Source organism: Mangifera indica, chromosome 10 (genome assembly GCF_011075055.1).
Source record: "Mangifera indica cultivar Alphonso chromosome 10, CATAS_Mindica_2.1, whole genome shotgun sequence".
Lineage (NCBI taxonomy): Eukaryota > Viridiplantae > Streptophyta > Magnoliopsida > Sapindales > Anacardiaceae > Mangifera > Mangifera indica.
This window is the reverse complement of record NC_058146.1, coordinates 9,188,582-9,260,670: the sequence shown is the minus strand read 5'-3', so window position 1 is coordinate 9,260,670 and position 72,089 is coordinate 9,188,582. Positions and strand designations below refer to the sequence as shown.

The 72,089-nt window shown below is 31.6% G+C and overlaps 5 protein-coding genes across 10 annotated transcripts; 2 read left to right on the top strand and 3 right to left on the bottom strand.

Moving 5' to 3' along the window:
• The first annotated feature begins 12,434 nt into the window (after nt 1-12,434).
• On the top strand, nt 12,435-16,139 carry LOC123227275 (cytochrome b-c1 complex subunit 9, mitochondrial-like). 2 transcript variants are annotated; one of them, XR_006504455.1, is made up of 4 exons: nt 12,435-12,751; nt 12,892-12,939; nt 15,534-15,636; nt 15,875-16,139. XR_006504455.1 is itself a non-coding variant. In XM_044652011.1 (3 exons), the coding sequence occupies exons 1-3, from the start codon at nt 12,632-12,634 to the stop codon at nt 15,582-15,584; spliced, it is 219 nt and encodes a 72-aa protein (XP_044507946.1). In that variant the 5' UTR covers nt 12,436-12,631; the 3' UTR covers nt 15,585-15,728. The 2 variants fall into 2 exon arrangements, 1 of the variants encoding a protein (XP_044507946.1); XM_044652011.1 differs by lacking the exon at nt 15,875-16,139 and having other exon boundaries at nt 12,436-12,751; nt 15,534-15,728.
• Nucleotides 16,140-17,666: 1,527 nt separating this feature from the next.
• Nucleotides 17,667-20,222, bottom strand: LOC123227274 (iron-sulfur assembly protein IscA-like 2, mitochondrial). Of its 2 annotated transcripts, none has more exons than XM_044652009.1 (4): nt 20,032-20,222; nt 19,782-19,912; nt 19,580-19,697; nt 17,667-18,347 (listed from the first exon to the last, which is right to left on the bottom strand). In XM_044652009.1, exons 1-4 carry the CDS (start codon nt 20,161-20,163, stop codon nt 18,282-18,284), a joined length of 447 nt encoding a protein of 148 aa, XP_044507944.1. In that variant the 5' UTR covers nt 20,164-20,222; the 3' UTR covers nt 17,667-18,281. The 2 variants fall into 2 exon arrangements, with proteins under 2 accessions (XP_044507944.1, XP_044507945.1); XM_044652010.1 differs by having other exon boundaries at nt 19,580-19,688; nt 20,032-20,221.
• Nucleotides 20,223-32,126: 11,904 nt separating this feature from the next.
• LOC123227273 (gamma aminobutyrate transaminase 3, chloroplastic-like) lies at nt 32,127-38,050 on the bottom strand. The gene is made up of 19 exons (XM_044652008.1): nt 37,907-38,050; nt 37,174-37,304; nt 36,892-36,976; nt 36,704-36,776; nt 36,423-36,520; nt 36,106-36,198; nt 35,828-35,901; nt 35,687-35,725; nt 35,517-35,605; nt 35,352-35,428; nt 35,178-35,252; nt 34,443-34,490; nt 34,238-34,321; nt 34,059-34,146; nt 33,907-33,985; nt 33,332-33,422; nt 33,163-33,241; nt 32,949-33,064; nt 32,127-32,345 (listed from the first exon to the last, which is right to left on the bottom strand). Exons 1-19 carry the CDS (start codon nt 37,946-37,948, stop codon nt 32,271-32,273), a joined length of 1,536 nt encoding a protein of 511 aa, XP_044507943.1. The 5' UTR covers nt 37,949-38,050; the 3' UTR covers nt 32,127-32,270.
• Nucleotides 38,051-58,517: 20,467 nt separating this feature from the next.
• Nucleotides 58,518-62,685, top strand: LOC123227252 (protein FAR1-RELATED SEQUENCE 2-like). Of its 4 annotated transcripts, none has more exons than XM_044651977.1 (9): nt 58,518-58,671; nt 59,005-61,147; nt 61,238-61,294; nt 61,605-61,673; nt 61,771-61,836; nt 61,921-61,989; nt 62,089-62,154; nt 62,239-62,307; nt 62,399-62,685. In XM_044651977.1, exons 2-9 carry the CDS (start codon nt 59,045-59,047, stop codon nt 62,471-62,473), a joined length of 2,574 nt encoding a protein of 857 aa, XP_044507912.1. In that variant the 5' UTR covers nt 58,518-58,671; nt 59,005-59,044; the 3' UTR covers nt 62,474-62,685. The 4 variants fall into 4 exon arrangements, with proteins under 4 accessions (XP_044507912.1, XP_044507910.1, XP_044507911.1 ...); XM_044651975.1 differs by having other exon boundaries at nt 62,233-62,307; XM_044651976.1 differs by having other exon boundaries at nt 58,524-58,671; nt 58,993-61,147; nt 62,233-62,307.
• LOC123227254 (cytochrome P450 97B2, chloroplastic) lies at nt 62,646-70,325 on the bottom strand. Its single transcript, XM_044651979.1, has 14 exons — nt 69,672-70,325; nt 69,181-69,361; nt 68,834-68,941; nt 68,623-68,707; nt 68,278-68,516; nt 67,878-68,051; nt 67,203-67,250; nt 67,004-67,063; nt 66,570-66,656; nt 66,287-66,375; nt 65,618-65,709; nt 63,404-63,465; nt 63,050-63,199; nt 62,646-62,955 (listed from the first exon to the last, which is right to left on the bottom strand). Exons 1-14 carry the CDS (start codon nt 69,815-69,817, stop codon nt 62,731-62,733), a joined length of 1,746 nt encoding a protein of 581 aa, XP_044507914.1. The 5' UTR covers nt 69,818-70,325; the 3' UTR covers nt 62,646-62,730.
• Nucleotides 70,326-72,089: the final 1,764 nt, after the last annotated feature.

The following is a 72,089-nucleotide window of genomic DNA, read 5'->3' as shown; positions in this document are numbered from 1 at the left end:
TATTCAATAATATGACATGTTATCAATGTGTTTATGTGTACTTATACTTAATTATTACTTGCTTACCATATGTGTTGATATTTATATCAATTACAAATGCTTGCACCAACTCAATAACGCCTTGGGCAGAGGAGAATATTGCTAAACGTGTGTGAAAGTCTTTGAACTTGGAGATCCATCCCATTACATCTTAATGATTCAAGGTTTTGAGTTGTGGCCAATATGATGGTGTGGTGTACCTTGCGAAGAGAACATGAATTCGTGTGCAACATATTTTACAAATTTACACTTTTACCCAATCACAAGTTGTACCCATGTGTCACTGTTTAAAAACTCGTACTTTGGCCCTTCACCACACGAATTCATGTGGTCCAAAAAGTTTGAAAAATACATAATACCTCCTCGTCTCCAAGAAATCTCACCACACGAATTCGTGTAATGAACAAAAACTTTGCACGATGACAGTTGAATTTGTGTGATGAGATTTCACCTTCTAGACTTCGTTTTTCCAATCTCATTTCATCAATAATTAACTCTACACCTAATCTAACACAAAAGCCCTAAGAAAATTAAACCAAAATACCAATAAATCAAGCCATTTCATCAAATATTTCAAATCGATTCCCTAAGTCTAAACACCAAAATACCGCATTCAATCGGCTAAATCTTACACTAAAATGCATAAAAACATGACAAAAATTGTTTTACTAACCTTTTTATCCATTTTGGTCGTCCAAAAATTTGCCAAATTCGCTTAAGAAAATCAGCCGGTGGGTACGCAAATTCATGCACCCAAATAAGATTTTTCGTGTGGCTGGGGAAAGAAATCATGTTGTTTTCTTCGTTTTTTTTCTAAGAGGGCAGCTTTGTCTTCATAAGGAAATAGGGCATTTTCATTTAAATTATAAAAGCTTGGGTAAATTCGTTTTTGACCATCAAGTTTGGGCTAATTAATTAATTTCCCTTATATTAATTTTGATTAACAATTACCGAAAAAAAAAAACTATTATATTTCAAGTTTTAGAACATTCACATATGGGCACTACCATTTATAGAACATTAGTTGACAACATTAATGAATATGAAATAAATAAAGTATTTTTTTTATAATTTTTTATAGTGCTAAATCAAATAATAAAATTATGAGTAATGTTATGTGTATATATTTTTAATATATAATTTAAATATATAGATGATATGTTATCATGTAATTTAATATTATTTTATTCTTAATTTAAAATCATTTAATTATATAATAATATATTATCTGCGTATCAAAATTATATATAAAAATATATATACATAATTTTATTGGTAAACAAATAAGATTAAAAATGAGAAAAAATAAAAAATTGATGTTAAAACTTATTGGAACTTAACATATTTAATGTTGAAATCTTGTGAGGTTGAGAAAATATAATTACTCAATATTTTAAGACACAATCCAATGATCTTGTATATTTTTGATAGAACATGTTTAACAAATTGGAGTCTACTTTAATGAATTCGTTAAAACCTTTAAATAAAATTTATTAATCAATATTTTAAAATTCATTATCCTATCTTTCACTTGGTTTTATCTTGTGTAATGAATATAAATATTTTGGTTTTATTGATCAATATTAAATTTATTTTTAAAGAATATAAATGTCACAAGAATTTTCTTGGACCTATTGTAAAACCAATGGACGGAAAATTTTAAAAATAATTAAAAAACATATTTATTGTTAATTGCACCGACTGTACTAAATGTTTAAATCTTTAGAGGAAGATATTAAAATTTTTTTACTATATATATTCAGTTTACGAAGTAAAATATGAAAACATACAAATACGTCATAATCACATATAAGTGCATCATGTTTATTTAAAAGTAAACTACAATTGTGATCTATCATTATCAAAACTACTTATCTTGTGTTTTTTATCATAATACGTGATTTATTAATGTTTCTGATATATATTGTAATATCAAAATCAACTTTTAATACATATGGATGTGTCTTGAATTATAGAAGATTAAGTTTGCATCAAAATGTTATTGTAAATATTATGTATATGAAAAATTGATTGAGTGATGACCGATTTCAAAGTATAAAACCGTGTTGTTGTAAATATATTAAAAGATTTAAAAATAAATTAAATATAAAAGAAACTAAACTTGTATGATACTTATAAATTGTAAATTTATAATACATATGAGTTTATTTTTTCATATATGATTTTTTTATTGTATTAACTTAATTTTTTAATTATGTAACCATGATTTTTCTTTGTTAAAAGTAAAATTTTTTAATAAAATTTCAGATTTATTATCCTTGTTTATTTTAAAAATAAATTTAAGAAATTATTTAGTGAGCTAACTAGAAAGTACATCACGTGAGCCAACCCGCCACAAATCTCACGAAAGCACAACCTAGAGTGCCACTAAACCTTGTTTGTACAATAGACTGACAATCTGCTTTTACACCAGGATTTGACTCAAACTGAACTGAGTTGATTTGATTTGATTTAGTTTGATTTCATTTAGTGAATCGAGTTTAAATTATAAAATTTGATTTATTTTGAAACTATGCTAAACTAAAATTAGAGAGAGTTTGACTCAGTTTACCTCTCACATTGGATAAAATAAATGACTAATTTGGTTCGAATATGACTCATGATCCAATTTAAATTATACTAAGTAATTATTAAATGATATCATTTTATTAATAGTTATGAATTCGAATAATGAATCTAAGTTACATATCTATGTCATGATTTGAATTATAAATTTAAATTAAATTCAAATTGAATAATTTTTATTTGAATCAAACCCAATTATTTTTAATATTAGTTTAATAAACTTGAGATAATTTCAAATTAAATTATTTTTTATTTAAATCAAACACAAATCTAGAGGTATTTAAACTTATTTTATTCAAGTCTACCTATTCCACGATACACCCTGTGACACAATGGACTAGAGCTAGTCATGTGCTGGTTTGACCCATAAATCGGATCGAAATCGATCCGGATAAAATCAAAATCGGTAAAATCATAACTAGCTTGAACTAGAATCGAAACCGGATTTTGACAGTTCGGTTTTGGTTTATTTAATTTTGAACCATAGAACCATTAGTTCATATCCGGTTCATGAACTAATAGTTAAACCGGCAGTTTAAATCTTATGAACCAGAACTTTTAAATTTTTTTGGAATTTTTTTTATTTTTTTAATTTTAAAAAGGGCACCAATGGTTCCTGCATATTTCAGAAATTTTGCAAAGCAATATTTCAAAAATCCGTTTCCACCCCCTTTTTGAATTTTTTTTTTAAATTTTTCCTATATATATTCATTCAATTTCTCAACTCTCTCACTCAGTCTTTCAAACTCTCTCATTTATTCTCATTTCTCATTCTTTCAATTCTTAATACTCTCTCTATCTTTCAATTAAATTCTCTCAAGTTCAATTAAATTCTTTTTTTATTTTTTTATTAATTCCAATTTTTATTTATATTATACAATTCATAATTTATTGTAGAATTTATTCCTATAATTAGTTTTATTTATTATTTATTATTACTTTTTCATTAACTTTTATAATTAATCATATAATTTATTTAGATAATTTATTATCAAAAATAGCAAGTAGTGAGTAAATTAATTCAATTATTTTGTTAACTCCTTACTTGAAATATATATATCAAATGTGAATAAAGATCAATTTATAGAAGATTTTTCAACCCAAAAAAGTAGAAGTCAATATGTAGAGGTGGAGCAACAACAACAATATCAATAACAAGTGGAGATGGAACAACAATCTCAAAAAATTCTTACTTCTGATATTTTCAAGATTCATTTCAAGAAAATACAAAAAGAAGATGATAATTTTGAAGTTGTTTGTAATTATTGTAAATAAATTTATAAATTCAAGTACGGAGATGGATATGAAACGTTCAAGAGGCACTTGGAGTCTAAAAATCTAGAAAAAATTGAATAAAATATAGGTCAAACACAAATAACCGGGTATAATTCTCCACATAAGTCTTTATTTATTTATAGTGATAATAAAAGTTAAGAAGAATTTGCAAAAAAGATAGCAATAGATCACTTAATGTTTAGTTTTGATGAAAATTTAGGTTTTAATAATTATTTTAAAACTACATTAAATTCTGCACATAAAACTATTTCAAAAAACACATTAAAAATGTCATTATTAAGTTTATATAAAAAATAAAAAAAAATTGATTTAATTATTTTCAAATTTTGATGGACGTGTATTTATATGTAGTGATATTGAGAGTGACTATTGACAAATTCACTCTTATATGGGTATAACTTGTCATTAGATGATGATAAATTTCAATTATAAAAAAAAGTTTTAGCATTTAGGGTGTTTGACGACTGACATACAACCGATAATATTTATACAGTAATTAAAGGAATATCATAAAAATATAGATTAGTTTTTAAAATTTTTTCAATTTTATTTGATAATGAAACTGCAAATACAACCGTATTTATTAATTTAACAAAAATTTACAAGCCCAATTTAAGTGGTAGATTTTTTCATATTAAATGTGTATATCATGTATAAAATTTATGTGTACAAAATGGTTTAAAATGTCTTAATAATTATATTAGTTCAATAAAAACAACAATTTTATTTTTATGGACACATCTCTAAACTATGAAAGAATTGGATAAATTTTGTAAACTACATAATAAAAGACCAAAGAGATTTTCTAAAGATATACTAACTTGTTGAAATTCAATATATGAATTACTCAACGAGTCTTTTGATTATAGAGAATTAGTGTATATTTATTTCACAAAATGTGTCACAAGTTACATTATATTTCTAACATTGGGATATTTGTAAGACAATTTTAAACATACTAAGAAATTTTAATAATGCAACTTAAACTTTAAGGAAGGTTTATTATCTCACTTCTCATTAATTTTTAAATAAAGAGTTTAATATTACTGTGGCTTTATAAGAAGTTGACCAATATGTTATTTTAAAAGAAACTATTTTTTTAATGAAAACAAAATAATTAACTTATTATAAAGAAATTCCAGAAATTTATCTTGTTACTTGTTTTTTTGATCCTAAGTTTAAATTAGATAGTGTTACAGATTATTTAACATTATATTATGAATGCATACAATTAGATTGTAAAGTTAATATTTTATAAACTATAACTATTATAATGAATTTAATTAAAAAAATTTATGTTGAATATTCATTAGTTTATGGTAACCAAGGTAGTTCTTCTTCCTCTCTATCACCTATTGTCTTATCATCAACCAAAAATATTAGTTATGGTGATCATATTATGATGCAAATGGGAAAAAGACCAAGAGGAACATCAGACTTCATATCGGAGCTTGATATTTATCTAACCACTACTTTTGAGTTTGGTGACAATAATATAAGTAAAGGCTTTCCAGTTTTAGAATGGTGGAGTCGACATACATAAACTTTTTCAACATTGGCAACTATTGCTAAACAACTCCTAGTAGCACTAGCATTAACTATCATAGTGGAACAAACGCTTAGTCAAGGGAGCAATATATTGGATGAGAGGCGATCAAGTTTAGTTCTCGAATCTACTGAAGTTTAAGTATACATAGACGATTAGACACAAACCAAATTACGTCAACAAAATATAACAGTGGAGTTCAATGAAAAACCTTTTGATTTAACTATGGATAGTATTGGAAATAATTAAACATACCAAGATCAAATTATATGAATTCTGTAAATAAGGATTTGTGTATCCGAAGTAATTTTCGATGAAGCTTCTTCGAATAATACACAAGGTGTTGATGTTAGTCTATTTTCACGATATTATTTGCCTACGTACTGATTTCCATTTTGAGAGACAAGTTTACTGTGCATTTTTTGTGTTAGCAGAAGAGAGGAGGGAATCCAATTTTTCTGATAAAAATAACGTATCTTATTTTAGGAACGCAGTTAGGACTTTAAATAAAAGTTCAACTGTCAATCATTAACCTCCAATAACTGCCATTTGGTAGTTAAGAAAATCGGATCGAGTCAACCCATCATGGTTGGACTTGTATCCAATATTTCACACTCACACATGACAAAAGACCCGAACCAAATGCTTAGCCACCCCATACAATAGTACATTTCATACTTATAAATGTATCGTGCGACCTCACAAGTAACTTACACTTGGAAACTAAATACTATGCATATGTCAAGAATAACTTAGTCACTTCAACCCGAATAAAACAAAAAAATAAAAAATAAAGCGTTAGGCTCGCAGCACTCCACACTTACTCGATAACACTAGCTCCATTTAATCTCTTATTTATTATTGTGTTATTTTCCTATGTATCCATGATCAAGTCCAATCTCCATATGAGTGACATGATTGGCCGACCAATAGACACACATAACTTGTAAGTCTTCCTCTTCTATTCGAAATTCTCAATATAACTTAGTTGTTTTTCTAGTCATGTTCCATAAATTGAATCATACGTGGCCATAGGTCCAAAAATTTACGTTGGTCTAAACTCTTTCTCCAATTGGCATCTTAATAGCTAATCAAACGCAAGTTCAATCCTTAATCACATAATCAATCTTCCACAAAACCTTTTAAAAAATATAAAAATTCTACATACAACATTTCAGTGCTCTCTTCAACATTTACTTATATTGACTAACCAGCCCAATAACAAAAATAAATATTTCGGTATATATGTACTATAGCATTCATAATACATCCAATGACATCTGAATAAGTAACCTTTGACATTTTTCTGCTTCTATCTTAAGTTTTGGGATATATCTCTTTTGGCTCAATAATTCGTCATTTAACACAGGAATATCAACAGGTTCATAGTATACCATATTGAATTGTTCTAGAATCTTTTGAATATTATGCTCTTATGACAGAATCAAAAGTTTTTTTGAACATTTTCTCTATATTTAAATTTATAATACGTAATCTGTTTTCCCATATCCTAAAAGTCAAAAATATGGTTGACCATCTTTTGATGATTATCACTTACTTCAAATCATTTCTAGTTATCTATACACCATAACACACATTGATAAAATTATAAATTTATCATCAAACTTTGTCAAATAGACATGATGGTCTTGATTAATCACTTCAAGGTTATAAGATATTAACACTTATGAAATCATTTCAAATTTCAAGTACCAGTATCTACATGACAGTTTTAGATTATTCAACATCTTTGAAGCTTGCACACTCTGCACTTTAGACTTATAACAACGAAAGTTATATCTCATTTATACAGATTTCTTTGTCAAGTTTTCACTAAGAAAAATTGTGTTGACATTCTTCTGGTGTAATTCTAAATTTAAATGTGTTACTCAGTTAGAATCAAACATATTGAAACAAATCTTATAAATGACAAAAATATCCTTTTACACAATTTATACCTTCTCATTGGGTATAGTTTTTCGCTATTAAGAGAAATTATATTTATTTATTGAGTCATCTGTTTTACGACTAATTCAGGAAATCCGTTTATTCCCAATGAATTTTCAATCTAGCGATAAGTCAACCAAAACTTAAATTGATTTGTTTTCTTTGTATTTCATTTCTTCTTCCAATCCATTTAAAAAATTTTCTTATCAACGGATACAACAATTATTTTAGGTTCTTCATTATCTTGGGGAGTAGTTATGAAAATCTCGTTTTCAATTCAAAACGTTACTGGAATACTTTTGGACGTCCATTCCAATGTAATTAAAAATTAATGCTCGCATTATCTGAAATAGATTAAAGCTTAATCTCAATGCTCCCACTAGATTGAGATGAATGAAACAAGCAATTGAGTGTCATTACTCCCACTATCCAAAATAGGTTGGAGCTAAATTGCATTTGCTCCCACTATCTAGAACAAGTATACGACTTTTTTTTTTAGGACTTAACTAATGGTCGTTTAGATATAACCATCTTCATTCTTTTCTTATCTCATTCAGATTAAACATTTTATCAACAATATCCCTATTAAGAAAAATATCCTCTATGAATGTAGTATCTCTAATACAAGTTCAATTAATCTTCCAACGAAATCCTCCTTAATGAGCACATATCCTTTGGAGTGCTTAGTGTATCTGATAAAGATTCATTCATTTTTCTCAGTCCCAATTGTTCAAACTTAGGAGAAAAGTTATGGATAGACATTGCTAACTACTAAAGTTGCAACCAATTAACTCATATTTTCTACCTAACCATTACTCATAGGGAGTGGAAGCAACTGGATTGGTAGACAATCAATTAAGTACATAAGCAACAATAAACATCATATCATCACAAAGTGACTTAACGTTTTGCTTGCACCTTCATTGACTTACCATTTCCAATAGAGTTCAATTACTCTTCTTCATTACATTGGTTGCTGTGAAGTTTTGGAATTACTATTTATCATACTATTTCTTTTTTATTACTCAAATTTTTAAACTTTTTAGACAAATGCTCAAGATCTCGATGAGTTCATAAAACTCTTATCCATTTTGTCTAATTGATTCTCAACTTCAATTATATATATTGTCTAAAACAGTCTATTATTTCTGATTTATGGGAGATCAAGTAGACAAAACTGAATCGAATATTATTATCATCACTAGTAATGAAATATGAGATACATTCTCAAACTTTACATTCATAGGAAAACATATATCTAAGTATATATATAAATTACAAAAGAAGTCAAGCTCTTACAACTTTGTTGAAATGGTTTTTTAGAAGTTTTTCCAACTAGGGAATGTTGATATGTGAACAGTTTGATTTATGTGAAAGTTCCTAATAAACTTTCATTGGCCGATTTATTCAACTCATCTTGGCCAATATGCCTTAATTTGACATGTCATATATTTGCATTCATATTTATACATATAGGAGAAGCAAATAATAAAAAACTTAATATTATCAGAATGTAAGGTGACAAACACCATACAACCATTCAACCAACAAACTAAATCTATTGAAATCAATTCTATTGCATTTCAATAAAACGCCCAAAGAAATTCAAATTATATCATAGTTTAAGAAGAACAAGTACTTCAACCAAGATTTGTTGAATATTTGGAGCATATTGGATTTTGTGTAGGTATAGGATTTGAGCACCCGTAAAACACATTTGCTCGTGTTTGTTCTTTTACTACAACCCTTGTGTCGTTCCCTACATCTATCCAATTCACTTTATTTAGAATTCGATAGAAATCTACTAAAAATCTTTTATCATGAGTTACTTATTCGATGGCTTCTGAGTTCATAATCCACATAGGATAATACTTAGTTAATCTCATAGTACTAGAAAATAAAGTTTCATCACTTTATGTTGAACAAGACTATCATTTTCAGCTCCGTTCATTCACAGGCGATATTATTCTTGTTGTTTTTATTGTAACTATTCATCTTGTTTCCATCTTTTCTTCTAGTACTTTTCCCACTCTTCTCATTCTAATTCTTTGTTCTTACTCTTTGAGCATTATACGATCTTCTTCCTGTATTAAGACTTGAGCCACTCACTTTTAAAACTTGATTCTATAACATATGCATGAGTACCAAGTTCAACTGCCTCAAATGCGTTTATCCTCTAATTCTATATGGCTAAAACAACTAACAAAAGTCTTTATTTCCTCAATGTAGGTCATATGTACCTTCATATGCTCCCATTATTGGGAAGGGATCGTTTTTCTAAATGAACCTACTATTCATGTATCAGGTTACGCATAGCTGACTTTAGTTTTATAATCAGATTTGACATTTAATCAAATTCAACAATCAATTGTCTTTATTTGGGGCTTGTAATTCCTTTAAACTTTTCAATTAAAATCATACTTATGGGATATGAAGTTGAGCATTACTGGTATTTATATACTAGGTTGTTATTCATGAAACTGATCAAGATATCACACTAAATGAGCCTTACTTCTTACATGCATGATGCGCGACCACATCTAGTTTGTGTAAGACACTTATTTGGGATTCAATCCCTCAGTCACCCACGACTCTATCTTAACCTGATCTACGACCTCTAAAGCCTTTTACTCATCTAGGATATTGTGCATGTTAAATGTCACATATTGAAATTCTCTTTATTCAGTATCATTCTTATTCAAATCAGCCATCATTTGCTAGAATCTTATGGTTAACTAGATCACAGAGACTATGTATTAGATATAATGCTATCAAATACACATCAATTATCGTAACTTCATATTAAAATTTAAAATATCTCACATAAGACACAGAATAGAAAGTTCACTATGTTCTCAATTATCTTCCATTACACAAATGCTTGACATCTTAAACTTTAATCTAATTGCGCCAATATTAATTCTAGATGAGAATTTCATTATATTCTACTAATATTAGAATTCTCACATTTAACAAATATATATAATACAACGAATGCATCATCTATTTTGACTACGACTATTTCATCAAACCATATTGATTTTTGAGTCACTTTATCCATGATAAAATCTCTATTACATTTGCCTTAGGTCAAATACTTCGCATTACGTTAACTTGGGAATAATGTTAAAATAATGAATATTCTCTCGTATATGACTAAGCGTCGCTCTATAGCAAACTGTAATGAATCCACTCAGCCCCAAAAAGTTTCAAATTCTTATCCCGAATAAGATCATTGATTACATGGCTCATATTCATGCATGAATATTATCTCTTTTCCAATCAAGAGAATTCAACAAAGTATCGATAGTTTCAACATGCAATGTGATGGTCCCTAGTCAACAAACTTGCATGAAGTAAAAACATGTATTTCAAAACACCAATATGTGTTTTCGGGAGTCAAAATAAAATATTACATGTCATTATGCACCGTAAGACCCATAGAACTTATCTCATATACAGATCCGAATACTACACAACTTCCAAGGACCAGAAAACAAGTTTCACGTGCTAAAACGAGCCAAAATAAGCTCATACACTCTTTCACGCACCTAGACAACGTCGCACGTGCCATAAATAACCCTGCACGTGCATTCACCCACTCGGAATAAGTCAAACGCACCGTCACACGCTTGCACACGCGGAGATTGAGTGGCACGTGCCGCCACGTGTCGAATGCAAGTTGTCATGCCCTTCCACGCGCTCACACGCTACGGTCAATAATTTGATCGTTGATCGATCAACTGACCCGATAGGTCATTGACCGATTCCGATTGAACCTGATTGACTCAACGGGTTGACTCGTTGACCACTGGATCAGGTAATCGAGTTTTTTCAACCCGATTTTGACCTGTTTTACACGTAAACCCTAGATTTCTATTCGATCAATTAGCTGACTTCCGATGACACACCATAGGGCTTTTATAGCTCAGTTGATGACGAATTTGATTGTTCCAAGTTCCAACGCCATTGGTGCCGGAATCCGTCAAAATGACGAAGAGGAAAAACACGCATTGGATCTCGGTTTTGGATCAATTTTCATTTATTCCGGTGTTAATTCGAGTCGTTTTTCAATTTAAAACATGTAATATCATTTCACTTATTCATCCAACATGCTTCTCAACACCAATTTCATGCAATTTTGGTCAAATTAAATTCGTGCCAAAAAATGAATTTTTAAAACAAAAATCAATATAAAAATTCTAATTTGCACAATATACGCAATACGATTCACAAAAAACATAGTAAATACGTATTCTAGGCTTTGATACCAATGTTGAAAATAATTAAACATGTCAGGGTCAAATTTTATGAATTTTGTAAATAAGGATTTATGTACCTAAAGTAATTTTCGATGAAGCTTCTTCGAATACTGCGTGAGGTGTTGACGTTAGTCTATTTTCATGACACTATTTCTCTACATACTGATTTCCGTTTTGGGAGACAAGTTTACTATGCATTTTTGGTTTTAGCAAAAGAGAGGAGGGAATCCATTTTTTTTGATAAAAATGGCGTATCTTATTTTGGGGAGGCAGTTAGGACTTTAAATGAGAGTCTAATTGCCAATCATTAACCTCCAATAACTGCCCTTTAGTAGTTAAAAAAATCAGATCGGAGCGATCCATCATGAGTGGACTCGTATCCAATAGATAGTTCAATGACGGAAGCCAATAGGCAAAATAGTAAAGGTGAATGATAAGATAAGCGGGTACCGTCAGCTATTGGATAAGTGAAGGTAAAAAGAACTACGCAGACTCTGATTTTTCTAAACCCCAAGAGAATACGTAAAAAACTTAATTGAAAAATTAAGTCCAAGTTTTTTTTATTTCTTTATTTTTAATTATTATAATTATTAATTAAAAAATAAATTAAACTCATGTACTAAAATTGACGGTTTAATATCGGTTTCAAATTAGGACTATGAACCAAAATCGTCAATTTTAAATCGATTATAAACCGTCTTGTAACAATTCGAACTCAGAGTTCTTATTTTTTTAAACGACCAGTTCCGTGGCCAAGTCTACAACGGACCGTACAAAGTAGGTACGCCCGACATCTCCTCTATCTACGCCTAGAAATACCAAAGCCCGCCATAGGGTCCCACAAATTATGCAAGTGGCCAGTAACCATCTCTTTAATTGACGTCTCCTGCCCGATCAAGGTAACTTCGGAAACCCTAACTACAGATCGATTGCAGAAACGACGACTTGAATTGCCATGGATAATACAAGGAAAGGAAGTCGAGGACGCCTTTTCGAAGGTCTCTACAGAGTTATCATGCGCCGTAACTCTATCTACGTTACTTTTATCATCGCCGGTGCTTTTGCCGGGGAAAGGGTATAATTTTTTTTTAAAAAAAATTTGTATCTTTTTTTCGACTTATTTTTGATTAATTGGTCGATAAAGGAGCACAATATATATTAGGGTTTTCTCGTATGTTTTGATCTGAAGACTAATAATTTTTTTATTGGGTGCAGGCTGTGGATTATGGTGTTCGTAAGATCTGGGAGTACAATAATGTTGGGGTAATAGATTGTTTTTCTAATTGTTTATTCTGCATTGCATTGCATGTGTTTATGCCCGTTAATTACATCTGCTGTTGTAGCATGTGTGAGGTAAGGTTTATATTTTCAGAAAATTGCATACATTGGTGTATACTCCATATTGATATTCTATTTTCTAAGTTTCATGCACCCTTTTTCTAGCTGTGAAGTGTTTAAATATAAATTGTCATTAGTTGTTGATGTGGGGCTGAAATCTGACTCCCAGTGCAGTTTCCTTATAACCGCATTTCATTTTTTAGACCAAGCTGTCTCAATCTAAGTTAGTACCTCTGTATTTGAGGCTTTGAATTATATTTAGTTAACAACCATCTTAGATGGAGGGAGAGAGGAAGAGAGAGTTGCACGTGTAATTGCTTATTTAGCTTTAATTTAAAATTTGTGAGTCCAACATCTCCCTACAACTTAAGGGGCATAAAAGGCGCACTAATTTAAACAAGGGAGACTGTGAAATATAAAAGTGGCATAGGTATGATTTCAAATAGGAATTTACTAGCTAGGTTCATTTTAGTGATGGATTACAATGTCAAATGTAATTTATCTATTGTGTCCATAATTTAAGCAATAGAGGGTGAAAGTTTATTATCATTGGCTTCTTTTGGGTAATAGTGGCTGTTTTTGTATTTTATGGGCTAAATGATGTCATTTGATTATGACCATGTTAATTGCGTTTCCTGATGAGTATTTTCTATGAGGCTTTCCATGCTTTGGGTATTTATCTATTGATTGGCTAAGTATAACCTTTCAGATACATCCATTGACACTTTGCAATCCAAGTTTTAAGAATATTGCTTGTGGTACTAGTTTATTTTATAACCAATATGTCTCGAGTCATGAGTTCAGTTTCTGTCTGTTTTCAATTGCCATTTATAATGCTATACATCTATACAAAAAATTACTTTATGTATATGTATGTTTTGATGGTGTTTTTCAATTTTAACCCTTGCAATTTGACGAGGTAGGTCACAATCAATTTTTTTAACTAGTGGATAATCTTTATTTCAATGGGCTCAAGATACATTAACAGTCACAAAAGAATTGGTTGTTTAATTTTATCTAAAAAGAGAAAAAAATCCAATAATTAGCTAAGTCAGAGACATAAAATGTCCATCATAAATCATCCGTGTATAAGGATGAGATTCTTCACAAATTATAGCGTGGGTTGTATAGACCACCTCACAGTAAACTGAAAACAACAAATTCACTACACAAATTAAATATAATGCAACAAAAACATTCAAAATAACACGATCAAAATCCAAGTAAATATTACACTTAGGAAAAAAACTGTCATAACTAATTCAATAAGAAAATGTATATACAAATTCTTTACTTCTAATATTAAATCAATACATCAACTTTCGAGCTCCAACAAATAGTCCATATAGGTTTTTGAAGGACGTACCCTCTAATCATTGCAATAGAGTTTAAGCGCCAAGTTCCACCCCATACACTACATTTACCAAGTCTCCATTCATCAACATTTTTCACAAAAGAAACCTTAGGCAAGCCACAAACACAATATTACGGCCAAACATAACAACTTTTGAAAATAAGGCATCCTGGCAATCCAGTATAACAACAAAAAGGTTTACAGGACATTGAATATCTTACCAACGATGATGAGTTGGGAAAAAAAAAAAACAAACAAATTTCGAATCTGGATGATGATGCAAGTTGTTTTGCCTTGGGAGAGCAAGTGATTATGAGAGATTATGGAGTTAGTGTTTACATTACTGGCAAAGAGAAATCATCGAACTAGAATTGAAGAAGAAAACTGCAATTGCTGAACTTATAACAAAACAATGTTATTTTGAATCTAAGTTACAAAACAAAACTGACATCGTTTTCCTATGCCAACATAATGTAAATTACAGATCAAAACGGCATCTTTTTTAATTTTATAAAATGCCGTCATTTTACTTGCATTTGTGAGTGGCTTATGAGCCTTACGAGTTGAACAACCTATAGCTCGAGCCGTCACAGACTTGAAGCTTGAGCTTGGCTCCTATTAGTTTGTTTTAAGTTCGATCGAGCCGAGTTGGCAATTTAGCTCGAGACAACTTGGCTTGAATTCAGAGCATACTGTCTCTTGTTATAATTTTGTAAATAGTGTTAATTGTTTGAAGATGTATTTCAGGTGTAGTCACCACGAACATTGCTACTGTATAGGCCTTGAATGAGTAAAACAAAGTTTACTTTTGAAGTGTAATCCAGTTTGGTGTGTACCTATTTTAGACGCATTATTTCTATTTTGGTTAGTAGTCATAACAGGAAGCCACTTTTTTCTGTCGCTTATTTCTTGTACTTGTCATTTTCATTATCTTGAACATTCTGTATGGAAGTTTTTTATGAGTTCTATTTGGCATGCCTAAAAAATATCAAGTAGAACACTACTTGATGTCATAATTATTATAATACCAATTTTTTTAATCTCTGGATGCTTAATTGATTAACAGATGTGGTTAAATTGAGTGAGTGACATGAGATCAAATTATGGCCTGGGCTTTTGCTATTGCCACCATCTGACTTAATCAAAATTTAATTTTGTACTGCAGAAACGGTATGAAGACATTCCTGTTCTGGGGCAAAGGCAAGCTGAAGAATAGATTAGTGAACTCCTATTCCTTGCCATATTGAAGTTCCATTTAAAAATTTAGAGTAAGCATCTGCAGATCATGTAGCAGTTTTTTGTTGCCTGGAAAAATTATCTTGTTCTGAATTTAATCATGTTATATATGTTTGTTTCTCTAGCCTTTTGTTTTTTTGTTATACTTAAAAGTAATTACTTTGGAAATATATAATGAGAAAATCAAGATAAAAGCATATGACCCAAATGGAATGATTCAACTGAATGATCTATGAAGAATCATGAATGAATTTTAAACCTCACTTTCAGGTTCGAACTCTTGCTCATCTTCACCAAGACTTGCTTTCTAGTATGGTGTTAGCCTTTCTTGACTCACAAGTGTGTCGGGTGATAATTCAGTGTAACAATGTGTTGGGATCTAAAAGACATTTTTAATGTTTGTGGAAACTGGGCAGTGCTTTGACAGATTCATTGCCCAAGACCTCAGAAATTTGTGAAACCAAATGATGTTTTTCTTGTTCCTTGGAATAAACTGTTAATATATTCAAGTTAATGATGTATTTACAAACCGGCATGCGATTCTGTTTCATAGGATCAACTCCTGAAATCCAGGATGTGATATGGTCCCACTTTCAGATATATTTCATTCTTAAAAATCTTTTTTATTATTATTATTTTTTTAAATTCATTTCATTTATTCCATTGCTGGATAGCAGTGTCCCAACCCCATCCGTAGGTGTGTACATGGTCTGATTTAATACAGATTGAAAAACTTTCAAGCGGAGAAAAATGGTTTTGGGAATTCCAACTCAAACTAAGTTATTTTAGTTTTTAAATTAAATTAAATTAAAAAATATAGTTTAAATTATGATTTAAATTTATTAAATATTTAATAAATAATAATTGAATTATAGATTTGTAAAATATGGAATAAACATGTAAAATATATATGAAATATATCAATAATAAATTTTTAAAAGAAAATGATAAAATAAATATGTAAAACAAATTACACACCAAATTGTTAATTGAAAATTATGGTTAAATTTGGTTTTATCTTCAGTTTAGTTTGGTTTGAAAATTGTTTAATTCATAACCTAGATTATAAACTGTTTTTTTTTTTAATTTAACAATTTAAACCAAATTGTTTTATAAACGAAACTATAATTTTTGAATAATTCAATTCGATTTTACAGTTTAAAGGGAACTACACATAACCCTACCCATCTAGATTCATCTACTGAATAGAACTGAATGGCAGCATATCCATATACAAGAAGACGCTAAAATGTCAAAAAAACTAGAACAAAATGTTGTAGGTCCAACAACAATTTTACATGCTGGAAGAAACTAACAAATCCAGATCACCCAAATAATAGATATACCACAAAAGTTATAACATCAAGTGCTTAAAATTGGACCTACGTTCCATGCTCTATTCTGCTAAAACGAAATTATTTGGCTCCAAAATTCATTAAAAAATAAGGTCCCCCAGTACGATATCACAAAATCTTTAAAATCTGAAGTTTGCCTCGAGCATATCCCCATTTGGGAAAAAGGGAAAGCCATTAAAAAAAAAAAAAAAACAGAAATCTAAGACTTTATGCAACCTTACATAACCACCCTCCTAAATTCACTCCTCTGACTTTGGCATCTTCATGCAATCCCTCCAGTTCAATATATAAGGTCAGTAAGATTACTGAAACATACTAATGAATCAAGTGAAACAAATGAAGAGAAAATCAAATCACCTGAGGGAACTAGGGGAAGATAAGCCAACAACATGGTGAAAATGCAAATACCTATTTGCTAGAAACGAGTTCCACGAAGAATGCAGGTTCTTGAGAAAACTAAGCTAAAACAATGCGGAATTTGTAGTGCGTTTTTAGCTTTGTGCATATTAACTATCCCATACCACCCAGATTAATTGCTCTAATAATTACAGCAGAAAGACCAATATCAAATGGCAAAAGTCAATCAAACAATCTTCATAGCATATCAAAATTGATCATGCCTTTACAGAGACAGATTCAGAAATAGTACATACTCTTCAATTTCACGTTTAAATAAAAGCCATTCATGAAACAACATACTCTACAACTCTCATTCAAATATCAGCTATTCATTTATGCAAGTTCTTTAATTCCCCCATACAGAAATGGCCATTACACAAGTATCAGTTAGCAAGCTAAATGAATAGAGTTTGGTGCAGGCACTATTGTGCTACTTATTGATGAAACATTAGGACATCCAGATATGGTTTTACAGTGTGAAAAAACCATGGCAACAGTACAGTAGCTGGGAAAACATTGAGTTGTCCTGTCCATTGTCTTCGGACTTTTGTAAATATCAGAATCAATCTGTCTCCTGTTACGCATATTTCCATAGGCCGGTCAACAGCATAAATTGCAATTCGGAATAACAGTTCTATTGGCAAATGCTGATTCACTATCACCATATGTAGATGGAATGTGACTGAACGAAAACTATCTTATTGATAGATTCAGCAGCTTCTTCTCCAATAGATGAGCAATATCATACAAAAAATACTAGTCCATTTAACAAAGAAAAGGTAAAAAATACTCGGATTTATCTAAATATTTAGGAATCAAGTATAAAATTCGATCCAGATATCAATAGGGAAAAAACTAAATGACCTGTTGGCCCATTATGGGAGTAAAAGTTAGGGATTGAACAAATTATGGACTGAAGAAAACTACTGTTTCACCATAAATGAACTTTTACAACTGCATCCACCCACTGCACTTGGATTTGTACTCACCTGCAAGGCATCATCACTAGTTACATAACCTCCAAAGAATGATACATTTCGAGAGATCAAAAACAAAAACCTGACAACAAATAAATAGGACATAAAGTTGATCACTCAAGGTGCAGCACACCATAGCTAGAAGTACCATAAGTTTATATAGGAAAAATGGACTCTGCATCTCACCTAGCTACAGCATTGACTATCTAAATTTAGGCACTAATAAAACAATTCCAGCTTGCCAATGGTCAGTTTCCAATTTCCAAGAGATGATTTGTTCCTAAACATGCAGTGAAGCTAGGAACAAGACATTTAATTTCACCAGAACCTTTATCCAATGAAGTGCACAAATGGTTGATATTCAAAACTCATAAAGCACAGGATAGAGGTGTACATTCTGTATCCAAACACACAGATTTTGTTATTAATATCTACCATCATATGTTTGTGGCTTAGTTCAATCAATTAATCATCAAATTGATTAAAAAATGGTCGAGTTCCAATTCCGAAGAGATCTTCTATTTTAAAAGCTGATCAATTGAACTGGAGAAGATCTCTCTGTCTCAATAGTGTCTGAGAAGTTTAAATTTTTTATATGAATGGAAACAAATCTTTTACAGAAAAAGCAGTGCACATAGATATAATTGATAATCAGTTCGCACATTTAGATATGTTATATATAGTAATTAGCGAAAAACTGCAAAGGTGTTGGTCAGACAGAATTTGATAGTTAGAAATCCTCTAGTGGTAGATCTGCACAAGCATCATGCTCAACTAGTAAACATTCAATATTCATTTCCAAATCCAATAAACTTTTTAACATAATTTTGATGCCCCTCTAGATCCCAAGCAATGACATCTTCACAATAGAGCAACACCTAAATAAACAGTATATAGTAGACAAGCTTATTATCAGTATTTGAACCTCAAATAGACTGTGGGAGATTAAAGTTTAGGTGAGGCAATGCTCAGGTAATGCCTCCCAAATAAACAGTGTCAATATTCAAGATTTTACGACATTACAATATCGCCAAATATTGAGTTTACATATAGTTTACCAGAGGATCCAAGTTCTCCTTTCCTAAGGTAAGCAAATAAAAGATTTTTCTACAATATATCACAATAATCATACTAATTAGTTTGCCGACTAAAACATTTTCAGCTAAAGTAGGGATTACACATATTTAAGGCAATACAAACAGCTAAATATGTTGTACAAACACTTCAGGGTGAAAGAGCCTTACCACAAATGCAGAACGAATCAGCTCCTCAACGTAATCAATGGTTGCCCCTCTTAAGAAATCATATGAAATATTATCAACAACCAATTTAATCCCTTCCCTCTCAAAAACTCTGCAATTACTTAAACAAGAAAACAAGGGAAGCATCAGAAACTAGAACCCAGTATAAAAAAAAAATAAAAATAAAAAATGGCAAGGAAAAAACCTGTCATCTGGATTGGTTTTGTGATCCAAATCAAAAACATACTGGAAGCCAGAACATCCACCAGTTTCTACACCCAACCGAAGCATTAATTCCTCTTTAGATGTTTCAGTGGCTTGTAATTCTTTCATTCTCTGCCAATAACACATTCAAGATTAGAAGAGATAGATAATTAGAAATCAAATAATTGAATCACGCGAAATGAAAAGAAATTGAAAACTAAAAAACTCAGAAAAAAGCTATAAAAAGATACTTTGATGCAACTATCAGTCATGTGAATATCATCAAAAGAAGGAGGTTGATTGGAGCTGAGAAGCCGGTGGCTTTGCCGAATTCGAGACGTAAAGTATGGGGTTAGCCGTTGATACAAGGATCTAGACGACATATCGTTCTCGTGGCTTTTTTTTTTTTTTTTTTTTTTTTGCCCTTTTTTCTGGGAGAGGGGGCTGTGTCCTTAAAAGTGATCAGGGAACAGCTTAGTCTGGGATATTAATTATTTTAAATTTTTGTACACATATAATGACTTTTTTTTTAGGGAAATTAAAATAATTATCTTTTTTTTTTTGTAATAAAAAATTTACTCTAAATTTAGGGGTTTAAATGAAAATATCCATATATTAAAGGACTTAAAGAAAATATCTCAAATATCCTATAAAATACCAAAAATACCCTTCTTAATTAAATTACCTTTTTTTTAAGGGTATAAGCAAAATTACACCTAATTTTAGGGTTTAAACAAAAATGTCCCATAATAATATCAAAACTACCCTTATTTTATTTTTATATAAACCATATATTTTCTTTCATTTTTAACAGATTTGAGAGAGATTTCTAGAAAGAGAAAAAAAGTTCATATTCATGATTTCGAATGGGAAAAAAAAAGTTCATGATATTGAGGTATTTATATCTACTATTACTTCAATTGTTATTATTTTATCAATAATACAATTATATGTGATGTTTTATTTAATAAATTATAGTGGTGTGTAAAAAATGAAATAATAAAAATTACATAGGCTATGTTGTAAATATTATAATAGTATAGGGTGAAATAATATTTTACAATAAATGATGTTAGAGGATTAAATTAAATAATATTAGAGGGTAAAATGATATTTTACAATGAAAGGTGTTAGAGAGATATGTTAGATAATATTTCAGGTAAAATGATATTTTACAATATAAGGGTAAAGCGATATTTTCACAAATTAGTATCACATTAATCAAAGTACATTAATAGTCAATAATATACAATTGAATTATCGAATATGTATAATTGTGCAATAGAAATCTGTAAATAGTATTTTTAGTCGTATTATTTATGTTGAATATATATTTTGTTGTAGGATTAATCTAAATAACTAAATATGTTTCAATTAGATACGGAGAGAAATGGATAGAAAAGGATGACAATGTTATAAAATATGTTGGAGGTAATAGGAAATTGGATAAAATTTTAGAACACACGACATTCGAATAATTAATTCAAATGGTAAGCAACAAGTGTAATATAGATTGAAAGATATTTAACATTCAATTAAGCATGAAACCAAAGCATCTTGATGCCGACATTCTAGTAGAAATTTTAAATGATGAAGATGTTGAGATTCTTAACGGCCTCTCTAACATTTTCAAAGAATGTGTTCTAGTTTTTGTAACAACTATAATTAATGATGATAATTATGAAACTTAACAAGCAGATGAGGGTTTACAAGGTGGTGCATCTAATCGTTATCCAGAAAATCAAACTACTGGTATAGAAGAGATTCAAAATATCGGGATCAATCCGAAACAAGAACTTTCAGAGGAAGATTTTGTGGATATAAATTATGTTCATGTTGATGCATTATATCATGTAGAAGAATTTTTTAATGGCAATGAAGAAAATTTCCAAAGTGGAGTAAATTTGACGAAAAGGTTGTGCATGATATTCCAGTCGAGAAATCGGAGGTTGAAGAGAAGACACATGTTAATAAAGATATTGGAGGTACAAGTAGTTTTCCGAAAATAAATCCTGATGGTAAGAATGTTTATATTGATGCATTTCATTGGTTACCTCTTTTTCCTGACCAACCATCTACTTCTAGAAGCTCAAGAGTGTCCAGCGATAGTGATACTCCAAAAATTGGTACATTATTTTTAAGTAAACAACATGTCATTGATACGATATATCAAGATGCTCTTCAAAAGGGATATCAGTTTGCAGTGTATAAGTCAGACACGCACAGATGGGTGGTTAAATGTGTTAATGAAGGAAGTAAGTTGCGTGTACGGGGCAGTTAGGGTGGAAGAAAATGATAGTTTTGAATTACGTCGTTTTGATAACCATCACACATGTTCTAGAGATTAGATATTACCTCAACATGAGCAAACAAGCACCCAAGCTTTAGGACAAATTTTGAAGACCAAATTTATATTAGGTGATCATGCTCGACCAAAGGAGATCATTGCGGATATCGCTAACCAATATAAAATTGATATATCATATACACAAGTATGGCGGGCGAGAAATTGGGCACATTAGAAAAGTTGTTTATATTGCTGTCAGAGTATTGTTATAATTTAGTACATTTTAATCCGGGAACTATGTCATATACACTAACAGATGAGCCGAAACAATTTAAATACTTTTACATGATATTAGGTTGTATCCGTGTATTCCAATAACATATTCGACTAGTCATTTGTATTGACGTTGCCTTCTTAAAAGGTAGATATCTAGGTGAACTATTTATCACTATCGCATTGGATGGTAATAATCAGATATACCCATTGATTTTTGTCATCAATCCCAAAGAAGACCACGACACATGGTGTTAGTTTTTAATAAAGCTGAAGGATTGTTTTAGTGAGATATCTCATTTAGCCATTATTTTAGATAGACATGTTAGTATATTTTCTGCAATGGTTAAAGTATTACTTGGGGTGCACCATGGTTATTATTGTCATCAACTCTATTGTAACATGCAATCTAAGTACAAGAAGAATGTAAAAGTCGCATGAATGTATTAGAAAGTAGCCAAGGCGTACACGAAGTATGATTTTCGAGAGGTAATGAAGTCATTGGCCCATATACACCATAATGCAACCGCATACCTGTATGAGGTGGGTTTCAATCGATGGACACAGGTATATTTTTCAAGACATAGATACAATATAATGACTACCAATATCACTGAATCGTTTAATGCACTAGTCAGACATGCTCCAAGTTTACCTATTATTATGCTCATCCACTTCATCAGAGGTACATTACAGCGATGGTTTTATGAAATAAGAAATTATGCAAGTAAATACATATTCTATATTATAACATGTTATAATGTATGTATGTAAACTTATACTTAATTACTTACTATATTTGTTTGTATTTATATGATTTGTAGATACTTGTAACAATCCAGTAACACCTTGGGTTGAAGAAAATATTGTCAAATGTATGCTAAAATCTTTAAACTTGGAGGTACGTCCTATAACATCTGAACAATACTAGGTTCTTGGTAGTGGCTAATATGATGCCCTAGTCGACCTTACGGAGCGGACATGTACCTGTAGAAAATTTCAACTATCACAGATTTTCTACATACATTTCATTGCTATTGCCAGATATATGAAACTCATCACCTATATTCAATGTGTGCATCCATATTACAACACGCTTTTTATTGTACAATATACACAGAGGTTGTCAATCCATTAGGAGATCAATATGAGTAGATCCATCTAGAGGAGGCAAGTGTTATCCACCATCCGTTCATGCATCGTTGTCGTGCGAGTCGTCTAGCAAATAAAAATAGACGTCCTTCGCAAAGAGAGATTGTTGAACAACTTATTTGTAGCCGATATCATAAACCTAGACATACAAGACAAAATTGCAAGAGTTCTATTCCAATACCGAGTTTTATACCATCAAGTTCAGAAAGAAAAAAGAAAGATGAAAGATAACTACATTTGTAATTGTACTTATTAATTTTGATATAAATGTTGTTATTGTGTTTGTTACTTTAATTATAATGTTTGTGATTGTAATATACTATTTTTTAAATTTGTGATTATACTTGTTAATGTATCTATAAAATTTAGACTAGTAATCGTTATAAATATCCACGTTGATTTCATATATCATTTATCATTCGTTTTTTGTTCATTATACTTATCGCTTATAGTAATTACATAAAAGGCAAACACATATGAATGAATCCATATATTGATATACATATATACATATGAATGAATAAACATATATACATATACAAATAAGATATAATATAATTGTTAATCAATATCCTAGAAAAATAGTTGTGCCTAAACGCGTGCGTAGACGTAACGAGTCATCCCCCTCAAAAGATAATGATAGACGAAATGACAAGAACTTGATATATCGTAACATGAACACACCACAATCACCTGATAGAGGCCCTTGCTATACCACCAATCTATGCAATGGAAATAGATTGTCTCATGGACTTCGATCTGTGTCAGACCAAAATGATGTCGCAACTAGTAAATGTGGTATCATCGACGTATACCCCAACATCTTTTGCCTAAATAACTTCAGGTCAGCAGTAAAACTCTGTCAAGAGTCGTAAACTGTAATCTTCCACTCTTGCTACCCAATGTGCGTTATCGAAGTTTATCGGGATATAAACCTACACACATTGATAAAATACATATATTAGAACTTAATTCAATATTCCTTGAAAAGTAATTGAGATTCGAATACTGACCTCATCGATCACACCCTAGGGTTGTAAATGTAAATTAGGTGGATAATCCACATCCACTAATCACGTGAAGAGCGGAGGAAACTGGTAGTTATACTAATCTTTCATCCATGCAACATACTCATGAGGGATGTATTCAATAAAACATGTCAGAACTGTCATCCAGTTTTGATAAATATTCGCAGTATCATCATGCTTCGTCGACGTAATAATCCCAACAATGAATTTACATGCTGAAAAAACAAAAAAAATATAATGTTATAACGCACATGAACGATCTTCTATGCTAAAAACAAAATTAATTGATCAAGTGATTTCACCTCGTTAGATAATCATCCGAATGTATCTATGAGTGTACCCTAGAAAACAATTTTGGTTCTTTCTTCTATGTTGTATACATGACATTTCTAAAAAATATTTGGCTCTACATACCATTTCCTAAAAATTTCCTCATGCTTGTACTGGATAACTACACCATCAGTCTCAACTGTTGGATCTATGATTTCAAGGGATTTGTGTATAGACTACGAATGAGTGGTCCCTTCTTGATAATTCTACTACGAACTATGCAGAAATACTATATTAAAACAAATAATACATCATTTAAAATTACATTAACTTCTGAGATTTTTATAAATTTTTTAATACCTTCTATAAAGCTGGAGTCGTAGTCGGAGAATCCGTAATCAAAGTTAGGTCGACTGTATTATTTTTTGAAACCGGCTATAGTTAAATACACAAATTCAATAAATGGATAATATATTTTTTTTCAATTGTATTTATTAAATTTTTTGAAAATTTAATTACTTGAATGAGGTCCCTCTGTGTAGGGAGCTCAACCGCATCATTAATGATCTTGTTATCTTAAGAGGCAATATCGATCACCTATTTTCTCTTACTTAGAGTGTTGAGATAGACCAAACGAAGATCCTATCGTAACAATAGATCAAGGGTAAATGATAATTGATATTAATAAGAGTAACAATTTACAGTGGTTTTTCTGACAGTTTACCTCAACCTCTGCCCAAGGTGATAATAGAGCATTCTCATGGGGTGATCTATTGTCGTCAGTGATATCCTATGACAATATTAACATTTCATATTAGTAAATTAAACTATTTAACAAAAATTATTGTGCTTACAGTTAACAATGTACGTATCTTTAATGTCAAAACCGATGTCATAATGGGTCCCCCCTCGATGTGGGCTTCTCAACACCGGGACATTATCATAATATCGATAGTAATGAGTTAATAGAGAATCACAATATCACAATATTAGAATGTGTACAATTGATGGTATACGTACATCTACTTTTAAAGCCAATGTCATTCCTAGATCTCCTATCGATGTAGCCTCAGAAACGTTAGGCCACTGTCACAATGTTGATAGTAACGAGTTTAGAGAAAATGAATAATCAAATATATAAATAAGATATAATATTAACAATCAATGTTATACTTACTAGAATCATCATAGAAGATGTCGACGGAAAAACTGTGTGAAGTAATCCATCATTGCCGACATCTTATAATAGTATTAACAATTTATATTGATACATCAAAGAGTTACATTCATCAAGATTAATAAATGTACAGTCGATGGTATACAAACATCTACTTTTGAAACTGATGTCATCTCTGGATTCCTCACCGATGTAGTCTCAGAAATTTTAGGCCACTATGATAAAGTCAACATAAACTCTTTAATAGGTAATCAATCAACCATTGTTGAATTCGGATATAACATTTACAAATGACGTTATAATTACTTGAACCATCATAAATGATGTCATCGAAAAAACCGCATGCGATGATATGTCATTGCTAACATCAAAAGCCAATATAAGATCTTCTCTGGATGGTCCCTCATCAAACACTTGATGCTGTAAAAATTACCCATTCATGAGTTAACAAAAGACAAAAAGTATTTCTAAAGCATCATTTCGATAGCAAGTAGAGACAAGAATGTCGAACTCCCTCTTGATAGTCTGTTACCATCGTTTCGAGAAGTCTATAACAACATATACAATTATTATAGGGTTTACATGATTGCATATATAAATAGATGGAATATCTAGTAGATTATTAACTTTTTTACCTGTCAGACAGTATCTGTGTGGTGATGAGATCGTGTCTCCTTAGTACGAGTCATCATATCCTCTATATAACTCAGCCTATCCTCTATACGAGTCATCATATCTTCTATATGACTCATCCTATCCTTTATATAAGTCATCCTATTCTCAATCCGACTAAACCTATTCTTCATTTTAGCCTTTAAACCAGTGAATCGATCTAAGATAAGATTTCCCCATCAAGCCAATGAAGTATCAAAGTAGTGAATGGATAAATCTGGTCCACTAACAGGAAGATCATCTGACGTGTGCTCAGTGGTAGAGGGCAGAGGCATGGGTTTTGGTGATATGTGCTCGTCGACAGGGGTTATAACAGGGTCGTTGATCAAACAAGGCTTTGTGAGAGGAGGCTGAATAAAAGCCTTGGTAGGAGGAGCAATGATCGAAGAACTAACATTGTAATAGGGTCACTGATGCATCTCCTAACAATGTCAGGGGTGATGTGGACGAAGAAGGTCGGTTATCCGATATCCTTGTGTGTCGAACGATATCATCATACTAGTCTGCATCTTTCTCAACCGGAGTTAAAACTAGTGAGAAATTAACGTCATCTTGCAAATTTTTTTTTCAGTGCATTTTATTATTATACCTTATATATATGTTAATTAATAACAAATTAATACTTACTACATCTCTGGTGAAGATAGTTGAGACAGAATCTCATCTCGAAATATCTTTCGTTTTGTCATCTCAACATTCGGGTGGCTTCTAAAACTGGTGAGATATCCACCTATCAATGTAGGGAGTCTAGTGTCTCATATATTCAAAATTGCAATTTTAACTTAAATCAATTATTGTATATATTTACAATCATACTAAATCAATTCTATTGTAAACACAATTTTTTGTTTAAATTAATAAATGTTACAATTACCTAAAACGCTAATGGAAATCTCATGATCTCATTCTGTTTAAGTTGGTTTTCCTTCTTCTTTTTTGGATTGAAATCTATAGAAATTCAGGAGATATTATCACATATGGAGTGATATGTTATCTACCACACCCGTACTCCCTATGGGTATGCATTAAACTCATCAAGATGATCAACCAATTGTAATATCTTCTGAGAAATTATTTTCCTCAAATCATTCCCTAATAATCCCTGTGAAGATAAAACAACAACCCTAACTTTATTGCATCAGTGTCATCCTCCCCCCACAGCCTCTATTGGAAAACACATCTTATATTAGCATATGTAACTAACTTACACCCGTGAAAATATGTCTGGAGAATCCAATCTGTAGCCTTCGATGGAATATAGATGTCAATATCTACCATATGACTGAATCGAAGGCTTGCATAATGGCAAACCCATACAGATTGAATCTTACATCTACATCATTAAGTCGAAACCATAACTCTTCTCTCGAGGTCAACTTATTTACCACTCTAAGGATGAAAGAGTGTATTAGAACCCCACTAAATTGGCTATCCTTCAAGTCTAGGAAGTGTTCAAAACAAGTACGTCAAAAAATTTGTAATTGCCTCTTTGTTAATAATTTTTTAATCACGGCTTCCACATCTCTATATCAACGTGTAGTAACTTGAGCCTATAAGTGTTTTTCGAAAGGAAATCGCATTTCATCCCTGCCTTCATCCTTTTTTCTCTTTTGTCCAGCTCCCTACATCAAAATGGAATTGTGATTATATTAAATTTATATCAATTTTATATTATAAATTATTCAATTTTATACATAGAGAGCCTTATTCAAAAAAACAAATATCGAATTCGAATTCTCCATATAAAAAAAACCTTAAGATGCACAAATTTTAATTTGCCCCTCCCATGGAAAATATAAAAAAAACCCTACAATTTTGCATAATCTCATTCTACCCCTTAAATCCAACCACGCGACTTTGCATGGCAAATAACTTTGCAAAAGCGCATTTTACCCCCCACCATGTGTCAACCACACGAATTCATGTGGTTGACCATCACCTCGCTTGTCAACCAACTTTTCCAATCTATAAGCCGCCCCACCACACGATTAAAACTCGCATTTTCACCCCCAACCACATGACTTTGCGTGGTCCATGAAGTTTGAAAAATGCACAAAACCTCTCCATCTTCAACAAATCTCACCACATGAATTTGTGTGGTCAACGCGCCATTCACATGGTCACTGCCGAATTCGTGTGGTTACATTTCACCTCTCAAACTTCATTTTTCAAACTTCATTTTAACAACAATCAACTATACACCTAATTTAACACAAAAGTCCTAAGAAAATTTATCAAAATCGCCAACAAATCAAGCAATTTCATCAAAATTTTCAAATTGGAACCCTAACGCTAAACACCCAAATTTCACATTAAATTGCTCAAATCTTGAAACGAATTGCATAAAAAGATGATAAGGAATGTTTTACTAACTTTTTTAATCCATTTTCTTCGTCGAAAACGTCCTAAAAATTGCTTGAGAAAATCGAAGGTGTCGATTACGTGAAAATGTGTATTTGGTTTTGCTGTTTTGGTGTGTTTGACGAGTTACGCGTCGTTTTCATCAATTTTGATATGAGGGGCATTTTCGCCTCTGCACAAATTTAGAGCATTTTCGTTTAAAATTTAAATATAGCGGCAATTTTGTTTTGCCCCCTTAACTTTGGGGTAATTTATTAATTTCCCTTTTTTCTAATATAAATATAATTATCTTATAATTTTATTTTATTTTTAGAAAGAAAAAAATAATTGATAAAAAATTATTTATATAATAATTTATTATTATTTAATAAAAATTATTATTTTAAAATTAAATTAAATAAAATATTGATTAAATAATAAAAAATTTAATAAATCAAATATAAAACAAATATTTTTGTGATTTTATGTTATTTGAAAATATTAGATTTTGAGTTTTGAAGTTGGACGGATGAGTTGGCTGGTTGAACAAATCTATATATTTTTTCATAAATTTTCTTGTTTATATCTTCACTAAAACAAAAAAAAAAAAAACAGTCGAATAAACCCTGTATCTAAAAGTTGATGTATTGCTTGAGCCCGCACATCTGCAATTGCTTGAGTCCGCACAATCTTCAGAAGGTAGCGAGTAGAATTTTTAATGACACATCTAACCATCATAGCAGCCATGACCATGAAAACAACAATTCCACCTTGTCTGTGAGCATTATAACTAAAGCTTATATAATCTTAAATTTAATATTAGAAATAAAGTTTATTATAAAATTTGAAGATCCCGATAAATCTTTTAAAATTTAGGCGAAAGGACCTTTTTCCCACCAAGATATGTTACATTTTCAAGTTTCCCCCATTTAATTATGAAAATACCAAATACCCATCCATGAGTTAGGGCTAGACTCGAGCCGAGCTAGTTCAAGCTCGAGCTCAGCTCGATCAAGACCGAAACGAGCCGGGCTTGACCGAGCTCAAGCTGGCTCGGAAGATTTTTTTTTAAATTTTTTTATACAAAACGACGTCGTTTTGATTAATATATATTAAAAACAATGCCATTTTGATAATGAAAAACGAGCCGAACAGAGTCGAGTCAAACTCGAGCCTGAAACGAGTCGGTCTTAGCCGAGCTCGAGCCAAACTTGAGCCGTCCATATATGAACCAAGCCGAGCTCGAGCTGGCTACGAGCTGAGCTCGGCTCGGCTCGAATCCAACCCTACTATGAGCAGTTAAATTTAACGGAGCCCTAACGTCTTAAATTTTATCTCTTTTTTCCCCCTTAACCCCTAAAAACTAACGATTTCCCCTTAGGTCAAGTTTTGAAAAATAGCATTCCCCCCTCTAGGGTTTAGTTTTCAATCCTCGACGTCAAATCCGGTGACATCTGGGCGTCTTCCCAGACGGAGACGAGGTCGTTGTCTTCGTCTCCCGACGAAGCTCTTCAAATTTTCAGGCAAAGACGATGTCAGATCTGGGCCGATCGAGAAGGCTTTAGAGAGAAGAGAGACGATGTTAGAGGAGAGAAGAGAGGCCATCGGAGCATGGTGGTGCGTTGGGAAGGTTTTTCATTGTCAGCGATGGTTCCGAATTTGACGTCGGAGATAAAAAACTAAACCCTAGGGGGGGAATGCTATTTTTCAAAACTTGGCCTAGGGGGAAATTGTTAGTTTTTAGGGGTTAGGGGGGAAAAGAGGATTAAATTTTAATTTACTTTTAATATTACAGATAAAATGATGATTTTACCCTTGAATCCGTTTTTTTAACAGCCCATGGGTAGGTAAATGGGCTTTTCAAAGTTAACGGGTGACAATGTACAGAAAAAGTATAGCTTGGGTGAGAAATAGTGCTTTGGCCTAAAATTTATCAGAAAAGCACAAAATCAGTGGTGTGTGCTTAACTGTTGTACAAGAAAAAAAAAAAGCACACGGCCAAAGTCATAGTTGAGTGAGAAGAAAGACTGAATAAGTTAATGTTTAATGGGGCGAATTTAAATTTCAAAAGGTAGTTTGAATTTTTTATATTTTGAGTTTTATATATATATATATATATACAATGAAAAATAATGAGACTGCATATGTATATAAAAAAAATAATTGATTAAAATAATTAATAAACCCACTTGGTTTTAAGGATAATAGACTTACCAAAATTTTGGTACAACCTTAAAACACTTTTCCGCCCATAAATAACTTTGAAATTAAGATTTTATCTTTACTATTTATTTTTAAAATTATTACATTTTTTTAAAAAATTATTAAAAAAGCTTAAAATTGTTTAAAAATTTTAAAATATCAATTGATCCAATAACTTAAAAATGATAATTATACATTTAAATAATTAAATAAAATATAAAAAATTATGAATATAAATATCATATTATAACTATTAAGATCATATAATAATTTTAAAATATATGAGAAATTAAAAAGATTTTAAAGATTTTTTTTGTAAGTTTTAAAATTTTTTTAAAAATTAAATTGTCATATTTGAAGTGTTTAAGATTAATAATTTTTTTTAATTTAATGGATGATAAAATTATTATATTGTGTTAGACCCTTAAATGTTTTGATAATGATAAAAACATAAATTCGAATAATTAACAAGCACATAGAATGTGTTAGAATATTACAAGATAGATCAAATGTGAAAAATGCAAGAACTGAGAAGAATGACCAATATTCAAGGATGAATGATTGGTACAAGGCATTTCACTAAATACTGTGGTCGTATGGTATGAGAAATTATTGCGTTTAATGTAGAAGTGTGGGTCAATCTTTTAGGATTTGGAAGAGGAGAAGAAGGAAATGTAAGGGGCCGGAAGAGACAAGCAGATAAAGAAGCCAAAAGTTAACTGGAAGTTTTGAACGTGCTTTTTCAGTTTTCACTTGCTTTCCTCCGTATCTTAATTTAAATTATAATATTACAGAGTTTGACGTAAAAAAAAATACGTCCTTTTGCGGCTTCAGCAGCTGCAACTTCTGGATTATTTTTTTTTATAATTTAAAGGCAAAGCAATCAATTTCTTTCTTGGCATAGGGCATGTAATGTTGTTGTCTTTGCCTAATTAATCAAATGAATGAACAGAAACAGTTGAAAATGTTTTATTGAGATAATCCAGTAAGTTTCTTAAAAGTGCGGAAGTGAGGCTTGATTTACAGAAAGACTCCACATTTTTCACCATACTATCATTTACTTTGCTGAGATTGCATTTCCTTCACCGTTTACTTCTGCTGAGATTTGAGTTCTTTTACCCTCTCCTCGGTGGCCTTCACTGCTTTCCCATATTTGCTTATCAACTGAAAAATAGTACTGATTGTTACTAATATATAAAAACTATATCAAAACATTCTAAAACAATGCTATTTGCACCCAGTCTTGAACACTCAATTAGATGATGTGTTATAACGTGATTGGATATTACTTTATCTTTAATTCAAAACCATCCTATCACATTATAATACATCTTCTGTGTACCTAATCGGGTATTCAAAACTGGATGCACTTATGACTATGCACGCTCATGTGAGCACTCACATATTGCAAGATTAGTAGACTGTTCTTCAAGTAATGAGCAGAGAGTAAAAAATTGTATGGTTGGGTAGGGGATTCAATTTCATACTCAGGTTTGATTAAACACGTTCTGGGATTTTCTAGGTTGCGAACAAAAATATTGATGATATAAAAAATCTAGTTCTGGCATGCAATAAAAGTAAAATCATAAAAGGAATAAGGGTAACAACATCACTAGGCAAGTTCAGTGATCAGTAAGCCCATTCCTTGTTCTGAAGGACCCCTAATTAATGAACAGACATCATTTCAATGAAACAGGAAATATATATTCTCTAGTTCAATGCTGGCAAACAAACAGAAAGAAAGGAGAAAAAAATGCTTAAACTGACCTCATCAACCTCTTCGGGAGTCATTATAAATGGAGGAGACATCATTATGTTGTCACCAGCAACACGGACTAACATACCATGCTTTTCGCACTGTGATCCGAAGTATGCACCTATGCCTGTAATGCCCATTATTAAGTACTATTACCGAGAGAAATAAAGATGATTCATGCTTCAATTATACTCACAAATATAGCAAAAGCAATAAAGGACTTACCCCATTCAGGAGGGAATGGATCATTTGGAGATTTGTTGTCTACAAACTCTGTACCAAGAATCAAGCCAGTTCCCCTTATCTGCAAAATCAGATGAGTATAACAGTAGTAAATATCTAATTTTAACACATTTCTATCAAACAAATAAGTTAAGATAAACTACAAATCTACCTCTCCAATAATGGGACTGTCAGAGAAGGATTTTATACCATCTTGAAACTTTGGTGCTATGCTATTTACTTGTGCAACAATATTTCTTTCCCTACAAAGATGTAAAAAGAAATCTTAGTTGCTATAATATTTAATGAAGAGTAACGTGGCAAGTGGGTCAAGGGAATATAACATGGACAAGTTCAAATTCCAACATTAACCCATAAAAAACAAAGAAATAAGATCATACAAGGTATGACATGAAGCTGAAAGCATATATTTACATTAACCACCAGCCACCAAGGAAGTTCATATAGAGTGTAATTTACTAATAAATATACAATTTAATCAAACGGTATTGCCTTATTCATGGGGATATCCTCATATACAATTTAATCAAACGGTATTTCCTTATTCACAGGGATATCCTCATGTAGCTTACTATTATTAAATATTCTCATGCTGTTCCAACCAAATTTTAGGATATGATAGAATGAAATATAAGTTTTCCCGAAAGAATATATTCTTGTACTTTGTAAACTTGACATAGAAATATATCTTGTGAATTTTATAGAAATGAACAGAAAAGAACCCACTTATAAATCTTGAGTGCTTCAATGGCAACAGCACAGGATACAGGGTGACCAGAATATGTGAATCCATGAGAGAAAGAACCTGACATAGAGAGAATTAGAGAGAGGATCCAAGAACAATGCTATAGTCAATTCAGCAAGTATAACAATCATACCAAGTTTGTTGCTTTGAGAGTAAATGACGTCTGCAACTTCAGGACTCACAAGAACAGCTCCAATAGGCATATAAGCAGAAGAAAGAGCCTAGAAAGATGATATCAGTGCAACACTCAATAAAAAATACTGTCTGGAATGTGAGCAACCAATCTGTGTATTTTAAATTCTTTACATGTACCTTTGCTAAAGAAACAAGGTCTGGCTTAATATTGTATTTATCACAACCAAACATTGTCCCCAGCCTTCCAAATGCACAAATCACCTAGATAAATCATAATGAAGAAAGTGAACCCAAATTTGAAAATTAACATTAAAGAACTTGCTCATGTAAGTGTTAGACATTCAGTAATACAAAAATAATTAAAATAAAGAAAATGAAGTACCTCATCTGCAATGAAGAGTATGTCATATTTTTTCACAACAGCTTGAATCTGCATCATATTTAAAAAGTTATAATAATTAAAGGGAAATGGAGAAAGGTAAGCATTTTCCACTATTGCACAATAAATGAATAAAAGTCAAACACAGAAGTTGCATTTGGCTGAAGGTAACTTCAGAAAAAACAAGTGCAATCTTTGAAGCACTCTTGCATTCTTTAACCTAAATATTCCAAGATATTTAGTACTAACAAATTCCATGGTCCATGTAAAAGTTTCATATGGTTATCTTATTCCCAGCAAAGACCACATAATTTTGTATCAAAACAGTCAATCCTACATCATTGCACTTCTATATCTCTTATGGTCATTGAAATGATATGCTTTTGTTTCAAATCTACATAAGACATGGCCTTAACCTTTCTGCAAGCTGACATACACTGGTATTTTAATCACATACATTAACATAAGAAAAATAATCACCAATGGTTACATAGCACACATGGTATTTTTTATTCATCAGGCAATCTGAGCTGTGTGTTAAAACAAGGAAGACGATTTTTTGTATGTAAATATATCAAAGTACAAATGTATTCACATTTCATAATGGCTACAAGTGTTCCTCAAATATGTATATATATGAGGAAAAACACTAGAGAAGCTGGAAACACTTCTTTCCAGCTTGAATTTCAAAGGTTAAGGGTACCATTTAGTCAGTATACAACGTTACGAAAAACTCACCTTCTCAAAATAAGTTTTTGGAGGAGGTATCACACCTCCTGCCCCCATGACAGGCTCAGCAATGAATGCAGCTATCTGAAATCAACAACCATGGTGAGTTACACAATGATCCACCCCTTCAAGTAGTAAACCGGCTTTCCACATACAAGTTACAAAATGATAGCTGGACTTTACCGTCTCTGGTCCCTCTTTGAGGATGAGATCCTCTAAATTCTTGGCTAACCTGGTTGAAAATTCCTCTTCTGTCTCACCTGAAATAAAAAGTAGCATGTATAATATTTTATAACACCATAGCCTTTAATTAAAAAAAAAATCACAACAATAAAAGTGTAAAACAACCTGGAAGATGATAGCGCCAATAGTGAGGGCAGTCAGTGTGCAATACGAATGGTGCGGGCAGATCAAATTTTTGGTGTAGAGCTGGAAGGCTGCATTGATTTTTCACTTGTTAATGAACTCAATTGTTGTAAACAATAGGTACCATGCTTTTAGTAGTAAGTTTTTCCTACCCAGAAAGACTAGCTGATATCAAAGTTGAACCATGGTACCTGAAACAGAGTAAAAGATAGAGAATGATATAGTGATTACTTAGGGATGATACTTATAAAGAAAATATATAAAAATAATATAAAATTAGTGGTCAAATTTACGATTTTGCTCTAGCAATAAATTTCTTCTTTTCTGGTCTTCCAAGAGCATTATTGTAATACCAAACCAGCTTCACCTACAATATAATTCAGTTCAACAACATCTTCATCATTGCCTTTCTCATGAATATTTCAAGGGATGAAAAAGGAAGTAAAACAACAAGAAGATGAACCTTATTCTATCACTTCTTAATGAAAGTCGTTAAATATCAAGAATTTCATTCAAATGCTGGAAGTGAAAGCAAGAGACTAACCAAGCACTTAATAGAAAAAAAAAGAACCTGAGTGTCATTTGCTTCTGATCCACTGTTAGTAAAAAAAGCCTTTGCCATTTTGTTTGCAGTAAAAGTTTCCAGAAGCTCTTTTGCAAGATCCTGCGGGATAAATGTTGATTCAAATGCCATTAGAAAGAAACTTTAGAAGACAACTTTTGCATATTCTGAAACAAAAATAACAGCATTAACTATATTGTGGAGAAAAATAAATAAATCTATAAATGGTGCAAGATTCACAAATGAGAGGAAATTCTAAGAGAAAAGGAAAAGAAAAAACCACAGTGTTTATTTATGTTAAATAAACTTAAGAAATATATCCATACTAAAGAAGGTTTTGTTGTCCGATTCCAAAAGGAATGATAAAATGGCAGAGTATTCAATTGTGCAGTAGCAGCAGCCACAAGTCGAGGTTCATTTCCTCCTGAAAACATTCCAAAATACATCAATCAATGATGCTCTTTCATGATAATCAGATACATAGTTGGCAAGGAATAGATATGTACCTATTTGTAGGGTTTTTCTACTGAAATGATAAAAAGAGGAGAGCATTTTACACATCCAACAGAAGGAAAAGAAAATTTTCTGCAAGACATATGATAAATACCTAAGGCAGTGCACCATAGACCAGCAAGAGCATCAAGGTACTTCTTTCCATTAATGTCATATACATAGCTACCCTGGATAATCAATCAAACTGAACTTGGTTATACATTTGAAGAAGAGAAAAACAACGTACAATTAGTAATAAACACAAAATATACCAACCAAAGGATACATATCTAATCAGCATACCTCTGACTTTTCTATCACAAGTGGATGCAAATCATTAGTTTGCCACCCTGCGGTAAAAGGTGCGAGCATATCATGCCCTTTAAATCTGAGATAAGAAAATGTAAGCGTGTCAAATGAGCTGCACATATCATGGACACTACACATATAGCTCATTATTATAAGAACAAGGCATAAATTTTATACAAATTACACGCATCAAAGTAGATCCATTATTTGACATATTCAAGCAAATCCTCATTGGAATGACAATTTGTTTGTGTGATTTGCAGAAACAGCACATACCCTTTACCATTGAAACCATCTTCCTTCAGCAAAGCTGCCTCAGTACCATAAAATTTAGCAAGTAAAGGAACACATGGCAACGTCTCTTGTAAACTTCTAGAAGCAACAACATGCTTTTGATATGAACCAATCTGGTTGTAAACGAAAAAAAACAAATAAATAATTTTAAGATTGAGGTCTTAGGATGATAAACATAAAACACAGCAAATAAGTCAAACATCGAATACGACGGAATCACAATGAAAGATATTCGACTACCCAACTGGTTCTATATACCATTCTTTTCACAAATCACTTTTCATGAATAATCCATTACAAGAAACAGAATTATAACCATATCATGACACACTAAATTCAACTGTTATCATACATAACACATGCAAATCAACACATCGGACAATTTAAATCTTGTAAGTGATGAAACAGAATCGCACTGATTTCTAGTAATACAGTATTTAACTACAAATCAAGTCAACAAAGGCATCTAATAAAAAAAGATAAAAACTTTCTAATGTCTTTCCACCTAAGCAAGAATGGAAACTTTTCAGAAACCAAAATCCAGGGAAATCTGAAAAAAAAAAAAAAAGAGAGAAGCCAAAAGGGTATAAAAATTTGGAAACAAGAAACCCGAAAGGAACATAATTTTCTAGAAGAAAACAAAATTATATGCATGAAACACAATGAAGCTACACAAAAATAAAAAAAGAATAGAAGTTGCAAAGAAGAGTGTTACCTGAGCTCGAAGAGATGATCTAAGAAGCTGTCTGATCACCATTTCGCCTTGCGTCAACACACAAGAAGAAGAAGTTGAAGTGTTTAATTTTCGAAGAAGATTTTTAAAGGAACTGAAAGAGATTGGGTTTACCTTTAGCTTAAATCCAGGATTATTTTATTACTAACAAAAAAGAATAACAAGTGTTTTTACAAAATTATCCTCTGCCGTCGATATTTATGTATTATTCATTCGCCAACTTATAATTTCATTAAAATTTAATATAATGATTTGATATAAGCTAAATTAAATTAACATAATTTAGTAATTGTTTCATTTTGATCAAATAAAAAATAATGAAATGAGTTGGGGTAATGTGGTGTTTGACATGATGATCATGAAAGGAAGAAAAATGTTTAAAATTGGATAAATGACATATCGTAGCCAGTATTAATATTGGATTTGAATCGAATTTGAGTTTGAGTTCGATTTGAATGAACCTAAAATGAGACAGTCTTTAATGAACTCAGGCGAGCTCGAATTGTTCATTAAACTCGTAAATTAAAAAATTTGATACAAAACGATATCGTTTTAATCAATATGTATTAAAATTATGTCTTTTTAATAATGAGTTAATTAAAACTCAAATTCAAATCTAACTAGAGCCAAGCTTGAGCTTAAAATGAGCCGAACTTGAGTTTATTTATAGTGAACAAGACAAGCGTGAACTCAAATTTGAGTTCTATTTTTGTAAATCGAGTCAAGTTCACTTAAATTCGATTTGACTCAAATCTAACCATATTATTAGATAAAACTTCTCTTAAACTTATATTAAATTAATCAATAGCCATGTTTTAATCATATATATTTAGGCTTTTAAGATGTGTATTCTCAATAGAAATATTTTATTGGTTGAATTAATAATTAATTATATGGGAATTTTATATATATAAGAAAATGAATATACCGATAGATTTTAATTCTTAAAGAAAGGGTAAAATTGAATTTTGGAATCCTTAAAGATTGGATGGTTGTTGAGTGGGGCACCTTGTTTCCCATTATATATATTTGGCAAGGGACATGGTCTAATCATGGTCGAATGAGTAAATGACATACTCCACCGAAGTTTTGTTTGAAAATACTTTTTTTATTTTAGATAATATAAATAATAATTTTTTAATCTAAAATTAAATTCTATCTAAAAAACTAATTGCATAAGAGAAAATTATAATTTTATCATCCACTAATTTAAAAAATTAAAAACTCTTTTATAAATCAAACTCAAATATTTTTAAATATGATGATTTAATTTTTAAAAAAGTTTGAAAACTCATAAATTGATCCTTGAAATGTTTTGAAAATCCTAATTGTGACACTACTCCTCCACAAATAATCATATTCACCCTCACAATTTTAAAATATTGTTATGACCTTAATAGTTTGTAATATGACTTTTACACTCTTAATTTATTATATTCTATTTGGTTCTTTGAGAGTGTAACTATCGTTTTTTAAATTATTGAGAGGCATATTAAAATTTTAAAAATTTCAAAAACACTCTATAAAATTTTTTAAAATTCCCTAACATTTTTAAAAATTATAATTTGTCTTCATACACAATTATACGTCATTGAAACTTATATCTGTATTTCTATTAGTACAATTACCACTATCCCTCATCATCATTCCTATCCTGAAATTGATAAGAAATGGAAAATGAGGTGAGGGTGAAAAGAAATGGAAATAAATGAGTTCTTATGTAATTTGTATATTTAAAGAGCTGGTTTTTAATTTTTTAAATTTAGGATTATATGATAATCTTAAATAACAGAATAACAAGGATAAAAAAGGTAATTTTACTTTACAATGTTGTGTCAATTTTTTCAATAATAAAATTTGATTTATGATGAAAAATGTCATTTATATCATCAAATCGTGGAAAGGTGTTACTCTTGCTTAATTGTCAAATAACTGAATCAACTAAGGTAAGACTTTGGGCCACCAAAGTATCAATGGTCAAAAATTTACATTTAAGGTTTTTAAAATTTATTAAAGATACCCTTTAGACTATAACATTACAATATATGAGAAATTAATTAAATTAATCATTTTAAAGATGAAACATCTTCATAAGAGATGAAGACAATTAATTGTCTTCATTCTTAGATGAAGATGATTTCGTCTACTTCAAAGACAAGGACAGCGAGGGTAGAGGGAGAGAGAAGCCAAGAGGGAGAGATAACACAGTCAAAGACATTTTTGAGCGCTAGAAGTGATGATGGAAAAAAAAACCCTAGAAGAAAATAGTTATTTTTCAAATTTTAGGTGGGAGGAAATTGTTAGATTTTCAAATTTAGGGGAAAAATGTAATAACTTTTTAGTTTTTTTAATTAATTTTAGTTAAATAATAATTTTATCCTTAATCATAATAATAAATTTTAATATAATGGTAAGTTTTTAAAAGTTAACAGGTATAAATATAGAATTTCATCAAACCTTGGGTGAGAATAAGTCTTTCGGCCTTTATGAAACCCTAACTCTATTCATCGTCTCACTTCTAACTCTCACTGTCAAATTCTTGCTCAAAAATCACAAAATTAAGCAAGAAACTTGATTGAATCCAGGAATGGATGTGTATAATTGGTTGTTTTGTTGTATTATTATTAATAATTTAATGGATTTTAAGGAAAAATTTGTTGAAATTGGATAAGCGAGCAACATTTATAGGGTAGGTGTTTTTCAGTCAAACAACGGAATTCACATTTCTAGGCTGAAACTTTAATTTTTCTTTTTTTTTTTTTCAAATTGAAATGGGTGTCCTATGATATTTGACATTGTTGGGGCTGAATTATATTATATGCAAAGGGTCAAATCTTTTTATATTGATAAGGTTTTGGATATTTTACATTTTAAGGGGTAAAATAATATTGTTTACTAAATATTTTTCATATTTTCAATATATATTCATAAGTAATTCTAATATATTTAATGTGTTGTTATAAGATTAATCTGTATGTAGAGCCATGTTTGTTACTGTAAACAGAATTTAATGACAATGCAAATATGAAAAAACTTTGGATTGAGTTTCTACATCAATGAGTTTGATTCAAGGCAATATCTCTCAATTTCGTAGTGTAATAATAAATAGATTAAATATCTATGAATAAAAAAGATCGCTCACTTGAGGTAAGCAAAGGCATGTCATGTTTTGTCATTAGGTGGGCATTATTTCTAGTTTGTAGGCACTTCATTTATCAATTGTTGTACTACGAAAGCAATAGATGTTGTCAAACTAGTCACACAAACTAATTTAAAATCTTCCCCTAAAAGTTTTTGAAATTAGCATTGTAACTATGTTTGATTTCTTATTCTTAAAACATCAGTGTCGATCTTAGTTGGTGCATAACCCTAGCTACCCTATGTTAGACATTGTATTTAATGTAGATTTTCATGAGCATAATGTACTTAAATAGTACTTTATTAGTTATTTGTTTTCCCTTATTTATAATGTAGCAGTTTTATATAATTTGTTGTGTTTGGTGTCATTGATGTGATCATACGTTTATTGTTACAAATGTAATAGCTAATTTAACTAGTTTGTTAATAGTTACACATGTTAATTGTTAAAGATTTACCAACGACAATTGAATAACTAGTATAAGAACTATAATATCGTACATCTATTATAATATATTAAGCAATGTTGTATACAACATATGTATAATATATACACACACACAAAAAAAAAGATCAAATAAATAAATGTAGTATATAAATTGTTAAGGTTGGTGCTCTAAAGCCAATTGTAACACCATTAGATATGCTTTAGGGGCTTTATTGTCATTTCCATATGAGTATAATAGAGTTTAGATCGAATTAGACTAAAATTGGGAAAGAACACCCATTTGGTTTATGTATAGTCATGCCTAGGGAAAGGTACATTTATGCACTAATTTGGGTGATATTCACTCATATGCCATGAAAAGGTATGATCATACATTATTGAAAATTCATGGCTCCTGAATTAAATAGGAGATCATAGGCCACCACACCTTAGCATCTCCCCTCTATAGAAAGCTAGCATACCAAACCTTGTCCTCATATGTTATCTCAAATAGTCTTATGACATCCTCTAGTATCTCTAGTTATTCATTGATTACTACTAGCCTGGATGCACCCTTGAACTTTGAAGGTTGAGGTAGTATATTAAATGCTACTAAATATTTCTATAGTGCCAATTTTAATAAATGTCACAACACATGATTAATTTTTTGACTTCCCATAATTTATAGTAGCTTTTGATTAAATGCCATAAAAAGTGCCACTAAATATTATTTTTTTGTTGTAATGGACCATGTAACACCTTTCTATGGGCACTTACCTCTATTCAAAATGTATATGCTGAGACATGATTTATCAGACTTCCATAGTATGCTATTATAGTTATTAAATGCGATGCATTGAAATCAGACCTACAATCTCAAAAGTGTACTAAATACTTAATATGATGATTCAAACACTATCTAAATAACATATATGAAACCATACAAATCAATGCAAAATAACTATCTGTCAAACCCAAATGCATCAGTACATGTAAAAGAATTCATAAAAATATGATAAATAGTTCATAAATAAAGACATCCAAGCCCCCTACCCTCATGCATCGTAATGAGTCATATTACTAATCTCTACATGATTAGAATTTCCTCGAAGACATACAAATGTGTGTCGCTGGAATTTTAGAAATTTCAGAATTTTGAATCCAATTTTCCTCCAATTTCTAGGCCTTAACAAATAATCAAAAACACTTTTAAGAAAACATATTTCATAGCTAAAACCTTACCATAAAATCCTATTCCACTATATACCCATAAATTGATAACTTAAACATCACCAACATGGCACAATGCGACCCCATATTGATATCCTATCCTACATTACCTATCAAAAACACATTCTATCACATATAAACATAGGCAAAATTCCAATCTTCTATTAGCCCAATAGACCATTACAACAATTTAAATAATCCATATAAAAGAGAATCAACACTTAGCAAAGATCTAGCAATTTTAAACTATAAATTGAGCAATAGCCAAGCAAACTAAATTAATCCCAACATAAATTATCAACACATACATATAACTATCCTAAGCAATCAAACATCATGCACACATTCAATTCAAAAGTTTCAAAAGCAATTCAATACAGAGAAATCACATGAAACCGCGTTACTTACCTTGATAAACTGATAATAATAGTCTTTCCATGGTTTGAATGACTCCCAAAAGTTTCTCTCCTACTAAGACGTGACTCTAGCACTCTCTAATCCTCTCTTATCTCCTATTTGGTTGAAAGGATTTAGAGAAAAATGAGTGTTGCACGTCAGATTAAACAAACGTACATGGGCATGTAAGCCAATTATGAAATATTAATACCACATCGTGCGATTCCCACGAAACGTATTCTTATCCCAAAATTCAAAATTCATTGACTAAACATGATTGTGTACCCTACTTACCATTTTGTCATCTTTACCACATCATACATCGGCATGTAACCTCTCATACACGATCATGCATGCCAAAAATCACATAATAGCTTCACAAACATAATCTCACATAGAAAAAAAATACTAAAAAAAATCAAAATAACCTTAAACATACTTGTGGATGTTACAGACCACTCGACGCCATAAACACACAATATTTGAATAAGCATTGCTAAGCTAATCGAATCTCTTATGTAATTGTGGTTAACTCTTATATGTTCTTCAACATCCTAAACGCCAATTATGCTAATATGTGACTTACTAATTGTAATATCCCTCTCTAGAAATACTACCCACCAAAGGAGAAATGTTACGAATTAATATCCGAAACGTCTATATATATTTTTTCTTCTAAAATACTCTAAATAAATACATCACTAAAAGTGTTTAGAAATTATTCTAAGAAAACTGAAAAATTTGAAAGTGAACAAAAGATGTATATACTCATATGAAAATTCATCTGAAAGCATCTGAAAACATGAAATAATCATATACCACTGTACAATCATCCTAAAAAGGTCCAAAAGAAACAATAACATGCGACTGTATGCATGTAATATAAACCAAAGATAACCTACTCCAATCGGATCTATCTTCGCTGACCTGACCTTGCCTTGTAGCTACCTCGATCACCTGTTCTGTCTCACTCTCGGGACTCAACCTTACATCCTAACCTCTATAAGAGATTGAGGGGGGGGGGGTAATCTCATTCATTCTTTACTATTTGAGTCATACTTTGTCCCATCTGATGTTTATTTGATACTTTCTGAAAGCTAACTATAGGGATTTGGTACTTTTCTAAGCTCAAACTCTTTTTTTTTCTCTTACTACACCATTTTTTTTTAATCTGAATTGTGCTATACTACGAGCATGCTCTACTGCGAGCGGACCCTACTATGGGTCTATGTCCTGCTACAGACATGTCTTACTACGGACGTGCCCTACTGCTGGCGGTGTAGTATAAAGTGCCCCCTCATAATTTATAGCATGCATGCGGGTCTTATATTTTACTAATTTTGCTTCCATCTAAATTTTTTCATAACTCACCAGACATTACTCTTGGGGCGACCCCTAAATCTTGAGCCTAAATTTCTTTTCTTGCTTTTTCTTTTCTTCTTTTCTTTCCTTTCCTTTCTTTCCTTTCTTTTCCTTTCCTTTCTTTTCTTTCTTCTTCCTTTCTTGCCCAAAACTACGAAATATTGTTCACAGAACAGTCATTTAGCAGGGCAGCCTTCTTTTTTATACAATTTAACAACCCAAACGGTTTCTAATTCATACAAGCTATATATCGTTGAAACGAGGATTCAAAGATCTTTTCAACAAGCTATAATAGCTTTCATAATTCAATAGATAAGATAGTCAAAACGTTAGCTAAAGTCAGTGGCAAAAACTGCTTCCTCTGTTTATTTGGTAAAACAGTCCTTATGGTTCATGCAATATTTAACAATCCATATGATCTCTAATTCATACAAGCTATATATCATTGGAAAGAGGATTCAAAGAGCTTTCCAAAAAGATATAATAGCACTCATAATTCATCACATAAGACAGCCAAAACATAGGACGAACTCAGTGGCAAAAACTATAAATATCATACAACTTTCTGCCATGAACAAAATAACACACATAGACATCCCAAATGGCAAGACAACATTTCTCAACTTCAAAATCATCATTTATAACATAGATCCAAGGAACCAAAAGCCTAAAACATGCAACATATCAAAGATGATTCCCCTTACCTTGTTTCGAGCCAAATATTTGCAAGTCGGCTTCCTTCTCTTTGTTTTATTTTCCTTTAACACCAAAATCACCTTAAATCAACACCAAAACATACTAACATATTCATATCACATGCATCAAATTAATTTCAAATATACAATATAGGCTTAATATAAGGGTTATTCCACATATCATGCACATAATTAAGCAAAAATTAACTTAATGCAAATTCTTTCATAAATTCATCATTTCTCATATATTCAACACACAAAATCCACAAAGCTAACCCTAGGAATATGAAATATCTAAAATACCCTTATGGTCAAAAATTATATCATGAATCCTAATGAATTTCTTTATCTATTTAAGCATAAATCACCTTAATTCTAATACCTTACACACTTATATAAGTAAAAGTTATTTAAATAACCTAACTCAAATTACTTCAAGTATGTAAAGTATGAAACTCTTACCTTTTCTTTGCTAAATAGGTGATTTAAGCTTATTAACCTTTTTTTCTTCTTCCTGACAACCTTAAATAACCAAAAATATAATCATTCATTAAAACCCTAAATTTGACATATCTTTAAAATTAAATTTCTTACCTTAGAATTAACCAGAATTGATAGATCTACACTTTTTATAACTAGAGGTACTGGAAATTAGGTGGTTTAACTAGGTTTTTGGATGAATTTTGCTTAAGGGAAAATTTTAGTTAAAATGGTGGAGGCTTTCAGCTAAATGAAGAAGAAGATGAATAACTGATATTTTTATAAGCCTATTGGACCAATTTGCCCTTAACCTTTTTCATAAATGACTATTTTATCCTTAGCCAATTACCAAAAACCCTTAGCACCACCATATAATTTCAAGTGTGTCATTCAATTTTCATTCCCACTTTGTCCCTTAATTCCTTCTAAAATGACCATTTTATCCTCTTTGAAAGTTATTGCTCATTTAGTAGTTTTCTATAATTCTTTTTGCAATTTCTTTAAACAACAAGTTATAAAATCAACTCTATGGGTAATTTTGGAAGTGGAGTTTACTGACTTATCTGAATCCGAGTGTTACACTAATGCCCTAACTCCATAAACACTGTCATCCCGAATCCTAACCTTATCTCAACATTCTTGATGCCATGTGAAAGGCATACTAAAACAATATCTCAAATGTCTATCACTAATTATGCACACAACATAATGTTAGTCAGACTTTAGGCTAACTAAATAGAGATGTCATGGTCACACAAGGAAACTGATTATAGTCCTTTATTTTTCACGTACGCATAATTTCTAACTATTAAACATCTCAGATGACCCATACCATAGACATGCACATGAAACATCTTGTTAACCATGTGATGAACTAACTAGTGCAACTCTCTTTTACCATGCGTACTTGAAATATATGAGTTGCTAATGCCCCTTGATGTCAAGTGCATGATACATCTAATGGATATTTAACTATCTTAGCCTTGTTACTTTCACATATACTACGTCATATTGCATACAATTGGTGACTTTCTCGATGTACATCTTATATCCTTACTTTACAAAATACGATCTGAATTTGCTTCACTCTATGTTTTCTTCCACATTGTCAACCACATTTACTTGGCTAACTATCTCAATTCTTCTTTAGAAAGGTTTCGGTAACCTTATCCCTATTCCAACATATAACATAGGTTAGAATTATCTTTTGGCTACCTTGTATGAGCATGACTTAACCTTGTACACTCGTACCTTTATTGGATTATGTACGAGTGTACACTTTTTAATGTCACATCCGTACACCATAAATCCTGACTAAAGTTTCCTTAACGTTGACTAAGGTTTGCTATTTCTTAGTCTTACTTGTTATAGGTGTGCACTAGTACTCCTTACAGTTGTGCATCCTTCTAATGGCATGTACGAGTGTACACCCTATAATATACGACCATACATGACCTTTTTATATAGTGTTACAAGCGTACATCGACTTTTGAGAAGTTGTCTTCTACCTAAGACATGTACGTGCATACATCTATATATGTACAACCGTACATCATTGTCTGAAACTACTATTCTATTATTTTTCGGCTTCATTCAACATAATTTCAATATCTTAAAGCATGTAAATTAAGTCTTTATCATCCTAACATACATTTTCCTCATTAAGACACTAAAACAAAAAACCATATTTTAGATAATAAATTATCCTGTCCCTCGTATCATTATTCAGCCTATTTACATGTTTTCTATGCTTATTCATAACACACATACGCACACACACACACATACACATACACACACACACACATACACACATACACACATACACAAACACATATATGGTTCACATCATGTTTCTAATGAAACATACTAAACATAAAATCATCCTATTCATCAAAACATGCTTAGCTGAATTACAAACAAAAAATTTGGCACCATACTTACTTATCTTTTAAAGTTAGCACTATTTTCATGTGGCTTTGATATTCCAACGACTTATAACTCTTCTTCCGAAGCTCTTTGATCGCACAAACTCACTTATAAGTCTTTCTCTATTATTTAAAAGCCAAATATTGTAGAATGAATTAACCTAACTCATTCACCCATTTTCATTTCGGTGAACTAAAACCATGTACGACCATGCAGTCCTCATGCACTAGCATACCAATAGTTTAATAGTGAAAACTACGATCACCAGAAACGTTCTTATCCAAAATTTAAACACCATGTATGGTCCATACACTATTCATGCACAAGCATACATCGTGTTGTAAATGCTGTTAATTATTTCTCGAGTATATAGGTATGCACCTTTAAGATGCACAACTGTACCTTCAACATTTAACAAATTTCTTGTGTCTACACAAAATGACCATTCTACCCTTAATACACATACAAGTGTACACTTTGTAGTGTACAAATGTACAAGCTCCTAAACAATTACATAACAAATCAAAATAAGAAGAAAAAAATAGAAATACCTTTAGGCTTATCTATAGGTGTTACATTAGCTATTACCTAGAAACTAGCATCATAAAAAATATAAACATATTGTCATGATACCAAAGTTTAAGCACTAAAATAAACATGTTCCTCAATATGTCATGATATGCAATATAAAAAAAAAAAAAATGTGTGAAAGGTGTTATAATTGTGATGAGGGAAGGTTGTCTTTTTACCATTGATTATGACATTCATAACACTTTGGGACAATTCAATGACATCAACTCTCCTCTTAATGTACTGCATAAGTCAATCTACACTGTTAGGAAACATTTCCTCATCAACCTATTGGTTTCTTGCCTTTTTTCCTTATCTAAAGTTAGATTCTGGTATAGTAGATCACTAGGCATAGTAGTAAACTCTTGTTCTTCCTTGACTGGCTATTCACCCATTTGTTCTTCACCCGTTTGACCTTTTTCATTATTTCTTCTAGCAATAATCAATCTTCACCCATGGTTTCATAGTTTTTCGATTATCTTTAGCTTTGACAATGTATCGACATTTAACCAATGGGTTAGTTTGAATTTTCTCAAATACATCTTATCATTACCATTAAAAGTGATTTCCAATTTCAAAGCGATAAAAAGTGAGAATTGTGGTAAACCGGATCTCAACCTCATCATTGCAAATCTCAAGCAATCTAAAAATCAACCATCTAATCGTATCTACTTGAAATCCATCCATGGAAGTCTTTAACAAAACCATATCTCACATTGATACATGCCCATTTGTACTCTTTCTAGAATTCAATGAATAAGTAATCATTAGGTGCAAAATTCTTATAGTGAAATGGTTAAACCCTATTGATTTTATCATATTATAATAGTAAACCCAACTCCACCAAGGTCATGCCATAAATAGTCTGATGTCTAACTCCTTGGAGTGTTCAAAGTCCTTTCATTAACATTATTCAACCATTCAACAATTTTTTTAGGCTCAATCATATGATCTTCTTCCCTCATTCTAAAAATCACAATGTATCCAATAATATTACAATTCTCATCTGTTAGCACTAACAATGAGCTATAAAATTCATAAACTAAATCCTCATAAACTTTCAAATGCATGAAAAATAAGGTTTCCCATTTCATCCTTCTAATAATCTTCATCAATTCATTCCTTATACCAATCTTATTCATAATATCCATATCAATACAACGACCATGAAAAGTACCTCTTAGTTGGATTTCTCGAAGCTTGTTCTACTATTATGTGTTCCTTGTTTCAATCTTGAAATTATTGTATGATTGTGATCCCACAATTTTCTTTCTTGGATCGATATCTAATTCTCAAATTTGGGCAAAAAAATGCACATGATAAGATGAAAATTGGGGAGTTGAGACTGATAAGGCCAATTTTAGTGATGATTGTAGCTTACAGTGGCTAGAGATGAGATGGTTGACGTCGATTTGGCCAGAAAAAGACTAATGTTGAGAAATGATAGAGAGACATTAGGCAGAATGTCAGCTAGGGTTTAATGTTCGTGCAAAATGAAATAAGAAAACCCACATTTTTCTTATAAAGTCAAGATACACGAGCATGTGTTCACACAAATTTAAAAATGAAAAGCCCCAAAAGTACACGTGCATATTATTCATTAACATGGTCATGTAAGTCAAATTTTGAAAAACAAAATTAATAGAAAACACATAGGTGTCTACTACATGTACATGACATAAATTTTAATTTTAAAGCCAATTGGCATTTTGCATAAAATGGTTAACCAAAAAGAATGAATAGGCGTTCATAAAATGAGACACATCATTTTTCAAGAAATTTGAAGTTAAAAACTATGCAATGAAACACATGATATATGCATCGAATCAAAACACCTCAAAATACAAATCTTGAATATCTTGATACATTTTGAGGAGAATTTATGTAAATCAAGTTTCGATCGATTTTGAGCACATGTGCGAATCAATTTGACTCAATTTTATCATAGGCATTAAACACAATCATGCAACAAAAAAAAAAAAAAAAAAGCAAATATCACATATGTATATGCCTTTGAAACATGTCAATCATGGAACATGCAAGCATGTAAAATATATCCATATCATCGCATGTTTTTCAAAAATTCTCATGAAATTATTCAATATAGCACACCAATTCAAATGCATGATCCAAATATTATTATTTCTTTGTTAATGAGCATACAGTCAAAGATTTATCAAAGTACATATATTCATATGGACATATCAACTAACTAATAACATACACATATTTAGAACATCTCAGCTATGTATTAATTTTGACATTTTCATACAATTTTCATGAGACACATGAACAAATATCAAATGAATAAAAAATCAAACTCAAGAGCAATATGCATTTAAGTATTTAATTTTAGTCAATCAACCATGATCAAAATCATATTGTTGTTGAATATAAAGAAAATGTTAGGTACTTACTTGATATCCCAAGCTTTCAACGTGAAGAGTTTTAATTTTTAAAGTCCTTTTGTGCTCCCATCTCCATTGCTCAATTATGTGCCTTACATAGCCATATATTTTGCAATATTTGGATTCTAATGTTGCAAGACACACTTACAAAGAAATTTAAGATTTCTCTGTTATCCAAGTAGTTTTAGGTCTATCAATGTCATTCCTAATTAGACACTTTTTAATAGTATGTTCAATGAAAGCAAAAGACTTGCATTTTGAATGCAATGAATGATCATTCTATAATTGTGTATATGATTTAGTAAAAGGATTACTTCTATTATAGCCTAGGTCTTCTTTGTTTAATGCACATCTTTGAAATACAAGCATTTTATCTAATCTTTTTGTGGTTATCTTGAATTTTTCTAAAATCTTATTTGAATTAGTCACTTTCATATGTAATGCATCATTTTCACTTCTAAGTTTTTCTTATTTATTTGATGCTAAAATCATTTCCTTTTTGACCAATTCAATTTTTTTTTTTTATTTTAGCATGCTCATTCATAAGATTTTCATAATCATTTTTAATGTATGTCAATTGTTTTCTCAAAGTTTTATTTTTAACACACATGCATTTATATTTATCCATGAGACAATCAAATGTTTCTTGCAATTCACTAAAAGAGTAACAATTAGAGTTGATAATCTATTCCTCTTATTTACTCATAGCCATGAAGTATATATGGGCTATTTCATTCTCTGATTCACTTTCATCACTTGAATTATTACATCTGTCCCAAGTGGCCACAAAAACCTTCTTTTTTAGCTTATTCTTCTTCCTTCTCTTTTTGCGTTGAGGAAACTCTTGTTAGATGTGATCGACCTTCTTGCATTCATAATATATCATTTTATCGTCACTATCCTTTTTATATTTTGATTTGGAGAAGTTGAACACCTATAGGTATGTTACATGAGTTACCATGATTTTGAAAGTCAAATATAGGTCCTAAGTGACATACGACCATGTATAGTGAGCCATGCCCATGTGTTATGCCACAATAGTCAAATAAAATGAATCTGCATGAAATTCAAATTTAAGTGACACACACCCACGTGCCTTAAACACATGCTCGTGTGTGTAATGCGTTGTCAGTTTATATATGACACATCACTACGTTTTTGGGATTGTGATTTCATAATCCCTAAATGTACAAACCTTAAAAGAGAGAGAGAAAGAGAAAAAATTGAGCCTGATCTTCTAGTTCCAATGCAATACCTCCAGTTGCCTATTTTCAGGGATGTGGTAACGAAAAGAAAAGAGGAAAAAGGACTTGCTTACATGCTTGATTTCTACAAATTTAAGGTAAGCAGAACCTGTCATTGCCCTCTGATTTGTATTAATGGATTATGATTGTGATTGTGATGGTAGTAAAGTGTTATAATATGTTTGAACTAAGGAAATTAATAAGAAAGATGATTGTTCATGTTTTATTAAGATTTCATGAAAATTGATTAGGTTGAAATATGATTTGTTATGTGTAGTCACTTTAATAAGTTTTAGTTAGCATATGCAAATTCTCTGACGATGATGATGATGCATATAGATGTATATATTGATGATAAGAGTATGTTAATTAATGTTGATGCTTAGCACATTGGTGCATATGCTATTAAGCTATGAGTATATGCAAATGCTTTGTGATATTAAGTGTGTTTGCATGATAGAAAGAGACTAAATATTTTGATGGCCTTTTGGGTATAATAAATCATGTGAGTAGTGTGTTACTAATGTTGCAAGGAAGGGATTTTCGTATAGAGAATATATTAGGGTTCAAACTCAATGTTTTCGGTATTTTAGGTTTGACACACCATCATGTGCATGAAACCTAGGATTTAACTCACTTTTCTTGGTGATTTAATGATTGTTGGATGTTATTGACCGATCAATAATCAACTATGACACATGGACTTCCCATGTGTAGCTTGTGCATGAATGTGTGTGGGATGAAAAGTAGTGCAATTAGGAAAATAATAGAAAAAGAAGGGAGAATAAATATTTGAAGGGGCATATGCTTGTGTTAGTCTAGATACACATTTGTGTATAGATGAATATTAGCACATGAGAAGAAGCCACAGGTAGGTAACCATGTACAAGTAAATTAAAGAGACACCCGTGTGTCTGAAGGTACACGTCTATGTATTTAGGGTGGGAGAAAGAAAATAATAAGATAACTAGGCTAAAGAGTTAAAAGTTATCCTAAGTAACAATATAGAGACATCAAGTGCATAGTTCCTAAAAGTTGAGCTATAAAATGGTACTAGATACAATTGTTTTGTGGAAGCTAGAGTGAGTCATAGTTAGTTAAGGCTCAAGATGTATGCATGCTAATCATCATAGGATCATTATAAGGGTGCACAATTGGCATACAATCACTATACCATCCATAGTAAGACATCAGACCTACAGTATGGTATATGCTTACTATAAAGCCTAGTTAAGATATAGTTGGTGTAGTAAAATAGAGAGATCGCTCACATGACCAAGGTGCTAAATCCTTATAATTGATTGAAACCAACTAGCCTAGTATATAGTTCCAGTAAAGTTTTTTAAGATTCGAATGCTTCCACTAAGTTAAGTATGGTCACGCCAGATAAGGATCTAGAGGAGTGGTTTTGTAATGATCGAGAGGGATATAGTTCGATTAGAAAGTTATGACATATAACTTAGGTAGTTGTTAAAGTATAGTATGAGTATAGAGATAGTTCATAAGACCTGTCATTATCCATAAGGGAGTTTAGTGTTGACTTTGGATGACAAAGTTAGTATGGTTGAGTTTAAGGGTATTTTAGAGATTTTAGTAAAAGTTGTTTATTTAGTCTCTTACTTATTGAGTGTTTTACCACTTATTTCCCTATTTTCATGTGTGTAGGTACAAGTGATTGTGATAGCTGCAGGATGAGTGGTGGTCCGTAGGTGTAAAGAAGCAAGGGTAATGTAGTCTATTTAGTTTTTGTTTAATTCAGATTTTCATTGATGTTTCAGAATATATACACTATGTTTTCACATTTATGTTTTCATGTTTGGACATTTTTTATACTTCTAATTATTTTTGAGATAATGGTATTTCAATAATTTTGTCAATTTTAATATATGAGGTATTATTCAATCATTTAATGAATTTATTACTTGTTTTAACTTAAATGCATGCTTAGAATAGGTCATTTAGTGACACCTTCCTCTAGAAGGAAATACTTCTGGAGAAGGTGTTACAAGTTTGTATCAAAGCATGGTTTTGGTACCCAAAAGGTGTTTTAAAGTGTTTTTGTAGTGAAATTAAATAGGAGTGTAAATCTCTCACGCCTTGTAATCGATCACTGTAAGTTTAGTTTTATCTATACCTGTTGAGTTTTATAAGGACTTATAGTTATGGGTTTTTTAAAAAAGATAAAGAAAACTTGAGTGAACACCAAAAAAACTCTGATAGATAACTTATAGAGGAGTCAGAGTAAAGGGCAACACCTCAAGCTTTCTAGTTAGGTCTAAGTGCTTAGCATGTCTGAGATATTTTTCCAGAGATGTTTAAACAGTAGGGAGGTGTTCTAAGCATAGGGATCAGTAAAAGTGACTTCAACACCAACAGTAGTATCGATAACAACATTAACCAAGGCTCAATTGTACCATATTTTTAATCTATCCAACATGCACTAGCCTTAGAAATTTAATGGTGCTAAGGATACGATTGTAGCTAAAGAACAGTTAGAGTTGGTGGAGAGTGTTATGAGTCTGTTTGATATGATCGACCAATAAAGAGTTAGATATGCCACTATTGGTTCAAGTCCAATACTATAACATGGTAGAACTTAGTCAAAAAGACTACTAAGATTTTAGAGATTTCTTTGTTTGAGTTTAGAGAGAGATTCGAGGTGAGTACAGGGGTACAGACATGACATGCATCTGAGCACAGAAGTTTCTTACCTTGACGTAGGGCACAAATTTGGTGAAGGAATACTCCACTAAGTTTAATCATCTGGTGAGGTATACCTTTGAGATAACTGACATAGAAATAGGGCGAATGGAGAAATTTTTTGTACGGGCTTGATCTAGCTATAGCTTGAAATATCATGACAAAATAGGAGCCACCCTAGACTCATAGTGAGGTTGTGAGCAGGGCATTAAGGGTAGAGGTTTTTGTGAGAAGGATGTATGGCTAGACCTCTGCCCAGATAACATCTCTATCAGTTTCAATCCTAGTATTGACACCAATACCACAGTCAGGTAGTAGTAGTGCCCCGATTCAAAAAGATCCTCCTTTAGAAAGGAAAAGGAAACTCCAACCCATGGGTAAAAAGAAAGGCTAGAAAAGTAATAAAAAGTAGAGATGGCTAGAGATTCCAATATGCTAAAATGTGGTAGACATCATAGACGAGAGTGCTTGATAAGGCAAATAGTCTGCTATTGGTGTTGTCAGCCAAAGCACATAGCCAACTCTTATCTCGGGGTTTTAGCTCGACTCAAGTAGCCAATAGGGAGAGCCACTACCAAAGTGTACACCATCACCTAAGGGCCAGCTGAGGCCAACCTAACAATAATTACTAGTTAAATTTCTTGCTTTGGCACTCCTATTTGTATTTTAATTTATTGTGGTGTTATGCATTATTTTATGGCTAAGAGTTTAGTAGAAAGATTAGAAGAATGACTAGTCAGGGTGGCTTAGAGAGATAAGATAAAGTTACCAAATAGTGGGTCAATTATCAATGATGAGATGATGATGGGACAAGTCATTGATACATGGGGCAGACAACTTCTTGTGGACCTAATAGTGTTCAAGATGTTAGATTTTGACATGATTTTGGAGATGGATTTCTTAGGGAAGAATAGAACTAAGATTGTACGCCTAAGAAAATCTGATTCTGCCTTGACAATAAGGACCAATTTGAATTTGATGAAGGGCGTAATAAGAGTTTGATGACCATTACCTTGAAGGTAAGAAAAATGTTAAGTAAAAGGTGTATAGATTTCTTAGCTCATGCAATGAGCAATGTAGAGTCAGGCCTAAGCATTGAGAAGCCACTAATTGTTTGAGAGTTTGTAGATGTGTTCCCAACATAGTTACCGAGATTAGCTCTTGAGCAAGAGCTTAAGTTCAGTATAGAATTGGCACTAGGCACAACACCTATATCCAAGACACCCTATATAATGGCTTTAGTTGAGTTACAAGAGTAAAAGAAGCAGTTCCAAAAATTGCTAGAGAATGGTTTTATTAGACCGAATCACTCTCCTTAGGGAGCTCTTATCTTATTTATCAAGAAGAGAAATGGGTCCATGAAGATGTATAAAGATTATAGAGACTTGCACAAGGTAATAGTGAAAAATAAATACCTATTACTCAGAATAGATGATCTATTTGATCGACTGAGAGGATCAATTATGTTCTCCAAGATCGATCTGAGGTCAAGTTACCATCAGTAAGGGTGGCTAAGCAAGATAAGCCTAAAAAAACTTTCTGAATGAGGTATGACCATTTTGACTTAGTAATGATGTTATTCAGACTAACTAATGCCCTTGTAGTGTTCTTGGATTTGATGAACAAGGTATTTCATAACAGCCCAAATAAGTTTATAATGGTCTTCATTGATGACATATTGGTGTATTATATGAGTCATAAGGAGCATAAGCAACATTTAAGACTTACTTTGCAAAAATTGAGGGAAAAACAACTGTATACAAAATTCTCCAAGTGTGAGTTTTGGTTAGATATAGTGTCCTTGTTAGGGCATGTGGTTTTGGTAGAAAGTATATCAATGGATCCGAGTAAGATTGATGCAGTTCTAGATTGGTAGAGGTTAAAGACAATTAGAGAGGTCTACAGTTTTCTAGATTTAGCAAGTACTATAGAAGGTTCATTGAGGGGTTTGCCAAGTTAGCAAGATCTCTCATAGTTCTCACCAAAGGAGAAACTCAGTTTCAATGGTCAGATTCTTGTGAGGAGAGTTTCTAAGAGTTAAAAATGATATCTAAGTTTAGACCTGGAAAATATGAGGTTAGGGGGTAGAATTAAACATTTTAAAACTTTAGGGTAATCCTATAATAAAAGTTTAAATAAAATTTCTAAATGATGATTGTATTCTTGGCAATAATAGTAAAATTTAATAAATAAATAAGTATTTGAATTTTTGATACTTAGTAAGTGGTAGAAATAATTTATACTTCAAATCGTCTGCCTTTTTAAGTAATAACATTTATGCTGCCTTTTTATAATTTATTTTAAAAGTTATTTGGATTTGTATTTCTTGTAGATGAGAGAGTTAATGTTTTAATATTGGTAGGATTGAGTATTTTTCTTTATAATGTTTAAATTAGATAACTCATATATTCATGCATACATCCTTTAGCCTACAAAATAAAAGGCCTTTGGGGGGTTCCAAACATAAAGTTTAAATTAAATCATGTAATGCAAAATAAAAATAGATGATAAAATATTAAGGGAAATTGACTGATTTAAACTCTTTTTTTAATCTATTTTTTAATTCAATATAGGAATGTAGTTAAGAATTCAATTTCATACTCATTTTATCCCATCCGTAGCCTTGAGAAATCTAGCCTTTCAAACTTATTTTCATCAATATTCTCATCTAAAAATTAGTTTAAAATCAAAGAAAATTTTCATTTAAATCATCCTAATCCAAATAAGTAGTATTTTTATCGTATTGTTTGTTATTTTATTTGAATATTTGATATTAAAATTTTGAGATATTTTATGTAATGATAAATCATACTTTATTATTTATTTTTGTTGTTATTTTATAATTACTTTAGTTCATTGAATGATTTATTTATATTAAATTTACATTAGAATGAAAAATGTTTAGTTTTTTAAATTGAATTGTTGAAAAACATAATATGCCAAGTTTTCTAGAAATAATAGATAGATAGGTACAAGGTACATGAGCAGACGGGTAATCCACAAGGTTGTTCATGGGCATTGTTCATATTACTATTCACAATAGACTCTTTTCTCTCTCTCGCGAAAACAAATATATTATTTAACTTAATTTTTTACTTTATTTGTTTTGTGTTTGTTGTATTGTTTTTAGGTATTGATATTGACTAACATAAATTATTATTTTTCATAGATTTCATGTAAATTACTGCAAAGGAAAATTCAAGTTAAATTATATGCACCAATTAAGAGTTTAGTTAACTGTGCAAGAAGACAAAGAGACAATTGAAAACATTCAAACAAAAGCGAAGAATAAAATTTAGAAGAAGATTTGGGGGATTAGTATTGGCATAACATGACATAAGATAATCTGGCAGGGAAGATGAAGGTCATATGAATTTGTCTGCGAAAGGCTGACAGTTTGGACAAGACCATCGTCCAAGGTCAACAAATCTTCCATCAGTCTTCGTTGCCTTTAATACATAATATCATGTAATTTATGTTATGTATGTAATAAATAAAACTGAACATCTTATTAGATTTATCAGTTAAAATAGTTTCATGAATTTAATTAAAATTAAATTTTAAAATAGTTTATAATTTGATTCAGTTTTTAAAACCTTAATTACATGAAAAAATATCAAAATTTTAATTTTAATCTTAAATCTTCAAGCATTATTAAATAAGAATGTGAATGAAAATAAGTTTTTCGAAACTTGGGTTATTAAGGATGGAGACAAGGGTTAACGGGTTCAAATTTGGGGTTTTGCTATAGCCTTACCAAGCATTAAAATGTGTTAAAATTGTATAATGCGATTTAAAAAAGTAAATTAATTAATTCCCCTAAAATTAATCAAAAATTTTGTTTTTATTATTATTATTATTATTAGATAGGTAATTAATTATTATTTATTATTTATAATCAATATGGCTAAACACTTGTTTTGTTTTAACTAATAATCTCTTCTGGTATTATATAATATTGAACTTTTAATAACATGATTAATAAAGTTTTATTATTATTTTTAAAACATAATTAAAATTATATAATTACGTAAAACCTCGGAGTATGTAAACTTTTTATTGTTTGACAAAATTATTCAATTGCGGGAGGAAGCGGACGAACAGGAATGGCTTTCTTTCTTTGGTGATTGCTCTATATTTTTTCAATTTAAGTCTCTTCCTCAACACTGTAAGTCTTAAAGTGATTCTGTCGAGTTCAAACCCTAACTCCATTTTTTTCCTTTTTGACGGGCATGGTTCATTTCCCTGCACATTAGTATATGTCTATAATTTATGAAGATTTTAAGAGCAACCCATTTATTTTTGGAAGAGATTTTTAGTTGAAGAACTAGTTTTAGAGCATACCCACTTGTTAATTTCATTTCGAAAAATGATATTCATTGTATGAGTTATAACAAAATTTGATAATGGATGATATATGGATTAAATATTTTTGCTGATGATTAATAGTTAACATGGCTAATTTCAATGCATTTTTTTTAATAAAAAGAAAAATTTTCAGGTGGCTTTGGTAAAATGATGCGATAAATTTTTTATTTTTCATGGAGATAGATCTTGAACTTCCTTCACATGAGCAGGAGAAGTTAGAGAATGGTTCAAGTAGGAATGAGGATTTTATTGATGGAATGGATAGGATATATGTGTTGGATGGAGATACGAATTCTCCTAGATCCAGTGAGCTTGTTGAGGAAGGCTGCATGCCAAGTGCAAGCAAAGGTGTTTCTGGTGGTGGGGATCAGGTGGATATGAATGTGGTGGGTGCCAATGTTGTTCACAAAGGGTTAATTTGTGAGCCCCAGAATGGTTTGGAATTTGAAACGAAGGAGGCAGCTTATTCTTTCTACAGAGAATATGCTCGCTCTGTGGGATTTGGCATCACAATTAAAGCAAGTCGACGTTCAAAAAGGTCTGGGAAGTTTATTGATGTGAAAATTGCTTGTTCTAGATTTGGAAGCAAGCGAGAGTCTAGTACCACTGTCAATCCACGATCTTGTCTGAAGACAGGATGCAATGCAGGCTTACATATGAAGAGGAGACAGGATGAAAAATGGGTTATATATAGTTTTGTGAAAGAGCATAATCATGAGATTTGTCCAGCTGATTTTTATCATGCTATTAGAGGGTGGAACAAGCAATCTGGTGTAGTTGCTACTCAGAAGAAAGGTTTGCAGTTGGCTCTTGATGAATTAGATCTACAAGTGTTGCTTGAACATTTTATGTGTATGCAGGATGATAGTCCTAACTTTTATTATGCAATAGATTTGGATCAAGAAAAATGTTTGAGAAGTATTTTCTGGGTTGATGCAAAAGGTAGGCATGATTACAGCTATTTCAACGATGTAATCTTCTTTGATACTTTTTATGTCAGAAACAACTATAAAATTCCTTATGTTCCTATTATTGGAGTAAATCACCACTTCCAGTTCATCTTACTGGGATGTGCATTAATTGGGGATGAAACTACATCTTTGGTTTGGTTAATGCAGACATGGCTTAAAGCAGTGGGTGGCCAGGCTCCTAGTGTGGTTATCACTGATCAAGATAAATGCTTGAAGGAAGCTGTTGCAGATGTTTTTCCAAAAACTCGGCACTGTTTTTGCTTATGGCATGTATTAAGTAAGATTTCTTCAAATTTGGGTTGTGTTATGAATCAATATGAAAATTTTATGGTGAAATTTAATAAATGCATTTATCAATCTTGGACGGGTGAACAGTTTGAAAAGAGATGGTTGAAGATGGTTGATAAATTTCAACTCGGGGAAAATGAATGGGTCTACTCATTGTATGAAGATCGTGGAAAGTGGGCCCCAACTTATGTGCAGAATGCATTCTTTGCTGGAATGTCTACAACTGAGCGATCTGGAAGTATCACTGCTTTCTTTGACAAGTACATGAACAAGGAATCTACATTTAAAGAGTTCATTGAGCACTATAAAACATTTTTGCAAGATAGATATAAAATAGAAGCTGAAGCTGATCATGAATTTCGAAATAAACAACCTGGATTAAGATCACTCTCAGCTTTTGAGAAACAAATGTCAATGATTTATACAGATGCAATATTCAAGAAATTTCAGGTTGAAGTCTTAGGCGCAGTTTCTTGTCGTCTGCAAAAAGAAAGTGAAGATGGGACAACTGCAGTCTTTCGAGTTGATGATTTTGAAGAACGACGGAATTTCTATGTAGCTTGGAATGAATCAGAGTTGGATATATGTTGTTTATGTCACTCATTTGAATATAGAGGTTTTCTTTGTAAACATGCAATTCTTGTTCTCCAAATGTCTGGTTTTTCTGAAATCCCATCACGTTATATACTAAAGCGCTGGACAAGAGATGCAAAGATGAGTCAAACTGTTAGTGAAATATCAAGCAGACACCAATATCGGGTGCAGCGTTTTAATGATATTTGTAAACGAGCTATCAGATTGGGTGAAGAAGGTTCTTTATCTCGAGAAGTATATGATCTTGCATTTCAAGCGCTAGAAGAAGCCTTGAAACAGTGTGTGGGTCTGAACAATTCTGTCAAGGGTACTTTGGAGGCCAACACGTTGTCTGGTCAAGGTTTTCTTGACACTGAAGAAGGGAGTCGAGGCAACAATATGGCCAAGTCATCCAAGAAAAGGAAAACATACAAGAAAAGAAAGGTCAGTCAAGACTTTAGTGTTGATGCTACATATTTTTCTTTGCTGTCTTCTGTAATTGACTTTGAGCTAGGTTTCATTTATATATTTTAGGTAAGTCCAGAGCCAGGGAGAACAGTTATCGGATTGCAAGACAGCTGCCGGCAGATGGTTTGTCATTAATATTTATCATTGGAGTCTTTTGTAGGTTATGTTGTTTGCAAGCATTAAAAAAATCATATTTACTTAATTGTTGCCTGTAACCTATGGGTCTTGTCCTTTGGTTTGGTTGTTCTTGACATTCTTGTTTTTGCTATCTTGTCCTTTATCTTGCAAGAGTGGAGATAGTCGGACAAGATGAGCATAGCTTGTTTCTTTTTGGTCTAATGCATGTTTACTTAACTTTAAAAAAACCAAAAAAAGCATTAAAGGCCATCAGTTGCTGTATAACCATAAAACTCTTTGGTTTTATTGTCTGTAGGAGCTGATGAATTCAAGAGCTCACACTGTTAATAATTGTTATGTTCCTCAACAGGACATGCAAGAGATGGTATGACCATAAGTTATTGTAAGAACAAGTTCATTTCCAAGTACTTGATTGCTGTGTGATTCTAGTTTTTAGTGTTCTTCATTTTGGCTTATTGTAGGAAGCAGCCTCAAGAGCAGCAACTCTTGATGGATATTATGATTCTCAACAAAGTATGGAAGCCGTGGTATGGATTCTCTGGTATTTAAGTCAAGAATATAGTTTTGTATCTTGTACATGATGATGAAGCCTCATCTTATACTTATTGTAGGGACAATTGAACTCAATTTCTCCAATCCGGGAAGGTTATTTTGGCAATCAGCAGGGCATACAAGGGCTGGTATGGTGGTTACTGTTATTATGTCCTTCATACATCACAAAATAAACCCTTGCAGTATAATTCATCTAGTTATGACAATTTCGTTTTGCTACTATTCAGGGACAATTACATTCCATTCCAGCACGTCTTAGTCACTATGGAACTCAACAGAGCTTACAGGGACTGGTACTTGATTGAACAATTATTATTTTTTCATGAATCAACTTGGTTTTATAAATTTCTCACATATTGAGATTTTTATAGTTGCAGGGACAGCTTGGGTTCAGAACGTCTACAATGCATGGGTGTTTCGACATTCAGGATAGTTTGCAAGATATGGTGTGTTTTCACATTTGTCAATAGTTCATTTGAATCTGGAAATGTTTTCTCGTTGGTTGATTTTTTAGTAGGGAACTTTTTCTTAATACAGCAAAGTTCCCCAGACTCCACCCAGTTTCAGGGCATTGCATCAAAGCATTTGCATGAGAAGCACCTCTCGCGGTAGTCAAAACAACTGGCATCCCTAGACAAGAAAATTTGTCAACTAATCCTGCAGATCTAAATTTCATCTTTCAAAAGTTGCACATGTAGAAAATTGCTTGCTGTATAAGTTCTAGTACAAGATCATCCAGTCTTGAATTATCAACAATTTAGGAACAATGTATGAAAATCAGATCTTTTTGGAATGAAAGTGGGAAAATTTGATATTGCAAACTATTACAATATTCTTTGTTTGTGATGGAGCACAATCATAAGTACAATTCAATGGACATTAGATCTCTTGGTCAATTTGCACCACAAACCATTCTTCGTATGAATTGTTGCACCAGTAACCAGTTCGACAGACTCTGGAGGTCCTTTCAGCTCAACATCAAACTTCTGTAACAACATGACCAAACCAACTGTTGATTCCATTACAGCAAATTGGTCTCCAACACATTTTCTTGGTCCACCACCAAAGCCTAAGAAAGCAAAATCTGATACAACCTGGTAATTGCAACCATAAAAAGAAACTTGATCTGAGAATGCTTAATTCAAGAGATTAGCCTTCAAGCATAGAGAAACTTGATCTGAGAATAACCTCATTAGGGTACAATGCTCCAGGGCTTCGAGATGGATCGAAACCATTCCATCCTTCAACATCTACACTCTTCCATTGCTCTAAAAACCTGTCTGGTTCAAATTCATTGGGTTGATCCCAGTAGTAAGGTGATCTGTGGAGATTATACACCTGAAAGAATGTGTTCATAACTAAAGCTGTTGATTAAACCTTATGGATGAGGAATGAGAGGAAAGAGCTTTTGACAACAAACTGAGGTAATATCCAAGTTTTGCAATTACTTCTTGCAACATTTTGAGATTACACAAATTACTTATATGCATAGCAAATGTGATTGGATAAACAAATCTTGCAAATGTAATTGCTTCTACTCACAGAAATAAAGATATCAGTCCCTGTAGGAATTGGGTAACCATCTTTGTCACCCTTGTATCCTCCTGCACAATCAAGTCTGTGGCTTAACATATTATGAAACAATATCAAGCACATGATCAACCAGTATGATGAGTGGGGAAAATCTTGGGTGAGATGGGTGTGACATGTGATCTATCTATCAATATCACGAAATCCTACAATATATGTATTCGACCTCCGGGTGCTTCACTTGATTACCACTATAATTGGATGAACCTGAAATAAAAAATTATTATGTGGGATATTATGGGAATGACAGTACAAAAATAACGTTATACGTCTTTCCTACCCAAGATTTTCTCATTTATATGACTAAAGCAAAGAGCACTGCTTGAGATTATAGAGAAATTCTTAAGTTTTATTGGCACACTGCATCATCTGCATGTTGTCCAATTAAATTATGGCACATACATTTTCATTTTAAAACCAACCAATTATAATATGGTTGGGAATTTATTGGATAAACATATAAATGATGTTTTATGTCCATCTATTAGAAACCCAACTCTTATTCTATTCAAACACAAAATTAAAACACAAAAAACATAATAAACTAAAACTATTTCATTAATCAAAATATTGCAAAGATAAACCGAAAATTTCGAGGAGTTCGGGACCTCCCATTTTCCGGCCGTTCGAGGCGCCAGAGACCTCCCTAAATTAGCCAAGAATGGCTGCCCTCAAACCAAAATCCTAATATTTTTCTTCTCCCATTTCTTTTAAAACCTAACACATATATTTATAATAAAAATTAACCGTTGGATTGAAGACAAGTGTCTCAATCCTAACATTTCCCTCCCTTTTAAAACCATCTTGTCCTCAAGATGGTAATTTATAAAATGATTTTTTTTTTTTAATTTCCCTTTGTGATTTTTTTAAAATTTTAAAATTAATTAATTAATTTATTATTTTCTTTTCAACGGCGCCATATCTTTCTTTTTCTCTTTCCAATAATGTTTTTGCCTTCTTTTTTGCTACGTTTTCTCTTCCCAAAGCTTCTGCCTTCTCTTTTTGCTTTCCTAGCAAGTCACAGCCACATTTCTCTTTCTCTTTTCCAACAAACCAACGCCCTGGCCTCCACCTTTTTCTATTTTTTTAAATTTTTTCTCTCCTTTCTCTTTCCTTCTCCTTGTCTTTTTCTTTTCTTCCTTCTTCTCCTTCATCCTTCTTTCTTCTACCTTCTGCTCTCTCTGCATCCTCCTTTCTGCCTATGTAAATTTTTTTTTCTTTTTTTTTTTTAAGACTCTTGCCGACATTCCATTTTAATCCTCCTTTTCCCTCTGTTTTCGTTTTCTTCTTCTTCTCTTTTTTTTTTTCGACACTTTTCCAGTATGTAGCCACCGACTCATTTCTCCCATTCTTCTTCAAGTCAACCTCCTCCGTAAACATTTTCCGCAACTATTTACTTTTCCAACCATCATCTATCTTCCTCGCTGGATCGAACGCTCTGATACCATTTGTTAGGAACCCAACTCTTATTCTACTTAAACACAAAATTAAAACACAAAAAACATAATAAACTAAAACTATTTCATTAATCAAAATATTACAAAGATAAACTGAACATTTTGAAGAGTTCGAGACCTCCCATTTTTCGGCCGTTCGAGGCGCCGGAGACCTCCCTAAATCAGCCAAGAATGGCTGCCCTCAAACTAAAACCCTAATATTTTTCTTCTCCCCCTTCTTTTGAAACCTAACACATATTTATAATAAAAATTAACTGTTGGATTAAAGACAAGTGTCCCAATCCTAACATCATCCTACCTAAGATCTTTCCTTTTCAATAATATTGTCATATATGCATTCATTTTAAAACTAACTAATCCAGATTAGTTAGATAAAAGAGAAAATATATACATGTATGACCTTTTTTTGCTAGATGAGTGCATAGATGGCATGATGTTCTACCTGCCAATGTCTTTATTTTATAATAAAACTATGTGTAAACACTTTTGAGTATACAATTCGGTATGATATATCATTATGTGATTAAATGATTTTGAATTAAAAATAAAATAACATATATCTGCATTGTATGATATGGGCATATTTTTAATGCAGTATTGCTTGGTTCACAACCTTTTTAAATGGAAAAATGGAAAAAAACTAGAAAGAATAAATTTATATTTGAGAAGTTGAATAAGGAATCGTGCAACTGTAGAAAGAAAAAATTACCTGGTAATACATCTGGTTTGAGGGCACGTCTAATAAGCAATGGGGGCTGAGGATACAACCGTAGCGACTCTGCAACAATAAGTCTTATATACCTAAAAACATATCAAATATATCAATTTATTTTGAGCTACTATAACCAAGTAAAACCGGAAAACTGGACTTTTGCATTGCCTAGTTCATTTAGCCAGAAACAGTCAGGACAGGTTATCTACACAGATAGAGAAATTGGTTGCAGCTTGCACCAAAGATGAGATGAGTTCTTTAAATTTAATAGTTTTAGCAAATCCTGATTTCTTGTATGAAGACTTGAAACACCTAGGGAAAAAGTTTCCATCAGCTACTATTCAAGGATTGAAAGAAAAAAAAAATCCTTCAGTCTCTATCTTAAGCAATGTCTCAAAATAGAGTCCAGTTGTCTTACAGAAATTCCAGAACTGAGATATGAATGATTAATAGAAAATTTCAGGAAATATTACCAGAATAAAGGTGTTAGTTGGCATCCAAACAATATTAATAAGTGAATGACCAGAAATATAGATGAGGATCATGGAACAATGTTATGTGTTCTCGTAATGTCTCACGAAGAACCTTCTCAAAATACCCAAAAGAAAAATTTATGACATGGCTACCATCAATAGAATAATAGGAGTGAATGACCTGAAGACCTACTGGAGTTTTTTAAGCGACTCAAAAGTTGGTTTCTCCTGTCCCAGCACTGAATCAATCTCAGCTTGAGCTTTCCTAATTTTGGAGGGATGCTGCAGTACAGAAAATTTAACATGCATCAGCGTGGTCACAAAATCTTTATTTACTTATTCAGTAGGGTATCAATATGCTCACTCAACCCATGAGATAAAAATCTTCAGGAAAAAAGATCCATAAAGAAAACAAAACAATAACAGTTTATTCAAGAAAAAGAATTGTATTATGAAGGTAGAATAAAGTATCATACTTGAGCTAGAAGGAAAACAGCCCAAGTAAGGACAGCAGCTGTTGTTTCATGACCAGCTATAAGCATTGTCATCAGATCATCCCTTAGCTGTTAAAATATAAAATTAAATGTAGTTTGGATAAGAACCAAAGGTTTGCACAAGTTTGACATATGATCATTCCCCATATAAAAAAAAAAAGATAAAAAGAAAAGCATTATGGGAACAACTACGCATAAGAAAGGTTCCACTTGCAAAGTGGCTTGGCAGTCACATGCACAATTTCAACCCCATATATTTGATGGCTATGACATTAGAAGCCAAAATTTATAGATGCTGTCCTGAGAACCAGAATAATGTGATGAACAAGCACTTATTGAATGTCCAATCAACTGAGTAATGTGGCCAGTGATACCATTTCTGGAAGCACTGAATTTGGGCACTTATGGATATTTACCTGACGATCATCAACATCTGCTCCCCGCATATCAACTAGAAAACGCAAGAGACTTGCATCCTGCAAAACTTATAGTTACACCACTGGATTTTGTAAATAAATGAAAAAGTAGAATACAGATTTTAGAACCTACATTATAGGCATGTGCTAAGTAACCAGCAAAATGAGCTAAGAAGATAATATAAGGATATATGCACACCTTAATATTCAAGTAGTCCCTCTGCTGCAGTTTCTCAACATCTGTTTCCTGTCACAAAACAATCAAAATCAGGGTATAAGCAATTTGTCCAACTAAAATATTCAGGTTGCTTATGCACACGGTACATGAAGTTAGCTCCAGCTAACATGGGCAAGAACCAGATCATAATATTATACATCAGATACCAAGCAATACAGAATTAAAAAATATGCCCATATCGCACAGTAAGGCAAGTTTAGGTTATTGAGAAGAAATCATAATAATATATTGCATTTTGCTTGTCCCTTTATCTTTTATACCCTGTTTGTTTTTGGACTTGACAGTTCATCTGTTGAAAAGCTATAATGAGTAGGTAACTGGAAACTCATACCAACCAAATTTATTTGGAAAACACTGAATCCCAGAAGAGATTTTACACAACCTAGTATGATTGATACACAGTGCCAATTTAGGTCTTATAGCTTTAGAAAAAGGCAGCTTATTTTTTCGTCCTCAAGAACTCTTGACCTATAATAGTTACTGATCTTTGGGAATTTCTAGTGTACCAACATGCAACTTCCTAACTTCCAACAACAGCAACTTTTAAGTATCCTAAAATGAATAGAAACAAAGACACTTAGCTATAAACAAATATACATACAATATTTTTCAAAAGTAATAAAGTTACCCTCTCACCTGTCTAGTCTCTTTTGCATTTCTGATGAGTCCATCCAGACAATCATTGATAACTTTAAGGTCATTATAGAATTTCCGTTGCCTGGGTACTATCCACCTTGCTAGAGGAATTTTCCAATAAGGAATGTAGAAAGTTGATCTATGCTCAGCTTCAAAAAGGGTACCATACACAGCCTGAAATGCATTTGCACAAGTACCCGCATGAATTGGTACAACGAATTGCAGCTTACATCAATTTTAAAGGGCTCTGTACTTGTGAGTGGAAAAAATAAAGATTGCTCAACTTTCACCAATCTTATGTAATTATTATTAAGCGAAACATGTTGAAATTCAGTGGAAGATTAATGCAACAACATAGCAAGAATCTTAAAAATACATAGTTTTTTTTTTTTCCTCAAACCTTTATCACGGGAGACTCTTTTGTAACGGAACCAAAGTCATAATTAAAGACACCAAGCCCAATAATATCAAGGGCTAAACTTGAAAACTCTGCTTCAAGATCCAACTCAATTACACTTCCTCCACGTGAGTGTTCTCCTTCTAAAAGTTTCTCAAATTTCAGTACCGTTCTTTCTGAACATTCTGTGAAAATTTTGACCATAGCTTCCAGGTATAAGGAATGAAACCCAGGAGCAATAACTGCACAATATATTCAAAAAAGAGCAAATGAACTTAGCTACAACAACTAAACACAATATGTACACAGATGCATAGGTAGGAGAAAATATAATTGTGTTCCACTCACCTCTTCTCCTTTGCTTCCAAGTATCAAGGTCAGCAGGTATAAGTCCTTTCCCCATTATTGGTTCTAGAATATCAGCAAGAACTCCCTATTCACAACATGAAACTTTATGTAAATGGATTTTAAAAAAATACAAAACATTACATTATTGAGCAACAATAGAACAAAAATTTTGCTAAGATGAAGAATCAAACAAACAAATTATAAGATTTACCTTATCATAAGAAAATGCATTTTCTCGAAGAATATGCTTTGCAACAATGGGATCCGATACAACAACAAATGCTTTTGGCCCAAATGCAAGTTTATACACCGCACCATGCTGCCACAGTTCACAGATATCAACAAAAAGAACAAAAGATAGGATTTTAAAAAATTATCAAATATAAACAATGACCAAAAAAAAGTAGCATACAGCAAGATGCAGCAATATGCAACAATTAGGCTGCAAATAACCTACCAAGCTTCCAATTGAACCTTCACATTGCACACATGAAAATTTACCATGCCAATCAAAGTATGTGTACACAAAAGAGTGCAGTGAGTCAAGTATCATGATACCTCTAAAAACCAGTCGTATAAGGAGAAGAAGAGAGGACGATCAAACAAATCAGAAACAGCACCTTCAGCTACAGGCATCGAACCAAGATTCCCCCCACTTAACAAATTGGTGAGAAGATTGCTAGCATTGTCAAAAAGGTTCCTTTTTGTTTTCTGCTCACTAGTGCTCGTGGATTGGCATCTACACACACCACAAATGGTTCGATGAGTTCGACAAATAAACACAGCAACTTTAATAAATTTTCACAACAACATGGGCAACAAAACGCAAAATTACGCTAAAAATCTCAAATTGTGCTCCTACTTTCAGGTTGCTTCTTGACACTGTAAGTTACTAAAACTAATAAAACCCATAACAATACCAGATTTTCATCCCCACATACTAAACTTTTCCAAAAATAAATTGGAAAAAGGAAAATGAAAACGATGATGAAACCAAAAACAAAGTGCAATCCAGAACTCAGAACAATCTCAGGGAGTTAACAAAGAACCTGATAGAAGAAGACCCTTTTGGCTTGGAAGCGAGAAGATGAACACTTGTCGAGTTAGAACACAAGTTAAACCAAGACTGTGCTGTCCGAAAATTGCCATATGAGGCAGTTGAAGAGAGATGCAAGGCACAAGTTGAAGTTGCCATTGAAACAAATTTTACTAGACAGGTTTTCTGGAAGCCAGTTTGCTATAAATAAGTGGACTGTGATGTCATTCCACCATGTCAAGTGCCTAAATCTCTGTATCCTTCAGATAATGAAAATAAACCAGACCCACAAAATTAACCGCCCATCTAATATGTCCCAGCCAAACCCACAGCCATACCTAAAGAAGTGCTCTCCTCACTTTGCACAATATATGTGTATATGTAATTTTCTTTTTCATATAAATGCTTCGCTTTTTTGGATGTTAAAAGAAAAAGCGCAAAGTTTTTCTTTGCACAAGTGAGACAAATCTTTTAATAATTTTCTAAAGTTATGTTGCGGTTTATCCCAAACAGGAAGATTAGGTTTTGAGGTAGGTTTGGGTGTGCGGAAGACCAAGAGAGAAATCAAAGAACTCCGAAACTTAAAAGTCCAGACCACTAGTCAATGAGGAGTTCGACCATTAATCGTGGCTAGACACTGGATAAAGGATGTAAACACAGCACAAAATGAATTTTGGTTCTCCTCTCCTTTTTCTTCTTTGTTATTTCTTCTCAATAGTGCCCTTCATCCATGTGATCTCATTGACAGTGACAGATGGATGTACCATTTGTTCTCTTGAATTTTCATAAACCATGTATGAGAGGAATAGACATGACAAATTAGTCAGATCAATCCAAACTCCAATAAAATCGTAAGATACGAAGGGTATGATTTGTTACTATAATGAGCCGTGCTACCAGTCAAACTTTTTGGTTCGCAAATTGGTTGGGCCTAGTTCGACATCGTGCATGCACTGACAAAACATAAAAGCAAAAATAATTCTTAGAAAAAAGCAACTTGCAGCGACAAGTAACCTTTTTTGCACGGTAGCCCAACAGCTATTGGCAAGACCAACAACAGTTAGTTTTAAAAATTTTAATTTTTTTTCCATTTTTTCTCAAAACCCATGTACATCAAACCTAATTTTTTAATCTCTTCCTACATTCTCTTCTTTCAATTCCTTTCAATATTTTTTATTCAATTTTAATATTTTTATTTCAATTTCTCTCTACACTTTTTTCATTCAATTTTTATATTAATTTTTTTTTGTGTTTGGTTTTTTAATAAATAAAAAATAAATTTTAAAAAATAACTATTTAAATTTACTAAAATAAATTTTCTTCTAAGTTAATACAATCAAAAATAAAAAATTACAAATCGATCATATAAATTATATTTTATTTACATGTTCAAATAATGTAAAATCATTTTTATTACTAATTATCTTATATAATTAACAGAAATTCTTTATTTTATCAATGTTGCCCTAATGAATTTGTTTTCTCTAACTACGCCTTATTGACTTATCTAATACTTAGGTTGGGATAACTATTTTTCATTTTCTCCAATAGTAAGAAGAAGCAAGTAATTTGTGTGCATGAACTTCAAACAGTATCACTCGTAATTTTTGTTATACATGTTATTATCATCATTCCTTTAATGTTAACAACATAATTTCGTTTTTGCTTTTCCAATTTTGTTAATTATTATTTTTCTTTAAAATATATTTATAATGAAAAAATTTAATTTGCTTTAAATGGAAAAGGTGTGTGAATGATTGGGACGACTTTACTTTTATAGATTCAATTGATCAGAAATGGATACAATGTAAATATTGTAATAGAGACCTTACAATGTATACATTGAATCTATTTTTGATCAATTGATTCTACAAGAACAAAATTGTCTCAATCGTTTGAACTCATTTTTTGTTTAAAACATATTAAGTTTTTTTATTATTAAAATATTTTAAAGAAAAATAATAATTAACAAAATTATTAAAATAAAATAGAAACTAAGTTGTTAGGTATTAATGTAATGATAATAGTAGCAAATATAGAAAAAATGTGAGAGAAATTGTCGGATAACCACACACACAAGTTATTTGGTTTTTCTTGGTGGTAAAGTATATGAAAAATAGTTGTCTTAACTTAAATGTCGGGTAACTCAATGAGACATAGTTAGAAAAAAACAAGTTCATTGAAATGTCACCGATAAAATAAAGAGTTAGATACAACAATTAGTAGTAGAAAATGAATTTGCATCATTTGAAATATAAACAAACTTTTATTTGGAGGATCGGCTTGAAATTTATGATCCTCAATTATATTAATTTAAAAAGAAATGTATATTAGTAAGTTTAAATAATTTTTTAATTTATTATTTTATTAATATAAATATAGGGTTGTGTTGTAGGTTTCTTTTTTTTTTTTATGGGCCGACCTAGCATGA

Excerpts from the sequence above, each read along its gene's own strand:
- LOC123227275 (XM_044652011.1), top strand. The coding sequence starts at position 12,632 with ATGGATAATACAAGGAAAGGAAGTCGAGGACGCCTTTTCGAAGGTCTC. Across the intron at positions 12,752-12,891 it reads GTGCTTTTGCCGGGGAAAGG|GCTGTGGATTATGGTGTTCG; the intron begins GTATAATTTTTT and ends TATTGGGTGCAG. Across the intron at positions 12,940-15,533 it reads GGGAGTACAATAATGTTGGG|AAACGGTATGAAGACATTCC; the intron begins GTAATAGATTGT and ends TTTGTACTGCAG.
- LOC123227274 (XM_044652009.1), bottom strand. The coding sequence starts at position 20,163 with ATGTCGTCTAGATCCTTGTATCAACGGCTAACCCCATACTTTACGTCT. Across the intron at positions 19,913-20,031 it reads TGACTGATAGTTGCATCAAA|AGAATGAAAGAATTACAAGC; the intron begins GTATCTTTTTAT and ends TGTTATTGGCAG. Across the intron at positions 19,698-19,781 it reads AAAACCAATCCAGATGACAG|TAATTGCAGAGTTTTTGAGA; the intron begins GTTTTTTCCTTG and ends TTCTTGTTTAAG.
- LOC123227273 (XM_044652008.1), bottom strand. The coding sequence starts at position 37,948 with ATGGTGATCAGACAGCTTCTTAGATCATCTCTTCGAGCTCAG. Across the intron at positions 37,305-37,906 it reads GATCATCTCTTCGAGCTCAG|ATTGGTTCATATCAAAAGCA; the intron begins GTAACACTCTTC and ends GTTTACAACCAG. Across the intron at positions 35,902-36,105 it reads CAGAAGCAAATGACACTCAG|GTGAAGCTGGTTTGGTATTA; the intron begins GTTCTTTTTTTT and ends ATTATATTGTAG.
- LOC123227252 (XM_044651975.1), top strand. The coding sequence starts at position 59,045 with ATGGAGATAGATCTTGAACTTCCTTCACATGAGCAGGAGAAGTTAGAG. Across the intron at positions 62,155-62,232 it reads AACAGAGCTTACAGGGACTG|TTGCAGGGACAGCTTGGGTT; the intron begins GTACTTGATTGA and ends AGATTTTTATAG. Across the intron at positions 62,308-62,398 it reads AGGATAGTTTGCAAGATATG|CAAAGTTCCCCAGACTCCAC; the intron begins GTGTGTTTTCAC and ends TTCTTAATACAG.
- LOC123227254 (XM_044651979.1), bottom strand. The coding sequence starts at position 69,817 with ATGGCAACTTCAACTTGTGCCTTGCATCTCTCTTCAACTGCCTCATAT. Across the intron at positions 68,942-69,180 it reads TATACGACTGGTTTTTAGAG|CATGGTGCGGTGTATAAACT; the intron begins GTATCATGATAC and ends GAACTGTGGCAG. Across the intron at positions 63,200-63,403 it reads GGACTGATATCTTTATTTCT|GTGTATAATCTCCACAGATC; the intron begins GTGAGTAGAAGC and ends ACATTCTTTCAG.